Below are 62,903 nucleotides of genomic sequence, written 5' to 3'. Positions count from 1 at the left end.
GTTCTTAAAAACATGTACGTTCTCTGCGGCCCTGAGCTCCTCCGGCAGGCTGTTCCACATACGAGGACCATACCACTGAAAAGCTGCCTCTCCGTGAGTATGTGTCCTGACTTTAGGGACAATCAAAAGGCCAGTACCAGAGGACCTCAGGGTCCGCGAGGGTTCGTATGGTAAAAGCAGATCTGAGAGATAAGAAGGCCCAAGACCATTAAGACATTTAAAAACCAATAAAAGAACTTTAAAATCGATCCTGAAACACACGGGGAGCCAATGCAGCGATTCTAAAACCGGTGTAATGTGGGCCCGCCCTCTGGTCTTCGTCAGCACACGAGCTGCCGAGTTTTGCAAGAGTTGTAAAGTTGAAATATTCTTCTTAGGAAGACCAGAGAGCAGGGCATTACAGTAATCAATGCGACTGGCAATAAAAGCATGCATCAGCATCTCCGTGTTGGCCCGAGAGAGAATAGGGCGGACTCTGGCTATATTTTTTAGATGATAAAATCCAATTTTGGTTACATGTTTAACATGTGGGATAAAACCAAGCTCAGAGTCAAAAATAACACCCAGGTTTTTCACTTGTAGCGAAGGACATAGTGAAAATGCCTCTAATTTAGACAAGAGTTTCTCTCTCTGAGCTTCAGGACCGACAATTAAAACTTCAGTTTTGTCCTGGTTAAGCTGTAAAAAGTTTTCTGCCATCCAAGATCTTATATCCAAGATACAGTTAAAAAGGGCATCCATTGGTCTGGTGTCATCAGGAGACACGGAGATGTACAGCTGCGTGTCATCAGCGTAACTGTGGAAGTTCACTCCATGCCTCCTGATGACACTGCCGAGAGGCAACATATACAAATTAAAAAGTACAGGGCCTAGAACCGACCCTTGAGGCACACCACATGTCATTTTATGGATCTTAGAGGAGCATGTATCCATACTCACCATAAAAGATCTGTCAGAGAGATAGGAAGTGAACCAGTTGTGTACAGCACCAGAGAGGCCCACCATGTGTTTTAGTCTGTTTAAAAGAATAGCGTGGTCTACTGTATCAAAGGCTGCGCTTAGATCCAGCAGCACCAGGACTGAGAGCTTTTGGGCGTCCCAGTTACATCTAAGATCATTTAAAACCTTTAGGAGAGCCGTCTCTGTGCTGTGGTTCACCCTAAATCCAGACTGGAATATCTCCAGGATCTGTCTATCATTGAGAAAATCAGTAATCTGAGTAAAAACAAGTTTTTCTAAGACTTTACTTAAAAATGGTAAGTTGGATACAGGTCTGTAGTTATTAAAATCATTACAATCCAAATTGCTCTTCTTCAGAAGGGGCCTCACCACCGCCGTTTTAAAGGCAGCAGGGAAGACACCCAACTGAAGAGAGCAATTCATCATGTATAAAAGCTCAGCCTCAAAAAATCCATAAAGTGTTTTAAAGAGTGAAGAGGGGATTGGATCTAAAAGACATGTGGTGGGTCTCACTGTGGAGAAAACCTTCTGAAAGTTCTCAGCATTAACCAGGACAAAGCTGTCCAGTGTCTCCTCAGGTACAATCGAGCCCTCAGATGTGTTTACAATCATATCGCGATTAGATAAAATATCAGATCTGATGGCGCTGATCTTTCCCCTGAAGTGGTCTGCAAACTGCTCACAGAGCGAGTCTGTGGGGGTTCTTTGGGAGCTGTTAAAATCAGGGTTAAATAAATGATCTATGGTGGAAAAGAGGACCTTGGGATTATTTTTGTTAATACTGATTATTTTGGCGAAGTATGAATTTCTTGACTTCCTTAATGTATTATTGTACATTTTAAATTGCTCGGAAAATATTTGATGGTTGATATTATTTTTATTTTTCCTCCATCTCCTTTCTGCTGCCCTGCAATTTCTTTTGAGTTTTTTGACTTCTTCGTTTCTCCAGGGTGATGCATGTTTTACGTTAATCTTTTTGGTGGTGAGTGGAGCAACGGAGTCAAGGCTTTTCTTCAGTTTGCTGTTAAAATAACTAAAAATCAAATCGCAGGGTGCAGGTAAAATCACAGGGGGGCATTTGACTAAAACCCTGGTAAAATTTGCAGCCACTGTCACTGCTGTTTAGTTTTCTGTCTTCATTTATGTTGGAAGTGATAAGAAAGCTGTACGTTTTAATTTGTTTCCAAAACCCCGCAGTCAGGACATGCTATATTGTATTTAGATAGAAGCTAGCGAGCTAACTTGCTGCTAACTTCTAACTCATATGTCATAAATTCCATTGTCATGGATGCCTGGATGTTTAACTCAGTTGTTACACCTGGTAGAGCAGAACGCTGATAATTTTATTAAAGATGAAAGACTTAAGACAGTGTTTTAACTCTCAGTAATGCCACAGTGATCATTTGATATATGGACCTGCAGCAGAGTTTAGGCCCAGACACGGCTAGTGACGTCAGACTCAACAATCGGATAGTGATATGAATTACTTTAGAACTCACCGGAGAGAAAATGCCGCGAGCAAACCAACAAAAAGCTGGGGATTGCACGGAACTCGATATCCGCTCGTCTCACCGCTGCAATCCATGCCTGGCGTCTTTGTTTGGTGATATCGGATACATGGGATCCCTCACGTTGCCGCCAGGATGGAAAACGATTAAAAGATTAATCCAGTTTCTTGCCTTCACGATCGTGAGATCTAACATTGCAACCGACTACACACGTACCACCATAGCTGAAGCTGTATCCTTTGTCTGGCCTACTGTGATGGCGGCAGGGGGCGCATTCTAAAATGTCATGTGACAATCTGATTCATGAAGAGTGATGATGTCACAAGGACATGTGATGATGTCACAAGGACATGTGATGATGTCACAAGCACATGCCTTTGAGCCTTTTCTATAAATAGGGGTCAGGAGCAGCAAGTTTTAGTCAGTTTGTTCGCAGCCTTCAAACGTTCGACCAGAGCTATATTTGAAAGTATTTGTAAACCTCTTCAGAGTCACTGTGCACAGGATTAAAAATGTATCCACGAAAATGCCAACAAAGAATAAACAATCTTGCTGCCTCTCCTTCGAGGTCTGGCCAGCCACTCACTTCAAGAGGGAAGCCTGATATGACACGATCCATTGGTGCCTCATCAGTCCAAAGGACATTACAGGAAAACTCCGACCTACATGCAAAAATTAAACAAATTGAAGAAGAGAAGCTTCAACTGGAGGAGAAGTGCAGACAATTGGAAGCACGAAATCAAGAGCTGGAAAAACAACAGCAACGCCAGCCTTACACAAAAATTATTAGTGAGGCCTGGGAAGGAAAGTTTGGTGAAGCACGACAGAAGATTTTGTTCCTGATGAAGGAAAACAAGACAAAGAGTGCTGAATTAAAAGAAACGTCTGCCCAGCTTCAACGCGCGAATGCTACTATTGGGGAGATGCAAAGGGATCTCCAAAACATGGAGCAAAAGAATCAGGCGCTCCAAGGAACGCTTGATGAAGCTATGGAACAAACTGCACAAATCCTCGGACAGAAAAAGGAAGGGGTCACACAAATGCAGGACCAACTCAAAGGCATAAAGAAAAAATACGAAGTGCTGAAAGTCAGGCTGGATGAAACAGAGTGCAAAAAAAAAGAGCTTCTTCAAGAGAAAGAGCAACAGGAAGAAGAAAAAAAACGTATTCTCCAGGACTCAGACAACTTGAAGTGTGAAAACGCTGAAATGCTTGCACAAAAGCAGCAACAAGAGAAAATAAATGAAGACCTGCAGCGTAAGCTTCAAGAAATCACAAGAAGAAATGAGCAGTTAGAAAAGATGCACAAGGAAAAACAACAGCAAAATACAGACAAGTGCAATCTATTAAAAGAAATGGAGCAAAGATGCCAGAAACTTGAGAAGGAAGTTGAAGAAACAACCGATCAGTTGAGAACCCTCATCCTAGAGAAAAAAGTGGTCGTGGAAAAGCTCATGGAAAAGAAGAAAAAACGTTTCCGCTTCTTCTGGAGGAGGGACACTCCTGCTTTTTCTACTTTTTCTATTTTTTCTACTGCTGACGTCACCTCGTCTCCCTCCACCTCTGTTCCATCTTAATTTTCACCTCTCCTCTCCCCTTCTCTCCTAACACTTCTTCCCTCTCTCCTTCATCTTTTTTCACCCCAACCAGTCCCGGCAGTTGACTGCCCCTCGTGAGCCTGGTTCTGCCGGAAGTTTCTGCCCGTTTAAAGGCAGTTTTTCTTCCCCACTGTCGCCTAGTGCTTGCTCAGAGGGGATTGTTGGGGTTTTCTCTTTTCTTTTTTTTTCCCTTCTTATTACCATTTTCCTTTATTTACCGATTTGTTTTGTTTACTTTTCTTTTATGTTGTTTCTTTATTTACTTGTTTAACTTTTTTTCAACTTATGTAATAAACTAATAAACCAATTGAATTTATCCTCTGCGTATTTTACATCTAATCTTTAAAGAATATTTCCAAAACATTTTCAAACATCACGATCTGTCTTTTGTTTGCTTGTTAAAACCCCGTAAATGGTGGAGTAAAAACCCTGTGATATGGTTTAAAACATCAAAATAGACTAAACAACTAGTCTAAAACTAAGAGACACAGGATAAAGTTGGTGTGAAGGTTTCAGTCTGTGAATGAATCTAAGCACCATCACCTTAACTTTAAATTCATCTCTGTTACCCTCTTTGTGACTGAACTCTGACCGTGAGCACCACAGCCACTGCGCACCAGTCACACACACTTTAAATCCATCACAGTAAACCAGTTAGTTTACCTCAGTTTGTTTTGCAGCACATTTCACAACATGCAAAAGCATAATGTGCCATGTACAGACTCAAAATCTGATTTAAAAACATGAGGACTGACCTGTAAGCTTTACATTTACAGTTTATCACATACCACTGAGGTTCTTACCTGTAATTCTAAGCCCTCTTCTTCCTTTTCTGGTTTAAAACATCAAATTAGACTAAACAACTAGTCTAAAACCAAGAGACACTTAAATATTAAGTTAAACCTCTGGGGTTGCCGGACGCGCCGGCGCGTCAAAATCACATGACCAATTTAAGACGACACAGCTACAAGATGCAGCGATTCAGAGGCTGTATCCCAATTCAGGGTCTGCAGCCTTAAAGGCCGCATTTTAAGGCCGATTACGTCACCATGCCAGTCTCCTATTGCCAGAGGCTGAAGTGTGTGTGCAGTCACCAGGTGATAATCTGATATCGTCTACTTCCCCACTGATGTTAAGTAATATGAAAAAAAAAATGAATCCCACCTTAGGCCGAATGTGTGACTCTCTTCGTAGTGGAAGAGAGAATGAATCTTCCCATCCGAATTCACGGCAATCAGTCTGTCAATCAAATCCTGTGGAGTAAAATGAGAGGCTTTGAACAAGAATGCACCGGATAGGGTGCAAAACGAAAACTGTGTGGAAATTTACAATGGGTAAGGTGGAGAACGTATATCAGTCTCAGTGTGAGAGGGTTTATTTGAATGCGTTTGAAGTAAAACAAATGGGTGGGTGGTGTTTGGAGGCCAAATAAAAAGTGCAAACATGCCCTCAGATGGATGACAAAAAAAACCTGCAGTGTGTGGAAAAGAAGAAGAAGAAAAACACTTACAGGTATGGAGGTTGGCATCTCCCTCAGGGTGTATTCGCTTTTGTTGGCCAAAGACTGTCGGCCCAGCAGTTGCCACACCGACTGGGAAGAGGAGAGGAGGTTGACCAAGTACAGGAAGGACTGAAGAGGAAAGTAAATACAGCAGCTGTTAGAGAGAAAAAATGTATTTGCTTTTAAAGACCATTGTGAATGCATTTGTGCACGTCATGGATTGATCAAATCCTAACACATAATAATAATATAACACTATTCAACTACAAACACTACCGATAATATGACAAATAATATCTGTAGTATTCAAAGCAAAACAAAATGTAAAAAGAATTTATGATTGCAAAGATAAAACATGGTTTACCACACTCTCAAAACTGAATAAGACATATATTCTGAGCAGAGTGGTTGAGCAGAAACCTATTGCAGCCTGAAGAATATTAAACTACAGGAAAGCTCCCTGCATTTTTCACTGGGTCTGGTAGAACAGGGAAAACATATCATCAAAAGCATCAAAGGAAAAAAAGAGAGACACTTGCACAAACGAGCTACAACTTAGATTATATTAAACAGCTTCAAAGAAACGTAAAGAAAAAAACAAGATACGATGGATTTTTTTTTCTAAAATAGAAATATCTATACTTTCATGTGTCTTCTGATGTTTCTGTGCATGTGTGAACTTATCTTCATATGTACTACCAAACCTCCTACTGTACTTAGCACAGATTAAAGCAAAGACTCGAGTTAATTCACCAAAGTGCTGGTGTGTGTATATTTAGTTTTCCTTTGACCTCAGCATATATGTATAACCCACTGATAAGGCAGACTTTAAAGTCGCCTGTGGCAGGACACAGTTTACACATCACTGGCTGTCCGTATTCACTTGGCTAGTCTCTCTGAGAGAGATGACTTGGCTGCTGTCAGAGGCCAAGCATCAGACACACACAGACAGGCTCACGCTGGAGCTTGTTGAAGCTTTCCTGAGAGAAATTCTGCCAAAAACATAACTAAAAATGCAGTCTTATGAAAGTAAGGCTTATTTGCCCAGACACCCATAAACCAATCAGCAAAAAGCCTTTCTTGTTAACAAAATCACTATTGCCAGTTTCTTAAATATGAATATTCACAAGTGAATTTTCTACATGGCTGCTGGTATCACAGCAACACATGGACCACTATTCTGAGTCCTGGGTTAATAATAATTGGAATCAATTTAATTTTAATCAATTTAAACACCTTTGTAACCAGTGAGCTAAAAACATGATGGAAAAGCAAAACTTCTAAGAGATCTGTGTCTGTACTATTATGTAGATATCTAAAAATTGGGGCATTGTGGGCTCCAGGAAGTTTCTCCTTCTCCCTCTCTCTCACACACACACGCACGCACATACATACAATACCTTAATGCAACTCCTATCTGTGGGGTCAATGGGAGTTGGTTTGGGACGGACCACTCTGATGTCGTCACTGCTGCACTCAAGAACAGACCATAGCTCTAGTACCAGGGCCCGAATAAAGCCTGAGACAGAACACGGAGAAATTTGTTGTACCAAACATTTATTTGAAATAGCAGCAACTAAAATTATTAACAGTGCTTTAATAAATAAACGACTGACTTTGTTATTGTGTCCAATCTTTTAAAGAAATCTGTCTTTGCATTGCTGGCACCGTTTTGATTGGAGGATTTGAATCTCAGGAAGGAAGGAATTTATAATGCCACTCCCTTTGATCCCATTTAATCTCTTCCCTGTTGCACTTTGGCCTGTCAGTAACTACATTTGAATTTTGCAGCTCAAGCTTGCACATAAAGGCTGGATAAAAACGTTAATGCAATCAAAATGTACGCAGCCCTCGCTGGAAAACTGGGGATACAGTACAGTACATAAATGATGAAGCAAAGACAAAACATTAGTGTCATGGAAGAAGAAATAGTCAGTGCATCACGGGAAGCTCCCAGCAATAAAACCTGCATTTGTATTGACACATAAACCTTAATTTGTGAGCAATTTTCAGTGTATTTCAGTTAAATTAATGAGACAAATATAACAAAAGGGATTTTATACTTAGAAGAAGAATATGAAATTGAAATATTAAACTAAGAAAACTATAAATACTGCAGTTCTAGAGTTACAGATATACAATTAAGCTTTGCATATCAGTGCTGTATAACCCAGGGAATGTACTTTTTTTTTTTTATAATTGAATAGTAATGGAAATCATGAACTGTTTTTCAGAGGTCATAGATCAAATGAGCAGTAGAGTTTTTCTCACAGAATGGTTCTTTCACATAGAAAGCAGTGTGTGCTGCAGGTTTAGCAAATGGCCCATCATTTGTATCTCCAGTGTCTGTTGAAGTGTACAGTATCTGTGTGTGTGCATGACCGTCGGTGCTCTCTGCTCACTCGGGTTCAGAGGTACAGGGAGGAGGCTCAGCAGGAGTAGAGGCAGCTGCTTCATCACAAACATGCCAGGTGCAGGCGGTAAAGGCCCTTTCTGTTTCCTCTCAACCCTCCTGCCAAAGCCATAGAACTCTGCCGAGGTGAACCAGACAACACAATATAGACATTTTTCCCTGTTCCTACATGGAAACACAAGATCAAACGGGCATTTTTTTTTGGCATAAATATGTATATCATATCGGACTCAGTTTGTTCCTGTTATTGTTTTTGCACTGTACTTGTCATCCATTCCAGTGAAACGATGCAGAAGGTTGTAGGTTGTGCAATAGTGCCATCTAGAGGTGAAGTAACATCACACTGCCCGTGCTCTTGTCTCGTCACGGTGTTTGCGTGTTTCTCCCTCTCTGCACACTCATGGGAATGTGCTGTCAGGCAGGACTCAGCGTTATATTCACAATATGTGGAAAATATATTGATATTGAATGTTCAAATATGAGGATATGTATAATGTATAGGTTGACTTTGCTCTACCTACACTTCTGGCAGAGCAGCAGTTGCAATGCGAACACATAATTAAACGGTGTATTTATAGGAACAGATTTCTTGCCTATGGCAGACAAAGTGATTTTAAACGTGTAAAAGGTTTCATTCACAGATGATTTATTACTATCACACCCTGGAGACTTTATAAAGAGCACTGCTGCAAAAGCAGCCTAAACAAACTTGTACAGTAGGTCACGCTGGTTTAGTTTTTCATCAAAATGCTTTTTTTCTTTTACTATTATTTTTGAAAACGTTACAGCACTGGTGGACATTTCCTACCAAATAAGAACTAGACACTACTGTTATGTAGTGGTTAATTGGAAAACTGTTTTATCACGAATTTCTTATTTAGAAATAATTAAAATTTTATTTGATGTTTTTTTTTTTTTTGGATGGATACTGTTATTGCAGTGATGCTGTAATTAAACTGTCTTCACCCCAGTAGAATAATTGCATGACTCCATCACTGAAGTGGAGGGTTTGCTTTGGAGGGGAAACGCACAGTGTCTCTTTAGTAGCATGGTGGTTGGATCCCACATTTGTTTCTTATGTAACATTGTAAATAGCTGCTAAGACAGCATATCTATTGGACAAGCACATATTATACATACTTTGCACGTGCAGTATTTAATAGAAAGCAGTGTGTGCTGCAGGTTTAGCAAATGGCCCATCATTTGTAAGCTCTGTCTGGACTATATCACTTTTTGAGGTCATCCTTCTTTCTGTCAGTCTGCCTTTTTATCGATGGCACAAACATATGTCACATCATGGAACACATGAGTGCTCCACAGCCAGCGCTGCTCAACACAGCAGGGAACTGTTCTTGCGTGGGTAAAGTCATAGGAGAGAATAGGTTTCAGAACGCAGCGGTGCTGTTATAAGCGAAGGGCTGATAAGTAATCAGACTTCTTTTCCCATAACCAGTTGAGTCGCCCCTTCTAGCCAATAGAAAGAATGCAGGATTAAAATATTTGTTCACTAGCTTCATTTTTTGACCTCTTTTGACAAGAGTACGGTATTTCCTGGAGCCTTTTGCATATGGATAAACCTAGTATCAGTATACAACTGATATGTGAATCCATTTATCAAAAAAGAACGCCTCTTCTTACTCTTTCTTACCCAAACAAAAACGGTTTGACAAATACATTTCTCCCTAAGCTGCCTTAAGTCTCCTTTATACCGACAACACAAAAACAACAACAACAACTTATAATATAAGCCTTAAGCATCACAGCTGACAAGTGTTTGTTGTGTCCAAATAACTGCAATAGTACCTGAACTGTGCAGAGCCACAACTCCCGGAGCAGTTGCTGCCACCTGTGTCACCATCACCCCGTAGCCAAACTTCTCGCAGCTGCTCACCTACAGAAAACACACAGAAATCTCATACCCCTAGAAATATTTCAGCCTTTCACTATCACAGTTTTTGGTTATCAGGTAAAAAATGAATGAGAGTTTGGAAAAAGGATGGAAAAGGTTTAGGTCAAATGTAGTACTAATGTATCATAAAGGGAGATGTGTAAGTAAATCTGGGATTCTGGAAAGGCACAACATAATGTAGTTAAACATGCTGTGGAGAATTTAAATTGTAAATTGATATTGGAGTGTGCAGGCCCTTCATTAATTACAACACAATGCCACAACTAAAAATAGACAAAATATAATTACATTCCATAATTAAAGTGTAATGCCAAACTAGAGAAGCAATTACAATGGTGCGTAAACAATGGCAGTAAATTAAGCCCACGGGGGATCAGCTAAGGTTTGCAGCAAGCCTGAGTGTTTGTGTGTTTACAATTTGAATCTTAGACTCAGACCCTGTGACAAGGTCTGTGAAAACCACGTTTTTATGCCTGAAATACTACAGTACTACACTCCCACCAGATGAGCTCATGCAGCCTGTCACGAACCGGGACATACAACCATGACAAAACAGGAGATGCACACACAATTTATTGTGTTATTAATTTAGATCAACTGTGCTAATATAGTATACCAAAATGAAAACAATAACTCAAATTTCAGATATTTGAGGTTGTGCTGAAAATAATGGTGCCAAATAAGGCAAGAAAAACATATTTTAAAGGTGAAATATAGAGGTAAAATCAAAAATAGTCAAGAACGGCCAATTATACCCTGGACCACAGAGGGTTAAATTTGAAAACGGTTTAAAAAAAAACATCCCCATTCTAAAATGTCATGTGACAATCTGATTCATGAAGAGTGATGATGTCACAAGGACATGTGATGATGTCACAAGGACATGTGATGATGTCACAAGCACATGCCTTTGAGCCTTTGAAGTTTTTCTATAAATAGGGGTCAGGAGCAGCAAGTTTTAGTCAGTTTGTTCGCAGCCTTCAAACGTTCGACCAGAGCTATATTTGAAAGTATTTGTAAACCTCTGTAACATCACGCTCCAAAGCCCTGTGACGTTTCTGTGTTCTGTGACGTTGTCCCAAAGAAAGACCTTTAAATGCGATAAATAGCCTAAACGTTTTCGTTTATGACTAGTTTACCGTGTTATGACTGTGAACAGGGGGGAAGTCGCGCAAGAGAAATGTCGACCAAAACAATTGCAAGTAAGCCAAAGTCAGTTCCTAAAAGTCAACCCGCAGGTGTTTCCACCACCATCAGACCCTCCACTTCTGTAAGACCTCCATTAAGAATAACTGATGCAAAGAAAACCGCTCGGGTGGGAAAAACTCAGAATGGAAGACCGGCAGCTGTGAAACAGCCCCCGAAGAGGGATATGAAAAAGAATGTGGACAGTAAACTGGTCAGCTTAATTACAAATGAAATTGTATACAGTGGAGCGACTGTGTCATTTGATGACATCGCAGGGCAGGATCTGGCAAAGCAAGCACTTCAAGAAATTGTCATCCTTCCTGCCTTAAGACCTGATCTCTTTACTGGTCTGAGAGCTCCTGCACGTGGCTTGCTTTTATTTGGCCCACCAGGAAATGGGAAGACCATGCTCGCCAAAGCAGTTGCTGCAGAGTCTAATGCAACATTCTTCAACATCAGTGCTGCTAGTTTGACCTCCAAATATGTGGGAGAAGGCGAGAAGCTCGTACGAGCACTCTTTGCAGTTGCAAGAGAGAGACAGCCCTCAGTAATCTTCATCGATGAAGTGGACGGCTTGCTCTGTCAAAGGAGGGAGGGGGAGCACGACGCCTCTCGCCGTTTAAAAACTGAGTTCCTCATTGAGTTTGACGGGTTGCAGTCAGGAAAGGATGACAGAGTACTTGTAATGGGAGCAACGAACAGGCCCCAGGAGCTCGATGAAGCAATATTAAGGCGCTTTGCAAAAAGAGTATATGTGACCTTACCCGATGAGAAGACAAGATTTACGCTGCTGAAAAATCTTTTGGGAACGCACGGGAGTCCACTGAGCCAAGACGAACTGTCCTGTCTTGCAAAAGTGACTGAAGGATATTCAGGGAGCGATTTGACAGCATTAGCCAAAGATGCTGCACTTGGCCCAATAAGAGAGTTGGCACCAGAACAAGTCCGTGTTATAGCTGCTGCTGAGGTGCGCAACATTAAGATAAAAGACTTTGAGGATTCTCTGAAGCAAATCAAACCAACTGTTAGTCCAGCAACTCTTAACATGTACACCAAATAGAACAAAGATTTTGGTGGTCCTTCTTCAATAAATCCAAATCCAGTCAGGCTGGATGAAACAGAGTGCAAAAATAAAGAGCTTCTTCAAGAGAAAGAGCAACAGGAAAAAGAAAAAAAACGTATTCTCCAGGACTTGGAGAGAAGAAATCTACAACTGAACAAATTAATACAATGAAGGACAGAACACCTGAACTGGAAGGAGAAGTATTGGAAAAACGACGTTCAAAGATGCAGCGTAGGATCAATGAAATGGCGAAAAAACACTCAGAGGTCATTAATGAGATGTTGTTGAACTCAGACAACTTGAAGTGTGAAAACGCTGAAATGCTTGCACAAAAGCAGCAACAAGAGAAAATAAATGAAGACCTGCAGCGTAAGCTTCAAGAAATCACAAGAAGAAATGAGCAGTTAGAAAAGATGCACAAGGAAAAACAACAGCAAAATACAGACAAGTGCAATCTATTAAAAGAAATGGAGCAAAGATGCCAGAAACTTGAGAAGGAAGTTGAAGAAACAACCGATCAGTTGAGAACCCTCATCCTAGAGAAAAAAGTGGTCGTGGAAAAGCTCATGGAAAAGAAGAAAAAACGTTTCCGCTTCTTCTGGAGGAGGGACACTCCTGCTTTTTCTACTCTTTCTATTTTTTCTACTGCTGACGTCACCTCGTCTCCCTCCACCTCTGTTCCATCTTAATTTTCACCTCTCCTCTCCCCTTCTCTCCTAACACTTCTTCCCTCTCTCCTTCATCTTTTTTCACCCCAACCAGTCCCGGCAGTTGACTGCCCCTCGTGAGCCTGGTTCTGCCGGAAGTTTCTGCCCGTTTAAAGGCAGTTTTTCTTCCCCACTGTCGCCTAGTGCTTGCTCAGAGGGGATTGTTGGGGTTTTCTCTTTTCTTTTTTTTCCCCTTCTTATTACCATTTTCCTTTATTTACCGATTTGTTTTGTTTACTTTTCTTTTACGTTGTTTCTTTATTTACTTGTTTAACTTTTTTTCAACTTATGTAATAAACTAATAAACCAATTGAATTTATCCTCTGCGTATTTTACATCTAATCTTTAAAGAATATTTCCAAAACATTTTCAAACATCACGATCTGTCTTTTGTTTGCTTGTTAAAACCCCGTAAATGGTGAAGTAAAAACCCTGTGATATGGTTTAAAACATCAAAATAGACTAAACAACTAGTCTAAAACTAAGAGACACAGGATAAAGTTGGTGTGAAGGTTTCAGTCTGTGAATGAATCTAAGCACCATCACCTTAACTTTAAATTCATCTCTGTTACCCTCTTTGTGACTGAACTCTGACCGTGAGCACCACAGCCACTGCGCACCAGTCACACACACTTTAAATCCATCACAGTAAACCAGTTAGTTTACCTCAGTTTGTTTTGCAGCACATTTCACAACATGCAAAAGCATAATGTGCCATGTACAGACTCAAAATCTGATTTAAAAACATGAGGACTGACCTGTAAGCTTTACATTTACAGTTTATCACATACCACTGAGCAGTTCTTACCTGTAATTCTAAGCCCTCTTCTTCCTTTTCTGGTTTAAAACATCAAATTAGACTAAACAACTAGTCTAAAACCAAGAGACACTTAAATATTAAGTTAAACCTCTGGGGTTGCCGGACGCGCCGGCGCGTCAAAATCACATGACCAATTTAAGACGACACAGCTACAAGATGCAGCGATTCAGAGGCTGTATCCCAATTCAGGGTCTGCAGCCTTAAAGGCCGCATTTTAAGGCCGATTACGTCACCATGCCAGTCTCCTATTGCCAGAGGCTGAAGTGTGTGTGCAGTCACCAGGTGATAATCTGATATCGTCTACTTCCCCACTGATGTTAAGTAATATGAAAAAAATAATGAATCCCACCTTAGGCCGAATGTGTGACTCTCTTCGTAGTGGAAGAGAGAATGAATCTTCCCATCCGAATTCACGGCAATCAGTCTGTCAATCAAATCCTGTGGAGTAAAATGAGAGGCTTTGAACAAGAATGCACCGGATAGGGTGCAAAACGAAAACTGTGTGGAAATTTACAATGGGTAAGGTGGAGAACGTATATCAGTCTCAGTGTGAGAGGGTTTATTTGAATGCGTTTGAAGTAAAACAAATGGGTGGGTGGTGTTTGGAGGCCAAATAAAAAGTGCAAACATGCCCTCAGATGGATGACAAAAAAAAACTGCAGTGTGTGGAAAAGAAGAAGAAGAAAAACACTTACAGGTATGGAGGTTGGCATCTCCCTCAGGGTGTATTCGCTTTTGTTGGCCAAAGACTGTCGGCCCAGCAGTTGCCACACCGACTGGGAAGAGGAGAGGAGGTTGACCAAGTACAGGAAGGACTGAAGAGGAAAGTAAATACAGCAGCTGTTAGAGAGAAAAAATGTATTTGCTTTTAAAGACCATTGTGAATGCATTTGTGCACGTCATGGATTGATCAAATCCTAACACATAATAATAATATAACACTATTCAACTACAAACACTACCGATAATATGACAAATAATATCTGTAGTATTCAAAGCAAAACAAAATGTAAAAAGAATTTATGATTGCAAAGATAAAACATGGTTTACCACACTCTCAAAACTGAATAAGACATATATTCTGAGCAGAGTGGTTGAGCAGAAACCTATTGCAGCCTGAAGAATATTAAACTACAGGAAAGCTCCCTGCATTTTTCACTGGGTCTGGTAGAACAGGGAAAACATATCATCAAAAGCATCAAAGGAAAAAAAGAGAGACACTTGCACAAACGAGCTACAACTTAGATTATATTAAACAGCTTCAAAGAAACGTAAAGAAAAAAACAAGATACGATGGATTTTTTTTTCTAAAATAGAAATATCTATACTTTCATGTGTCTTCTGATGTTTCTGTGCATGTGTGAACTTATCTTCATATGTACTACCAAACCTCCTACTGTACTTAGCACAGATTAAAGCAAAGACTCGAGTTAATTCACCAAAGTGCTGGTGTGTGTATATTTAGTTTTCCTTTGACCTCAGCATATATGTATAACCCACTGATAAGGCAGACTTTAAAGTCGCCTGTGGCAGGACACAGTTTACACATCACTGGCTGTCCGTATTCACTTGGCTAGTCTCTCTGAGAGAGATGACTTGGCTGCTGTCAGAGGCCAAGCATCAGACACACACAGACAGGCTCACGCTGGAGCTTGTTGAAGCTTTCCTGAGAGAAATTCTGCCAAAAACATAACTAAAAATGCAGTCTTATGAAAGTAAGGCTTATTTGCCCAGACACCCATAAACCAATCAGCAAAAAGCCTTTCTTGTTAACAAAATCACTATTGCCAGTTTCTTAAATATGAATATTCACAAGTGAATTTTCTACATGGCTGCTGGTATCACAGCAACACATGGACCACTATTCTGAGTCCTGGGTTAATAATAATTGGAATCAATTTAATTTTAATCAATTTAAACACCTTTGTAACCAGTGAGCTAAAAACATGATGGAAAAGCAAAACTTCTAAGAGATCTGTGTCTGTACTATTATGTAGATATCTAAAAATTGGGGCATTGTGGGCTCCAGGAAGTTTCTCCTTCTCCCTCTCTCTCACACACACACGCACGCACATACATACAATACCTTAATGCAACTCCTATCTGTGGGGTCAATGGGAGTTGGTTTGGGACGGACCACTCTGATGTCGTCACTGCTGCACTCAAGAACAGACCATAGCTCTAGTACCAGGGCCCGAATAAAGCCTGAGACAGAACACGGAGAAATTTGTTGTACCAAACATTTATTTGAAATAGCAGCAACTAAAATTATTAACAGTGCTTTAATAAATAAACGACTGACTTTGTTATTGTGTGCAATCTTTTAAAGAAATCTGTCTTTGCATTGCTGGCACCGTTTTGATTGGAGGATTTGAATCTCAGGAAGGAAGGAATTTATAATGCCACTCCCTTTGATCCCATTTAATCTCTTCCCTGTTGCACTTTGGCCTGTCAGTAACTACATTTGAATTTTGCAGCTCAAGCTTGCACATAAAGGCTGGATAAAAACGTTAATGCAATCAAAATGTACGCAGCCCTCGCTGGAAAACTGGGGATACAGTACAGTACATAAATGATGAAGCAAAGACAAAACATTAGTGTCATGGAAGAAGAAATAGTCAGTGCATCACGGGAAGCTCCCAGCAATAAAACCTGCATTTGTATTGACACATAAACCTTAATTTGTGAGCAATTTTCAGTGTATTTCAGTTAAATTAACGAGACAAATATAACAAAAGGGATTTTATACTTAGAAGAAGAATATGAAATTGAAATATTAAACTAAGAAAACTATAAATACTGCAGTTCTAGAGTTACAGATATACAATTAAGCTTTGCATATCAGTGCTGTATAACCCAGGGAATGTACTTTTTTTATATAATTGAATAGTAATGGAAATCATGAACTGTTTTTCAGAGGTCATAGATCAAATGAGCAGTAGAGTTTTTCTCACAGAATGGTTCTTTCACATAGAAAGCAGTGTGTGCTGCAGGTTTAGCAAATGGCCCATCATTTGTAAGCTCTGTCTGGACTATATCACTTTTTGAGGTCATCCTTCTTTCTGTCAGTCTGCCTTTTTATCGATGGCACAAACATATGTCACATCATGGAACACATGAGTGCTCCACAGCCAGCGCTGCTCAACACAGCAGGGAACTGTTCTTGCGTGGGTAAAGTCATAGGAGAGAATAGGTTTCAGAACGCAGCGGTGCTGTTATAAGCGAAGGGCTGATAAGTAATCAGACTTCTTTTCCCATAACCAGTTGAGTCGCCCCTTCTAGCCAATAGAAAGAATGCAGGATTAAAATATTTGTTCACTAGCTTCATTTTTTGACCTCTTTTGACAAGAGTACGGTATTTCCTGGAGCCTTTTGCATATGGATAAACCTAGTATCAGTATACAACTGATATGTGAATCCATTTATCAAAAAAGAACGCCTCTTCTTACTCTTTCTTACCCAAACAAAAACGGTTTGACAAATACATTTCTCCCTAAGCTGCCTTAAGTCTCCTTTATACCGACAACACAAAAACAACAACAACAACTTATAATATAAGCCTTAAGCATCACAGCTGACAAGTGTTTGTTGTGTCCAAATAACTGCAATAGTACCTGAACTGTGCAGAGCCACAACTCCCGGAGCAGTTGCTGCCACCTGTGTCACCATCACCCCGTAGCCAAACTTCTCGCAGCTGCTCACCTACAGAAAACACACAGAAATCTCATACCCCTAGAAATATTTCAGCCTTTCACTATCACAGTTTTTGGTTATCAGGTAAAAAATGAATGAGAGTTTGGAAAAAGGATGGAAAAGGTTTAGGTCAAATGTAGTACTAATGTATCATAAAGGGAGATGTGTAAGTAAATCTGGGATTCTGGAAAGGCACAACATAATGTAGTTAAACATGCTGTGGAGAATTTAAATTGTAAATTGATATTGGAGTGTGCAGGCCCTTCATTAATTACAACACAATGCCACAACTAAAAATAGACAAAATATAATTACATTCCATAATTAAAGTGTAATGCCAAACTAGAGAAGCAATTACAATGGTGCGTAAACAATGGCAGTAAATTAAGCCCACGGGGGATCAGCTAAGGTTTGCAGCAAGCCTGAGTGTTTGTGTGTTTACAATTTGAATCTTAGACTCAGACCCTGTGACAAGGTCTGTGAAAACCACGTTTTTATGCCTGAAATACTACAGTACTACACTCCCACCAGATGAGCTCATGCAGCCTGTCACGAACCGGGACATACAACCATGACAAAACAGGAGATGCACACACAATTTATTGTGTTATTAATTTAGATCAACTGTGCTAATATAGTATACCAAAATGAAAACAATAACTCAAATTTCAGATATTTGAGGTTGTGCTGAAAATAATGGTGCCAAATAAGGCAAGAAAAACATATTTTAAAGGTGAAATATAGAGGTAAAATCAAAAATAGTCAAGAACGGCCAATTATACCCTGGACCACAGAGGGTTAAATTTGAAAACGGTTTAAAAAAAAACATCCCCATTCTAAAATGTCATGTGACAATCTGATTCATGAAGAGTGATGATGTCACAAGGACATGTGATGATGTCACAAGGACATGTGATGATGTCACAAGCACATGCCTTTGAGCCTTTGAAGTTTTTCTATAAATAGGGGTCAGGAGCAGCAAGTTTTAGTCAGTTTGTTCGCAGCCTTCAAACGTTCGACCAGAGCTATATTTGAAAGTATTTGTAAACCTCTGTAACATCACGCTCCAAAGCCCTGTGACGTTTCTGTGTTCTGTGACGTTGTCCCAAAGAAAGACCTTTAAATGCGATAAATAGCCTAAACGTTTTCGTTTATGACTAGTTTACCGTGTTATGACTGTGAACAGGGGGGAAGTCGCGCAAGAGAAATGTCGACCAAAACAATTGCAAGTAAGCCAAAGTCAGTTCCTAAAAGTCAACCCGCAGGTGTTTCCACCACCATCAGACCCTCCACTTCTGTAAGACCTCCATTAAGAATAACTGATGCAAAGAAAACCGCTCGGGTGGGAAAAACTCAGAATGGAAGACCGGCAGCTGTGAAACAGCCCCCGAAGAGGGATATGAAAAAGAATGTGGACAGTAAACTGGTCAGCTTAATTACAAATGAAATTGTATACAGTGGAGCGACTGTGTCATTTGATGACATCGCAGGGCAGGATCTGGCAAAGCAAGCACTTCAAGAAATTGTCATCCTTCCTGCCTTAAGACCTGATCTCTTTACTGGTCTGAGAGCTCCTGCACGTGGCTTGCTTTTATTTGGCCCACCAGGAAATGGGAAGACCATGCTCGCCAAAGCAGTTGCTGCAGAGTCTAATGCAACATTCTTCAACATCAGTGCTGCTAGTTTGACCTCCAAATATGTGGGAGAAGGCGAGAAGCTCGTACGAGCACTCTTTGCAGTTGCAAGAGAGAGACAGCCCTCAGTAATCTTCATCGATGAAGTGGACGGCTTGCTCTGTCAAAGGAGGGAGGGGGAGCACGACGCCTCTCGCCGTTTAAAAACTGAGTTCCTCATTGAGTTTGACGGGTTGCAGTCAGGAAAGGATGACAGAGTACTTGTAATGGGAGCAACGAACAGGCCCCAGGAGCTCGATGAAGCAATATTAAGGCGCTTTGCAAAAAGAGTATATGTGACCTTACCCGATGAGAAGACAAGATTTACGCTGCTGAAAAATCTTTTGGGAACGCACGGGAGTCCACTGAGCCAAGACGAACTGTCCTGTCTTGCAAAAGTGACTGAAGGATATTCAGGGAGCGATTTGACAGCATTAGCCAAAGATGCTGCACTTGGCCCAATAAGAGAGTTGGCACCAGAACAAGTCCGTGTTATAGCTGCTGCTGAGGTGCGCAACATTAAGATGAAAGACTTTGAGGATTCTCTGAAGCAAATCAAACCAACTGTTAGTCCAGCAACTCTTAACATGTACACCAAATAGAACAAAGATTTTGGTGGTCCTTCTTCAATAAATCCAAATCCAGTCAGGCTGGATGAAACAGAGTGCAAAAATAAAGAGCTTCTTCAAGAGAAAGAGCAACAGGAAAAAGAAAAAAAACGTATTCTCCAGGACTTGGAGAGAAGAAATCTACAACTGAACAAATTAATACAATGAAGGACAGAACACCTGAACTGGAAGGAGAAGTATTGGAAAAACGACGTTCAAAGATGCAGCGTAGGATCAATGAAATGGCGAAAAAACACTCAGAGGTCATTAATGAGATGTTGTTGAACTCAGACAACTTGAAGTGTGAAAACGCTGAAATGCTTGCACAAAAGCAGCAACAAGAGAAAATAAATGAAGACCTGCAGCGTAAGCTTCAAGAAATCACAAGAAGAAATGAGCAGTTAGAAAAGATGCACAAGGAAAAACAACAGCAAAATACAGACAAGTGCAATCTATTAAAAGAAATGGAGCAAAGATGCCAGAAACTTGAGAAGGAAGTTGAAGAAACAACCGATCAGTTGAGAACCCTCATCCTAGAGAAAAAAGTGGTCGTGGAAAAGCTCATGGAAAAGAAGAAAAAACGTTTCCGCTTCTTCTGGAGGAGGGACACTCCTGCTTTTTCTACTTTTTCTATTTTTTCTACTGCTGACGTCACCTCGTCTCCCTCCACCTCTGTTCCATCTTAATTTTCACCTCTCCTCTCCCCTTCTCTCCTAACACTTCTTCCCTCTCTCCTTCATCTTTTTTCACCCCAACCAGTCCCGGCAGTTGACTGCCCCTCGTGAGCCTGGTTCTGCCGGAAGTTTCTGCCCGTTTAAAGGCAGTTTTTCTTCCCCACTGTCGCCTAGTGCTTGCTCAGAGGGGATTGTTGGGGTTTTCTCTTTTCTTTTTTTTTCCCTTCTTATTACCATTTTCCTTTATTTACCGATTTGTTTTGTTTACTTTTCTTTTATGTTGTTTCTTTATTTACTTGTTTAACTTTTTTTCAACTTATGTAATAAACTAATAAACCAATTGAATTTATCCTCTGCGTATTTTACATCTAATCTTTAAAGAATATTTCCAAAACATTTTCAAACATCACGATCTGTCTTTTGTTTGCTTGTTAAAACCCCGTAAATGGTGGAGTAAAAACCCTGTGATATGGTTTAAAACATCAAAATAGACTAAACAACTAGTCTAAAACTAAGAGACACAGGATAAAGTTGGTGTGAAGGTTTCAGTCTGTGAATGAATCTAAGCACCATCACCTTAACTTTAAATTCATCTCTGTTACCCTCTTTGTGACTGAACTCTGACCGTGAGCACCACAGCCACTGCGCACCAGTCACACACACTTTAAATCCATCACAGTAAACCAGTTAGTTTACCTCAGTTTGTTTTGCAGCACATTTCACAACATGCAAAAGCATAATGTGCCATGTACAGACTCAAAATCTGATTTAAAAACATGAGGACTGACCTGTAAGCTTTACATTTACAGTTTATCACATACCACTGAGGTTCTTACCTGTAATTCTAAGCCCTCTTCTTCCTTTTCTGGTTTAAAACATCAAATTAGACTAAACAACTAGTCTAAAACCAAGAGACACTTAAATATTAAGTTAAACCTCTGGGGTTGCCGGACGCGCCGGCGCGTCAAAATCACATGACCAATTTAAGACGACACAGCTACAAGATGCAGCGATTCAGAGGCTGTATCCCAATTCAGGGTCTGCAGCCTTAAAGGCCGCATTTTAAGGCCGATTACGTCACCATGCCAGTCTCCTATTGCCAGAGGCTGAAGTGTGTGTGCAGTCACCAGGTGATAATCTGATATCGTCTACTTCCCCACTGATGTTAAGTAATATGAAAAAAATAATGAATCCCACCTTAGGCCGAATGTGTGACTCTCTTCGTAGTGGAAGAGAGAATGAATCTTCCCATCCGAATTCACGGCAATCAGTCTGTCAATCAAATCCTGTGGAGTAAAATGAGAGGCTTTGAACAAGAATGCACCGGATAGGGTGCAAAACGAAAACTGTGTGGAAATTTACAATGGGTAAGGTGGAGAACGTATATCAGTCTCAGTGTGAGAGGGTTTATTTGAATGCGTTTGAAGTAAAACAAATGGGTGGGTGGTGTTTGGAGGCCAAATAAAAAGTGCAAACATGCCCTCAGATGGATGACAAAAAAAAACTGCAGTGTGTGGAAAAGAAGAAGAAGAAAAACACTTACAGGTATGGAGGTTGGCATCTCCCTCAGGGTGTATTCGCTTTTGTTGGCCAAAGACTGTCGGCCCAGCAGTTGCCACACCGACTGGGAAGAGGAGAGGAGGTTGACCAAGTACAGGAAGGACTGAAGAGGAAAGTAAATACAGCAGCTGTTAGAGAGAAAAAATGTATTTGCTTTTAAAGACCATTGTGAATGCATTTGTGCACGTCATGGATTGATCAAATCCTAACACATAATAATAATATAACACTATTCAACTACAAACACTACCGATAATATGACAAATAATATCTGTAGTATTCAAAGCAAAACAAAATGTAAAAAGAATTTATGATTGCAAAGGTAAAACATGGTTTACCACACTCTCAAAACTGAATAAGACATATATTCTGAGCAGAGTGGTTGAGCAGAAACCTATTGCAGCCTGAAGAATATTAAACTACAGGAAAGCTCCCTGCATTTTTCACTGGGTCTGGTAGAACAGGGAAAACATATCATCAAAAGCATCAAAGGAAAAAAAGAGAGACACTTGCACAAACGAGCTACAACTTAGATTATATTAAACAGCTTCAAAGAAACGTAAAGAAAAAAACAAGATACGATGGATTTTTTTTTCTAAAATAGAAATATCTATACTTTCATGTGTCTTCTGATGTTTCTGTGCATGTGTGAACTTATCTTCATATGTACTACCAAACCTCCTACTGTACTTAGCACAGATTAAAGCAAAGACTCGAGTTAATTCACCAAAGTGCTGGTGTGTGTATATTTAGTTTTCCTTTGACCTCAGCATATATGTATAACCCACTGATAAGGCAGACTTTAAAGTCGCCTGTGGCAGGACACAGTTTACACATCACTGGCTGTCCGTATTCACTTGGCTAGTCTCTCTGAGAGAGATGACTTGGCTGCTGTCAGAGGCCAAGCATCAGACACACACAGACAGGCTCACGCTGGAGCTTGTTGAAGCTTTCCTGAGAGAAATTCTGCCAAAAACATAACTAAAAATGCAGTCTTATGAAAGTAAGGCTTATTTGCCCAGACACCCATAAACCAATCAGCAAAAAGCCTTTCTTGTTAACAAAATCACTATTGCCAGTTTCTTAAATATGAATATTCACAAGTGAATTTTCTACATGGCTGCTGGTATCACAGCAACACATGGACCACTATTCTGAGTCCTGGGTTAATAATAATTGGAATCAATTTAATTTTAATCAATTTAAACACCTTTGTAACCAGTGAGCTAAAAACATGATGGAAAAGCAAAACTTCTAAGAGATCTGTGTCTGTACTATTATGTAGATATCTAAAAATTGGGGCACTGTGGGCTCCAGGAAGTTTCTCCTTCTCCCTCTCTCACACACACACACGCACGCACATACATACAATACCTTAATGCAACTCCTATCTGTGGGGTCAATGGGAGTTGGTTTGGGACGGACCACTCTGATGTCGTCACTGCTGCACTCAAGAACAGACCATAGCTCTAGTACCAGGGCCCGAATAAAGCCTGAGACAGAACACGGAGAAATTTGTTGTACCAAACATTTATTTGAAATAGCAGCAACTAAAATTATTAACAGTGCTTTAATAAATAAACGACTGACTTTGTTATTGTGTCCAATCTTTTAAAGAAATCTGTCTTTGCATTGCTGGCACCGTTTTGATTGGAGGATTTGAATCTCAGGAAGGAAGGAATTTATAATGCCACTCCCTTTGATCCCATTTAATCTCTTCCCTGTTGCACTTTGGCCTGTCAGTAACTACATTTGAATTTTGCAGCTCAAGCTTGCACATAAAGGCTGGATAAAAACGTTAATGCAATCAAAATGTACGCAGCCCTCGCTGGAAAACTGGGGATACAGTACAGTACATAAATGATGAAGCAAAGACAAAACATTAGTGTCATGGAAGAAGAAATAGTCAGTGCATCACGGGAAGCTCCCAGCAATAAAACCTGCATTTGTATTGACACATAAACCTTAATTTGTGAGCAATTTTCAGTGTATTTCAGTTAAATTAACGAGACAAATATAACAAAAGGGATTTTATACTTAGAAGAAGAATATGAAATTGAAATATTAAACTAAGAAAACTATAAATACTGCAGTTCTAGAGTTACAGATATACAATTAAGCTTTGCATATCAGTGCTGTATAACCCAGGGAATGTACTTTTTTTTTTTTTATAATTGAATAGTAATGGAAATCATGAACTGTTTTTCAGAGGTCATAGATCAAATGAGCAGTAGAGTTTTTCTCACAGAATGGTTCTTTCACATAGAAAGCAGTGTGTGCTGCAGGTTTAGCAAATGGCCCATCATTTGTATCTCCAGTGTCTGTTGAAGTGTACAGTATCTGTGTGTGTGCATGACCGTCGGTGCTCTCTGCTCACTCGGGTTCAGAGGTACAGGGAGGAGGCTCAGCAGGAGTAGAGGCAGCTGCTTCATCACAAACATGCCAGGTGCAGGCGGTAAAGGCCCTTTCTGTTTCCTCTCAACCCTCCTGCCAAAGCCATAGAACTCTGCCGAGGTGAACCAGACAACACAATATAGACATTTTTCCCTGTTCCTACATGGAAACACAAGATCAAACGGGCATTTTTTTTTGGCATAAATATGTATATCATATCGGACTCAGTTTGTTCCTGTTATTGTTTTTGCACTGTACTTGTCATCCATTCCAGTGAAACGATGCAGAAGGTTGTAGGTTGTGCAATAGTGCCATCTAGAGGTGAAGTAACATCACACTGCCCGTGCTCTTGTCTCGTCACGGTGTTTGCGTGTTTCTCCCTCTCTGCACACTCATGGGAATGTGCTGTCAGGCAGGACTCAGCGTTATATTCACAATATGTGGAAAATATATTGATATTGAATGTTCAAATATGAGGATATGTATAATGTATAGGTTGACTTTGCTCTACCTACACTTCTGGCAGAGCAGCAGTTGCAATGCGAACACATAATTAAACGGTGTATTTATAGGAACAGATTTCTTGCCTATGGCAGACAAAGTGATTTTAAACGTGTAAAAGGTTTCATTCACAGATGATTTATTACTATCACACCCTGGAGACTTTATAAAGAGCACTGCTGCAAAAGCAGCCTAAACAAACTTGTACAGTAGGTCACGCTGGTTTAGTTTTTCATCAAAATGCTTTTTTTCTTTTACTATTATTTTTGAAAACGTTACAGCACTGGTGGACATTTCCTACCAAATAAGAACTAGACACTACTGTTATGTAGTGGTTAATTGGAAAACTGTTTTATCACGAATTTCTTATTTAGAAATAATTAAAATTTTATTTGATGTTTTTTTTTTTTTTGGATGGATACTGTTATTGCAGTGATGCTGTAATTAAACTGTCTTCACCCCAGTAGAATAATTGCATGACTCCATCACTGAAGTGGAGGGTTTGCTTTGGAGGGGAAACGCACAGTGTCTCTTTAGTAGCATGGTGGTTGGATCCCACATTTGTTTCTTATGTAACATTGTAAATAGCTGCTAAGACAGCATATCTATTGGACAAGCACATATTATACATACTTTGCACGTGCAGTATTTAATAGAAAGCAGTGTGTGCTGCAGGTTTAGCAAATGGCCCATCATTTGTAAGCTCTGTCTGGACTATATCACTTTTTGAGGTCATCCTTCTTTCTGTCAGACTGCCTTTTTATCGATGGCACAAACATATGTCACATCATGGAACACATGAGTGCTCCACAGCCAGCGCTGCTCAACACAGCAGGGAACTGTTCTTGCGTGGGTAAAGTCATAGGAGAGAATAGGTTTCAGAACGCAGCGGTGCTGTTATAAGCGAAGGGCTGATAAGTAATCAGACTTCTTTTCCCATAACCAGTTGAGTCGCCCCTTCTAGCCAATAGAAAGAATGCAGGATTAAAATATTTGTTCACTAGCTTCATTTTTTGACCTCTTTTGACAAGAGTACGGTATTTCCTGGAGCCTTTTGCATATGGATAAACCTAGTATCAGTATACAACTGATATGTGAATCCATTTATCAAAAAAGAACGCCTCTTCTTACTCTTTCTTACCCAAACAAAAACGGTTTGACAAATACATTTCTCCCTAAGCTGCCTTAAGTCTCCTTTATACCGACAACACAAAAACAACAACAACAACTTATAATATAAGCCTTAAGCATCACAGCTGACAAGTGTTTGTTGTGTCCAAATAACTGCAATAGTACCTGAACTGTGCAGAGCCACAACTCCCGGAGCAGTTGCTGCCACCTGTGTCACCATCACCCCGTAGCCAAACTTCTCGCAGCTGCTCACCTACAGAAAACACACAGAAATCTCATACCCCTAGAAATATTTCAGCCTTTCACTATCACAGTTTTTGGTTATCAGGTAAAAAATGAATGAGAGTTTGGAAAAAGGATGGAAAAGGTTTAGGTCAAATGTAGTACTAATGTATCATAAAGGGAGATGTGTAAGTAAATCTGGGATTCTGGAAAGGCACAACATAATGTAGTTAAACATGCTGTGGAGAATTTAAATTGTAAATTGATATTGGAGTGTGCAGGCCCTTCATTAATTACAACACAATGCCACAACTAAAAATAGACAAAATATAATTACATTCCATAATTAAAGTGTAATGCCAAACTAGAGAAGCAATTACAATGGTGCGTAAACAATGGCAGTAAATTAAGCCCACGGGGGATCAGCTAAGGTTTGCAGCAAGCCTGAGTGTTTGTGTGTTTACAATTTGAATCTTAGACTCAGACCCTGTGACAAGGTCTGTGAAAACCACGTTTTTATGCCTGAAATACTACAGTACTACACTCCCACCAGATGAGCTCATGCAGCCTGTCACGAACCGGGACATACAACCATGACAAAACAGGAGATGCACACACAATTTATTGTGTTATTAATTTAGATCAACTGTGCTAATATAGTATACCAAAATGAAAACAATAACTCAAATTTCAGATATTTGAGGTTGTGCTGAAAATAATGGTGCCAAATAAGGCAAGAAAAACATATTTTAAAGGTGAAATATAGAGGTAAAATCAAAAATAGTCAAGAACGGCCAATTATACCCTGGACCACAGAGGGTTAAATTTGAAAACGGTTTAAAAAAAAACATCCCCATTCTAAAATGTCATGTGACAATCTGATTCATGAAGAGTGATGATGTCACAAGGACATGTGATGATGTCACAAGGACATGTGATGATGTCACAAGCACATGCCTTTGAGCCTTTGAAGTTTTTCTATAAATAGGGGTCAGGAGCAGCAAGTTTTAGTCAGTTTGTTCGCAGCCTTCAAACGTTCGACCAGAGCTATATTTGAAAGTATTTGTAAACCTCTGTAACATCACGCTCCAAAGCCCTGTGACGTTTCTGTGTTCTGTGACGTTGTCCCAAAGAAAGACCTTTAAATGCGATAAATAGCCTAAACGTTTTCGTTTATGACTAGTTTACCGTGTTATGACTGTGAACAGGGGGGAAGTCGCGCAAGAGAAATGTCGACCAAAACAATTGCAAGTAAGCCAAAGTCAGTTCCTAAAAGTCAACCCGCAGGTGTTTCCACCACCATCAGACCCTCCACTTCTGTAAGACCTCCATTAAGAATAACTGATGCAAAGAAAACCGCTCGGGTGGGAAAAACTCAGAATGGAAGACCGGCAGCTGTGAAACAGCCCCCGAAGAGGGATATGAAAAAGAATGTGGACAGTAAACTGGTCAGCTTAATTACAAATGAAATTGTATACAGTGGAGCGACTGTGTCATTTGATGACATCGCAGGGCAGGATCTGGCAAAGCAAGCACTTCAAGAAATTGTCATCCTTCCTGCCTTAAGACCTGATCTCTTTACTGGTCTGAGAGCTCCTGCACGTGGCTTGCTTTTATTTGGCCCACCAGGAAATGGGAAGACCATGCTCGCCAAAGCAGTTGCTGCAGAGTCTAATGCAACATTCTTCAACATCAGTGCTGCTAGTTTGACCTCCAAATATGTGGGAGAAGGCGAGAAGCTCGTACGAGCACTCTTTGCAGTTGCAAGAGAGAGACAGCCCTCAGTAATCTTCATCGATGAAGTGGACGGCTTGCTCTGTCAAAGGAGGGAGGGGGAGCACGACGCCTCTCGCCGTTTAAAAACTGAGTTCCTCATTGAGTTTGACGGGTTGCAGTCAGGAAAGGATGACAGAGTACTTGTAATGGGAGCAACGAACAGGCCCCAGGAGCTCGATGAAGCAATATTAAGGCGCTTTGCAAAAAGAGTATATGTGACCTTACCCGATGAGAAGACAAGATTTACGCTGCTGAAAAATCTTTTGGGAACGCACGGGAGTCCACTGAGCCAAGACGAACTGTCCTGTCTTGCAAAAGTGACTGAAGGATATTCAGGGAGCGATTTGACAGCATTAGCCAAAGATGCTGCACTTGGCCCAATAAGAGAGTTGGCACCAGAACAAGTCCGTGTTATAGCTGCTGCTGAGGTGCGCAACATTAAGATGAAAGACTTTGAGGATTCTCTGAAGCAAATCAAACCAACTGTTAGTCCAGCAACTCTTAACATGTACACCAAATAGAACAAAGATTTTGGTGGTCCTTCTTCAATAAATCCAAATCCAGTCAGGCTGGATGAAACAGAGTGCAAAAATAAAGAGCTTCTTCAAGAGAAAGAGCAACAGGAAAAAGAAAAAAAACGTATTCTCCAGGACTTGGAGAGAAGAAATCTACAACTGAACAAATTAATACAATGAAGGACAGAACACCTGAACTGGAAGGAGAAGTATTGGAAAAACGACGTTCAAAGATGCAGCGTAGGATCAATGAAATGGCGAAAAAACACTCAGAGGTCATTAATGAGATGTTGTTGAACTCAGACAACTTGAAGTGTGAAAACGCTGAAATGCTTGCACAAAAGCAGCAACAAGAGAAAATAAATGAAGACCTGCAGCGTAAGCTTCAAGAAATCACAAGAAGAAATGAGCAGTTAGAAAAGATGCACAAGGAAAAACAACAGCAAAATACAGACAAGTGCAATCTATTAAAAGAAATGGAGCAAAGATGCCAGAAACTTGAGAAGGAAGTTGAAGAAACAACCGATCAGTTGAGAACCCTCATCCTAGAGAAAAAAGTGGTCGTGGAAAAGCTCATGGAAAAGAAGAAAAAACGTTTCCGCTTCTTCTGGAGGAGGGACACTCCTGCTTTTTCTACTTTTTCTATTTTTTCTACTGCTGACGTCACCTCGTCTCCCTCCACCTCTGTTCCATCTTAATTTTCACCTCTCCTCTCCCCTTCTCTCCTAACACTTCTTCCCTCTCTCCTTCATCTTTTTTCACCCCAACCAGTCCCGGCAGTTGACTGCCCCTCGTGAGCCTGGTTCTGCCGGAAGTTTCTGCCCGTTTAAAGGCAGTTTTTCTTCCCCACTGTCGCCTAGTGCTTGCTCAGAGGGGATTGTTGGGGTTTTCTCTTTTCTTTTTTTTTCCCTTCTTATTACCATTTTCCTTTATTTACCGATTTGTTTTGTTTACTTTTCTTTTATGTTGTTTCTTTATTTACTTGTTTAACTTTTTTTCAACTTATGTAATAAACTAATAAACCAATTGAATTTATCCTCTGCGTATTTTACATCTAATCTTTAAAGAATATTTCCAAAACATTTTCAAACATCACGATCTGTCTTTTGTTTGCTTGTTAAAACCCCGTAAATGGTGGAGTAAAAACCCTGTGATATGGTTTAAAACATCAAAATAGACTAAACAACTAGTCTAAAACTAAGAGACACAGGATAAAGTTGGTGTGAAGGTTTCAGTCTGTGAATGAATCTAAGCACCATCACCTTAACTTTAAATTCATCTCTGTTACCCTCTTTGTGACTGAACTCTGACCGTGAGCACCACAGCCACTGCGCACCAGTCACACACACTTTAAATCCATCACAGTAAACCAGTTAGTTTACCTCAGTTTGTTTTGCAGCACATTTCACAACATGCAAAAGCATAATGTGCCATGTACAGACTCAAAATCTGATTTAAAAACATGAGGACTGACCTGTAAGCTTTACATTTACAGTTTATCACATACCACTGAGGTTCTTACCTGTAATTCTAAGCCCTCTTCTTCCTTTTCTGGTTTAAAACATCAAATTAGACTAAACAACTAGTCTAAAACCAAGAGACACTTAAATATTAAGTTAAACCTCTGGGGTTGCCGGACGCGCCGGCGCGTCAAAATCACATGACCAATTTAAGACGACACAGCTACAAGATGCAGCGATTCAGAGGCTGTATCCCAATTCAGGGTCTGCAGCCTTAAAGGCCGCATTTTAAGGCCGATTACGTCACCATGCCAGTCTCCTATTGCCAGAGGCTGAAGTGTGTGTGCAGTCACCAGGTGATAATCTGATATCGTCTACTTCCCCACTGATGTTAAGTAATATGAAAAAAATAATGAATCCCACCTTAGGCCGAATGTGTGACTCTCTTCGTAGTGGAAGAGAGAATGAATCTTCCCATCCGAATTCACGGCAATCAGTCTGTCAATCAAATCCTGTGGAGTAAAATGAGAGGCTTTGAACAAGAATGCACCGGATAGGGTGCAAAACGAAAACTGTGTGGAAATTTACAATGGGTAAGGTGGAGAACGTATATCAGTCTCAGTGTGAGAGGGTTTATTTGAATGCGTTTGAAGTAAAACAAATGGGTGGGTGGTGTTTGGAGGCCAAATAAAAAGTGCAAACATGCCCTCAGATGGATGACAAAAAAAAACTGCAGTGTGTGGAAAAGAAGAAGAAGAAAAACACTTACAGGTATGGAGGTTGGCATCTCCCTCAGGGTGTATTCGCTTTTGTTGGCCAAAGACTGTCGGCCCAGCAGTTGCCACACCGACTGGGAAGAGGAGAGGAGGTTGACCAAGTACAGGAAGGACTGAAGAGGAAAGTAAATACAGCAGCTGTTAGAGAGAAAAAATGTATTTGCTTTTAAAGACCATTGTGAATGCATTTGTGCACGTCATGGATTGATCAAATCCTAACACATAATAATAATATAACACTATTCAACTACAAACACTACCGATAATATGACAAATAATATCTGTAGTATTCAAAGCAAAACAAAATGTAAAAAGAATTTATGATTGCAAAGGTAAAACATGGTTTACCACACTCTCAAAACTGAATAAGACATATATTCTGAGCAGAGTGGTTGAGCAGAAACCTATTGCAGCCTGAAGAATATTAAACTACAGGAAAGCTCCCTGCATTTTTCACTGGGTCTGGTAGAACAGGGAAAACATATCATCAAAAGCATCAAAGGAAAAAAAGAGAGACACTTGCACAAACGAGCTACAACTTAGATTATATTAAACAGCTTCAAAGAAACGTAAAGAAAAAAACAAGATACGATGGATTTTTTTTTCTAAAATAGAAATATCTATACTTTCATGTGTCTTCTGATGTTTCTGTGCATGTGTGAACTTATCTTCATATGTACTACCAAACCTCCTACTGTACTTAGCACAGATTAAAGCAAAGACTCGAGTTAATTCACCAAAGTGCTGGTGTGTGTATATTTAGTTTTCCTTTGACCTCAGCATATATGTATAACCCACTGATAAGGCAGACTTTAAAGTCGCCTGTGGCAGGACACAGTTTACACATCACTGGCTGTCCGTATTCACTTGGCTAGTCTCTCTGAGAGAGATGACTTGGCTGCTGTCAGAGGCCAAGCATCAGACACACACAGACAGGCTCACGCTGGAGCTTGTTGAAGCTTTCCTGAGAGAAATTCTGCCAAAAACATAACTAAAAATGCAGTCTTATGAAAGTAAGGCTTATTTGCCCAGACACCCATAAACCAATCAGCAAAAAGCCTTTCTTGTTAACAAAATCACTATTGCCAGTTTCTTAAATATGAATATTCACAAGTGAATTTTCTACATGGCTGCTGGTATCACAGCAACACATGGACCACTATTCTGAGTCCTGGGTTAATAATAATTGGAATCAATTTAATTTTAATCAATTTAAACACCTTTGTAACCAGTGAGCTAAAAACATGATGGAAAAGCAAAACTTCTAAGAGATCTGTGTCTGTACTATTATGTAGATATCTAAAAATTGGGGCACTGTGGGCTCCAGGAAGTTTCTCCTTCTCCCTCTCTCACACACACACACGCACGCACATACATACAATACCTTAATGCAACTCCTATCTGTGGGGTCAATGGGAGTTGGTTTGGGACGGACCACTCTGATGTCGTCACTGCTGCACTCAAGAACAGACCATAGCTCTAGTACCAGGGCCCGAATAAAGCCTGAGACAGAACACGGAGAAATTTGTTGTACCAAACATTTATTTGAAATAGCAGCAACTAAAATTATTAACAGTGCTTTAATAAATAAACGACTGACTTTGTTATTGTGTCCAATCTTTTAAAGAAATCTGTCTTTGCATTGCTGGCACCGTTTTGATTGGAGGATTTGAATCTCAGGAAGGAAGGAATTTATAATGCCACTCCCTTTGATCCCATTTAATCTCTTCCCTGTTGCACTTTGGCCTGTCAGTAACTACATTTGAATTTTGCAGCTCAAGCTTGCACATAAAGGCTGGATAAAAACGTTAATGCAATCAAAATGTACGCAGCCCTCGCTGGAAAACTGGGGATACAGTACAGTACATAAATGATGAAGCAAAGACAAAACATTAGTGTCATGGAAGAAGAAATAGTCAGTGCATCACGGGAAGCTCCCAGCAATAAAACCTGCATTTGTATTGACACATAAACCTTAATTTGTGAGCAATTTTCAGTGTATTTCAGTTAAATTAACGAGACAAATATAACAAAAGGGATTTTATACTTAGAAGAAGAATATGAAATTGAAATATTAAACTAAGAAAACTATAAATACTGCAGTTCTAGAGTTACAGATATACAATTAAGCTTTGCATATCAGTGCTGTATAACCCAGGGAATGTACTTTTTTTTTTTTTATAATTGAATAGTAATGGAAATCATGAACTGTTTTTCAGAGGTCATAGATCAAATGAGCAGTAGAGTTTTTCTCACAGAATGGTTCTTTCACATAGAAAGCAGTGTGTGCTGCAGGTTTAGCAAATGGCCCATCATTTGTATCTCCAGTGTCTGTTGAAGTGTACAGTATCTGTGTGTGTGCATGACCGTCGGTGCTCTCTGCTCACTCGGGTTCAGAGGTACAGGGAGGAGGCTCAGCAGGAGTAGAGGCAGCTGCTTCATCACAAACATGCCAGGTGCAGGCGGTAAAGGCCCTTTCTGTTTCCTCTCAACCCTCCTGCCAAAGCCATAGAACTCTGCCGAGGTGAACCAGACAACACAATATAGACATTTTTCCCTGTTCCTACATGGAAACACAAGATCAAACGGGCATTTTTTTTTGGCATAAATATGTATATCATATCGGACTCAGTTTGTTCCTGTTATTGTTTTTGCACTGTACTTGTCATCCATTCCAGTGAAACGATGCAGAAGGTTGTAGGTTGTGCAATAGTGCCATCTAGAGGTGAAGTAACATCACACTGCCCGTGCTCTTGTCTCGTCACGGTGTTTGCGTGTTTCTCCCTCTCTGCACACTCATGGGAATGTGCTGTCAGGCAGGACTCAGCGTTATATTCACAATATGTGGAAAATATATTGATATTGAATGTTCAAATATGAGGATATGTATAATGTATAGGTTGACTTTGCTCTACCTACACTTCTGGCAGAGCAGCAGTTGCAATGCGAACACATAATTAAACGGTGTATTTATAGGAACAGATTTCTTGCCTATGGCAGACAAAGTGATTTTAAACGTGTAAAAGGTTTCATTCACAGATGATTTATTACTATCACACCCTGGAGACTTTATAAAGAGCACTGCTGCAAAAGCAGCCTAAACAAACTTGTACAGTAGGTCACGCTGGTTTAGTTTTTCATCAAAATGCTTTTTTTCTTTTACTATTATTTTTGAAAACGTTACAGCACTGGTGGACATTTCCTACCAAATAAGAACTAGACACTACTGTTATGTAGTGGTTAATTGGAAAACTGTTTTATCACGAATTTCTTATTTAGAAATAATTAAAATTTTATTTGATGTTTTTTTTTTTTTTGGATGGATACTGTTATTGCAGTGATGCTGTAATTAAACTGTCTTCACCCCAGTAGAATAATTGCATGACTCCATCACTGAAGTGGAGGGTTTGCTTTGGAGGGGAAACGCACAGTGTCTCTTTAGTAGCATGGTGGTTGGATCCCACATTTGTTTCTTATGTAACATTGTAAATAGCTGCTAAGACAGCATATCTATTGGACAAGCACATATTATACATACTTTGCACGTGCAGTATTTAATAGAAAGCAGTGTGTGCTGCAGGTTTAGCAAATGGCCCATCATTTGTAAGCTCTGTCTGGACTATATCACTTTTTGAGGTCATCCTTCTTTCTGTCAGACTGCCTTTTTATCGATGGCACAAACATATGTCACATCATGGAACACATGAGTGCTCCACAGCCAGCGCTGCTCAACACAGCAGGGAACTGTTCTTGCGTGGGTAAAGTCATAGGAGAGAATAGGTTTCAGAACGCAGCGGTGCTGTTATAAGCGAAGGGCTGATAAGTAATCAGACTTCTTTTCCCATAACCAGTTGAGTCGCCCCTTCTAGCCAATAGAAAGAATGCAGGATTAAAATATTTGTTCACTAGCTTCATTTTTTGACCTCTTTTGACAAGAGTACGGTATTTCCTGGAGCCTTTTGCATATGGATAAACCTAGTATCAGTATACAACTGATATGTGAATCCATTTATCAAAAAAGAACGCCTCTTCTTACTCTTTCTTACCCAAACAAAAACGGTTTGACAAATACATTTCTCCCTAAGCTGCCTTAAGTCTCCTTTATACCGACAACACAAAAACAACAACAACAACTTATAATATAAGCCTTAAGCATCACAGCTGACAAGTGTTTGTTGTGTCCAAATAACTGCAATAGTACCTGAACTGTGCAGAGCCACAACTCCCGGAGCAGTTGCTGCCACCTGTGTCACCATCACCCCGTAGCCAAACTTCTCGCAGCTGCTCACCTACAGAAAACACACAGAAATCTCATACCCCTAGAAATATTTCAGCCTTTCACTATCACAGTTTTTGGTTATCAGGTAAAAAATGAATGAGAGTTTGGAAAAAGGATGGAAAAGGTTTAGGTCAAATGTAGTACTAATGTATCATAAAGGGAGATGTGTAAGTAAATCTGGGATTCTGGAAAGGCACAACATAATGTAGTTAAACATGCTGTGGAGAATTTAAATTGTAAATTGATATTGGAGTGTGCAGGCCCTTCATTAATTACAACACAATGCCACAACTAAAAATAGACAAAATATAATTACATTCCATAATTAAAGTGTAATGCCAAACTAGAGAAGCAATTACAATGGTGCGTAAACAATGGCAGTAAATTAAGCCCACGGGGGATCAGCTAAGGTTTGCAGCAAGCCTGAGTGTTTGTGTGTTTACAATTTGAATCTTAGACTCAGACCCTGTGACAAGGTCTGTGAAAACCACGTTTTTATGCCTGAAATACTACAGTACTACACTCCCACCAGATGAGCTCATGCAGCCTGTCACGAACCGGGACATACAACCATGACAAAACAGGAGATGCACACACAATTTATTGTGTTATTAATTTAGATCAACTGTGCTAATATAGTATACCAAAATGAAAACAATAACTCAAATTTCAGATATTTGAGGTTGTGCTGAAAATAATGGTGCCAAATAAGGCAAGAAAAACATATTTTAAAGGTGAAATATAGAGGTAAAATCAAAAATAGTCAAGAACGGCCAATTATACCCTGGACCACAGAGGGTTAAATTTGAAAACGGTTTAAAAAAAAACATCCCCATTCTAAAATGTCATGTGACAATCTGATTCATGAAGAGTGATGATGTCACAAGGACATGTGATGATGTCACAAGGACATGTGATGATGTCACAAGCACATGCCTTTGAGCCTTTGAAGTTTTTCTATAAATAGGGGTCAGGAGCAGCAAGTTTTAGTCAGTTTGTTCGCAGCCTTCAAACGTTCGACCAGAGCTATATTTGAAAGTATTTGTAAACCTCTGTAACATCACGCTCCAAAGCCCTGTGACGTTTCTGTGTTCTGTGACGTTGTCCCAAAGAAAGACCTTTAAATGCGATAAATAGCCTAAACGTTTTCGTTTATGACTAGTTTACCGTGTTATGACTGTGAACAGGGGGGAAGTCGCGCAAGAGAAATGTCGACCAAAACAATTGCAAGTAAGCCAAAGTCAGTTCCTAAAAGTCAACCCGCAGGTGTTTCCACCACCATCAGACCCTCCACTTCTGTAAGACCTCCATTAAGAATAACTGATGCAAAGAAAACCGCTCGGGTGGGAAAAACTCAGAATGGAAGACCGGCAGCTGTGAAACAGCCCCCGAAGAGGGATATGAAAAAGAATGTGGACAGTAAACTGGTCAGCTTAATTACAAATGAAATTGTATACAGTGGAGCGACTGTGTCATTTGATGACATCGCAGGGCAGGATCTGGCAAAGCAAGCACTTCAAGAAATTGTCATCCTTCCTGCCTTAAGACCTGATCTCTTTACTGGTCTGAGAGCTCCTGCACGTGGCTTGCTTTTATTTGGCCCACCAGGAAATGGGAAGACCATGCTCGCCAAAGCAGTTGCTGCAGAGTCTAATGCAACATTCTTCAACATCAGTGCTGCTAGTTTGACCTCCAAATATGTGGGAGAAGGCGAGAAGCTCGTACGAGCACTCTTTGCAGTTGCAAGAGAGAGACAGCCCTCAGTAATCTTCATCGATGAAGTGGACGGCTTGCTCTGTCAAAGGAGGGAGGGGGAGCACGACGCCTCTCGCCGTTTAAAAACTGAGTTCCTCATTGAGTTTGACGGGTTGCAGTCAGGAAAGGATGACAGAGTACTTGTAATGGGAGCAACGAACAGGCCCCAGGAGCTCGATGAAGCAATATTAAGGCGCTTTGCAAAAAGAGTATATGTGACCTTACCCGATGAGAAGACAAGATTTACGCTGCTGAAAAATCTTTTGGGAACGCACGGGAGTCCACTGAGCCAAGACGAACTGTCCTGTCTTGCAAAAGTGACTGAAGGATATTCAGGGAGCGATTTGACAGCATTAGCCAAAGATGCTGCACTTGGCCCAATAAGAGAGTTGGCACCAGAACAAGTCCGTGTTATAGCTGCTGCTGAGGTGCGCAACATTAAGATGAAAGACTTTGAGGATTCTCTGAAGCAAATCAAACCAACTGTTAGTCCAGCAACTCTTAACATGTACACCAAATAGAACAAAGATTTTGGTGGTCCTTCTTCAATAAATCCAAATCCAGTCAGGCTGGATGAAACAGAGTGCAAAAATAAAGAGCTTCTTCAAGAGAAAGAGCAACAGGAAAAAGAAAAAAAACGTATTCTCCAGGACTTGGAGAGAAGAAATCTACAACTGAACAAATTAATACAATGAAGGACAGAACACCTGAACTGGAAGGAGAAGTATTGGAAAAACGACGTTCAAAGATGCAGCGTAGGATCAATGAAATGGCGAAAAAACACTCAGAGGTCATTAATGAGATGTTGTTGAACTCAGACAACTTGAAGTGTGAAAACGCTGAAATGCTTGCACAAAAGCAGCAACAAGAGAAAATAAATGAAGACCTGCAGCGTAAGCTTCAAGAAATCACAAGAAGAAATGAGCAGTTAGAAAAGATGCACAAGGAAAAACAACAGCAAAATACAGACAAGTGCAATCTATTAAAAGAAATGGAGCAAAGATGCCAGAAACTTGAGAAGGAAGTTGAAGAAACAACCGATCAGTTGAGAACCCTCATCCTAGAGAAAAAAGTGGTCGTGGAAAAGCTCATGGAAAAGAAGAAAAAACGTTTCCGCTTCTTCTGGAGGAGGGACACTCCTGCTTTTTCTACTTTTTCTATTTTTTCTACTGCTGACGTCACCTCGTCTCCCTCCACCTCTGTTCCATCTTAATTTTCACCTCTCCTCTCCCCTTCTCTCCTAACACTTCTTCCCTCTCTCCTTCATCTTTTTTCACCCCAACCAGTCCCGGCAGTTGACTGCCCCTCGTGAGCCTGGTTCTGCCGGAAGTTTCTGCCCGTTTAAAGGCAGTTTTTCTTCCCCACTGTCGCCTAGTGCTTGCTCAGAGGGGATTGTTGGGGTTTTCTCTTTTCTTTTTTTTTCCCTTCTTATTACCATTTTCCTTTATTTACCGATTTGTTTTGTTTACTTTTCTTTTATGTTGTTTCTTTATTTACTTGTTTAACTTTTTTTCAACTTATGTAATAAACTAATAAACCAATTGAATTTATCCTCTGCGTATTTTACATCTAATCTTTAAAGAATATTTCCAAAACATTTTCAAACATCACGATCTGTCTTTTGTTTGCTTGTTAAAACCCCGTAAATGGTGAAGTAAAAACCCTGTGATATGGTTTAAAACATCAAAATAGACTAAACAACTAGTCTAAAACTAAGAGACACAGGATAAAGTTGGTGTGAAGGTTTCAGTCTGTGAATGAATCTAAGCACCATCACCTTAACTTTAAATTCATCTCTGTTACCCTCTTTGTGACTGAACTCTGACCGTGAGCACCACAGCCACTGCGCACCAGTCACACACACTTTAAATCCATCACAGTAAACCAGTTAGTTTACCTCAGTTTGTTTTGCAGCACATTTCACAACATGCAAAAGCATAATGTGCCATGTACAGACTCAAAATCTGATTTAAAAACATGAGGACTGACCTGTAAGCTTTACATTTACAGTTTATCACATACCACTGAGCAGTTCTTACCTGTAATTCTAAGCCCTCTTCTTCCTTTTCTGGTTTAAAACATCAAATTAGACTAAACAACTAGTCTAAAACCAAGAGACACTTAAATATTAAGTTAAACCTCTGGGGTTGCCGGACGCGCCGGCGCGTCAAAATCACATGACCAATTTAAGACGACACAGCTACAAGATGCAGCGATTCAGAGGCTGTATCCCAATTCAGGGTCTGCAGCCTTAAAGGCCGCATTTTAAGGCCGATTACGTCACCATGCCAGTCTCCTATTGCCAGAGGCTGAAGTGTGTGTGCAGTCACCAGGTGATAATCTGATATCGTCTACTTCCCCACTGATGTTAAGTAATATGAAAAAAATAATGAATCCCACCTTAGGCCGAATGTGTGACTCTCTTCGTAGTGGAAGAGAGAATGAATCTTCCCATCCGAATTCACGGCAATCAGTCTGTCAATCAAATCCTGTGGAGTAAAATGAGAGGCTTTGAACAAGAATGCACCGGATAGGGTGCAAAACGAAAACTGTGTGGAAATTTACAATGGGTAAGGTGGAGAACGTATATCAGTCTCAGTGTGAGAGGGTTTATTTGAATGCGTTTGAAGTAAAACAAATGGGTGGGTGGTGTTTGGAGGCCAAATAAAAAGTGCAAACATGCCCTCAGATGGATGACAAAAAAAAACTGCAGTGTGTGGAAAAGAAGAAGAAGAAAAACACTTACAGGTATGGAGGTTGGCATCTCCCTCAGGGTGTATTCGCTTTTGTTGGCCAAAGACTGTCGGCCCAGCAGTTGCCACACCGACTGGGAAGAGGAGAGGAGGTTGACCAAGTACAGGAAGGACTGAAGAGGAAAGTAAATACAGCAGCTGTTAGAGAGAAAAAATGTATTTGCTTTTAAAGACCATTGTGAATGCATTTGTGCACGTCATGGATTGATCAAATCCTAACACATAATAATAATATAACACTATTCAACTACAAACACTACCGATAATATGACAAATAATATCTGTAGTATTCAAAGCAAAACAAAATGTAAAAAGAATTTATGATTGCAAAGATAAAACATGGTTTACCACACTCTCAAAACTGAATAAGACATATATTCTGAGCAGAGTGGTTGAGCAGAAACCTATTGCAGCCTGAAGAATATTAAACTACAGGAAAGCTCCCTGCATTTTTCACTGGGTCTGGTAGAACAGGGAAAATATATCATCAAAAGCATCAAAGGAAAAAAAGAGAGACACTTGCACAAACGAGCTACAACTTAGATTATATTAAACAGCTTCAAAGAAACGTAAAGAAAAAAACAAGATACGATGGATTTTTTTTTCTAAAATAGAAATATCTATACTTTCATGTGTCTTCTGATGTTTCTGTGCATGTGTGAACTTATCTTCATATGTACTACCAAACCTCCTACTGTACTTAGCACAGATTAAAGCAAAGACTCGAGTTAATTCACCAAAGTGCTGGTGTGTGTATATTTAGTTTTCCTTTGACCTCAGCATATATGTATAACCCACTGATAAGGCAGACTTTAAAGTCGCCTGTGGCAGGACACAGTTTACACATCACTGGCTGTCCGTATTCACTTGGCTAGTCTCTCTGAGAGAGATGACTTGGCTGCTGTCAGAGGCCAAGCATCAGACACACACAGACAGGCTCACGCTGGAGCTTGTTGAAGCTTTCCTGAGAGAAATTCTGCCAAAAACATAACTAAAAATGCAGTCTTATGAAAGTAAGGCTTATTTGCCCAGACACCCATAAACCAATCAGCAAAAAGCCTTTCTTGTTAACAAAATCACTATTGCCAGTTTCTTAAATATGAATATTCACAAGTGAATTTTCTACATGGCTGCTGGTATCACAGCAACACATGGACCACTATTCTGAGTCCTGGGTTAATAATAATTGGAATCAATTTAATTTTAATCAATTTAAACACCTTTGTAACCAGTGAGCTAAAAACATGATGGAAAAGCAAAACTTCTAAGAGATCTGTGTCTGTACTATTATGTAGATATCTAAAAATTGGGGCATTGTGGGCTCCAGGAAGTTTCTCCTTCTCCCTCTCTCTCTCACACACACACGCACGCACATACATACAATACCTTAATGCAACTCCTATCTGTGGGGTCAATGGGAGTTGGTTTGGGACGGACCACTCTGATGTCGTCACTGCTGCACTCAAGAACAGACCATAGCTCTAGTACCAGGGCCCGAATAAAGCCTGAGACAGAACACGGAGAAATTTGTTGTACCAAACATTTATTTGAAATAGCAGCAACTAAAATTATTAACAGTGCTTTAATAAATAAACGACTGACTTTGTTATTGTGTGCAATCCTTTAAAGAAATCTGTCTTTGCATTGCTGGCACCGTTTTGATTGGAGGATTTGAATCTCAGGAAGGAAGGAATTTATAATGCCACTCCCTTTGATCCCATTTAATCTCTTCCCTGTTGCACTTTGGCCTGTCAGTAACTACATTTGAATTTTGCAGCTCAAGCTTGCACATAAAGGCTGGATAAAAACGTTAATGCAATCAAAATGTACGCAGCCCTCGCTGGAAAACTGGGGATACAGTACAGTACATAAATGATGAAGCAAAGACAAAACATTAGTGTCATGGAAGAAGAAATAGTCAGTGCATCACGGGAAGCTCCCAGCAATAAAACCTGCATTTGTATTGACACATAAACCTTAATTTGTGAGCAATTTTCAGTGTATTTCAGTTAAATTAACGAGACAAATATAACAAAAGGGATTTTATACTTAGAAGAAGAATATGAAATTGAAATATTAAACTAAGAAAACTATAAATACTGCAGTTCTAGAGTTACAGATATACAATTAAGCTTTGCATATCAGTGCTGTATAACCCAGGGAATGTACTTTTTTTTTTTTTATAATTGAATAGTAATGGAAATCATGAACTGTTTTTCAGAGGTCATAGATCAAATGAGCAGTAGAGTTTTTCTCACAGAATGGTTCTTTCACATAGAAAGCAGTGTGTGCTGCAGGTTTAGCAAATGGCCCATCATTTGTATCTCCAGTGTCTGTTGAAGTGTACAGTATCTGTGTGTGTGCATGACCGTCGGTGCTCTCTGCTCACTCGGGTTCAGAGGTACAGGGAGGAGGCTCAGCAGGAGTAGAGGCAGCTGCTTCATCACAAACATGCCAGGTGCAGGCGGTAAAGGCCCTTTCTGTTTCCTCTCAACCCTCCTGCCAAAGCCATAGAACTCTGCCGAGGTGAACCAGACAACACAATATAGACATTTTTCCCTGTTCCTACATGGAAACACAAGATCAAACGGGCATTTTTTTTTGGCATAAATATGTATATCATATCGGACTCAGTTTGTTCCTGTTATTGTTTTTGCACTGTACTTGTCATCCATTCCAGTGAAACGATGCAGAAGGTTGTAGGTTGTGCAATAGTGCCATCTAGAGGTGAAGTAACATCACACTGCCCGTGCTCTTGTCTCGTCACGGTGTTTGCGTGTTTCTCCCTCTCTGCACACTCAGCGTTATATTCACAATATGTGGAAAATATATTGATATTGAATGTTCAAATATGAGGATATGTATAATGTATAGGTTGACTTTGCTCTACCTACACTTCTGGCAGAGCAGCAGTTGCAATGCGAACACATAATTAAACGGTGTATTTATAGGAACAGATTTCTTGCCTATGGCAGACAAAGTGATTTTAAACGTGTAAAAGGTTTCATTCACAGATGATTTATTACTATCACACCCTGGAGACTTTATAAAGAGCACTGCTGCAAAAGCAGCCTAAACAAACTTGTACAGTAGGTCACGCTGGTTTAGTTTTTCATCAAAATGCTTTTTTTCTTTTACTATTATTTTTGAAAACGTTACAGCACTGGTGGACATTTCCTACCAAATAAGAACTAGACACTACTGTTATGTAGTGGTTAATTGGAAAACTGTTTTATCACGAATTTCTTATTTAGAAATAATTAAAATTTTATTTGATGTTTTTTTTTTTTTTTGGATGGATACTGTTATTGCAGTGATGCTGTAATTAAACTGTCTTCACCCCAGTAGAATAATTGCATGACTCCATCACTGAAGTGGAGGGTTTGTTTTGGAGGGGAAACGCACAGTGTCTCTTTAGTAGCATGGTGGTTGGATCCCACATTTGTTTCTTATGTAACATTGTAAATAGCTGCTAAGACAGCATATCTATTGGACAAGCACATATTATACATACTTTGCACGTGCAATATTTAAACATGTAGGCTAGAGAATGACTTTCAGTTGTATTATTTATTAGACGAATACTAATTATCACTGTAAATATGAAAATCTGTACAAAACATCAAAGCATTAAGAATACTTGCAATAAAAAGAAATTTTCTAAATGGTGCTGTTTGTCTTATTATGCAGTAGACTTGAGATCTCAGTAGTTATTAGTTCAAGATCAGGACACAGTGTTTAAGGGATTGTACATTTCAAAATATAATTTACTTTGAAGCGATCTGATCCTATGCCATGACATTTAAAACATTAACATAATGCTCACTTAAATTGAAAAAAAATCTCTCACTTTGTGATTTTTAAAAAAGCAAATAGAATGCATTTATCAAACACTTTTAGTTGATGTTTGTTATGGAGTAGTGGCAGAAATCTTTAGCCATTCCTCGTTGCCTCAGGAGCAATGATTTTATTGAACATGTGCAAACATAAATGGAAATATACGTAAAATAGAGTTTATAACAATATAACAAGCTTGAAAGTCAATATTTGGCATTGTAACTGTTATTCTTCAGTTCTAGTTTTCTTGTCATTTCCACAGGAACAGTTTTCCAGGCTTCTTGAAGGATATTCAGAGCACGTCTTTGGGTGTTGTCCGCCTTTTGTTCCGTTCTCGTGTCACAATGATCCCACACTGCTTCAGTAATATTGAGGTCTGGGCTCTGGGGAGGCCAAGCCATGACTGATGCTGTTCTATTGTATGTTTTTCTATCCAGGTATGCTTTTACTGTACTGACAGTATTTTGGGGATCATTGCTATCCTGAAAAATGATGCATTTGCCAATCACATGCTTTCCCAATGGCATTACATTGTGGATTAAAATCCATTGTTACTTTTCTATATTCAAGATTCCATCAATCAAGAGTTTCCCATCCTTAAGAATAGCTTCTTCTTCTTCTAACAATTTCTGACAAGGGTTCAGCAAACGGTAGATGAATCAGCTGAAGGGCTAGATGCACCTTTCAGGTCCTGTGTTGGGTCTTAACTCGATTTTCCCCTCTTATTTCTTAAGGACATGACTTTCAGATATTGTTAATTTGCTGTAGAGGGTGTGTGTGGTTGAAAGGCAAGGCCTGAAGAGGAAATGAGGGTTAGGTGAGAGGAATGGTGGAAACATTGGGGTAAAACTTGGATTCACTTATTATTAATTATTAAACACTTATTATTAATGGAGCAGTAAAACTGAGAAAAAAATCATCAAACTTTTACTCCTACTGACAAAATTAATCAAAAGCATTTTTAATTATGAACATTAAAAGTACTATTGAATGGGAAAAATCACATCTATCTGGATTTCTTTGCTTGTTGATTTCCAAACTAATATAAGTATTTTTCTGTACCTTTGCACTGATTTAACTGCTTTAACTGAATTTATCCTGCCAATGCTTTTTTGCATGTGCCCTTTGCTGCTAGAAATCAGATCATCTTTTTCATATAAATCTATGTACAAAAAAATACATAGATAGCTTTTAAAGCTGGAATCGGTCTTTGACTTTGCCTTTATTCTTCATTGCTGTATTACCTTTCCTCCTTCTGACCTTACTCTTTATGGCCACTTTTAGCATAAATATAGCATCTGGTTTAGCAAACCTTATAAAGGGAAAATCGATCTGAGGAATGGGAACAAAGCAAAAGTCATCATGAACGTGTCAGTTGAGGCTGTTAATCAGTGGGATACTGCAGGTCACCCTGCTTAAAAGCTGTCCCAATCCCTCTTTACGTGAAGCCTTTGCTTTTATTATATACTTCATATAACATATCATATTTATTTCTAACCACCATGACACCACAAGAGGGAAGCATTAGGCACTGAGATGGTGAAACTGCAACTGATAAAAATGCAGTTCATACATATAATGCAGCAAGCTAATCGATCTGTTGAAATTCACAAACACTTCTGCAGAGTAGATACATTCATTTCATTTTGTAGAATAAAAATATAATTTCCTGCCTTGTTTAGTATCACTATAATAGAAGGACACCGGCGCTAACAGTAAAAGTAAAAGTAAAAGCTATTGATACCAATTATTTTTATACTATATCCTCACTTCACAGTGAGAACCAAAATCTGTTTCTTCTTTCTTTTGTACTAAACATGTTCTCACACTCTGGAGCCATTTTGGTGCAAAGTCAGCAAATTTTATAATTTATAAATTTTTCAATTTTATATTTTATATTCCCCTTGCCATAAGAGCTGGGTAACACCCAAATTTCTCATCTGTGCAGTATTAAAGGTTTATCCTATTCTATTCTAAAACTTTAAAACTGTTTTTATTCTAGTATATAACTTTTATGATCACTGAAATTAAAGTTAATATAGATATAGCTTAAAAATAATTGGACAAATAAGTGCCTGGAGATGTTACCAAAATGGCTCCAGAGTGTGAGAACATGTTTAGTACAAAAGAAAGAAGAAACAGATTTTGATTCTCACTGTGAAGTGAGGATATAGTATAAAAATAATTGGTATCAATAGCTTTTACTCAACAATGAACACATAAGGTGAAGTAAACGTAAATCACAGTCTGATAAAAACCCTTTAATAAAGCACATTCAGTACATGTTCTGAAGCTATTACTCTGGCTCTGTTTGGGGTCATTGTCACGCTACAGAATGAACTTAAGCGATCTGATTATTTTGCATGATAAAAGATCTAATTGTAGTTCTAGTCTCTAGTTTTGACATGCTCTCTGCAAAAAAACCCCCAAAACAACAAAAACTAAAACAGCGGGATGCTTCACCATGCTTCGCTGCCAACATCTGTGCCTAAAGAGTTGTGCACAGTATTGTGTGTTGTATCATCTGTTACCCTTGCTGCAGTGGGTTTTATGAAATTGTCACATTTTCATACAGTGTTGCTGTTCTGTCAAGTAATTACATCTGTATCTCTGCTGCTTTTTTCCCGAGGCAGAGCAGAGAGCAGGCTGGGGTGACAGCTGCAGTGACACTACCCTCCAATCACAGAAAACATACAGCGCCACATGGTGCATATTAGAGCAAAATCATATTTGACAACTGTGAGTTCTCTGCTCTGACATTAAACCATAACCTCTTTCATTAAGTGCTCACAGGGAGCTGCAGGACACTGCTGGTCAGAACAATGCAAACTATGATACAATAATGTCAATGAATTACATTCATTTTCTAGATTTTTTGTCATCCTTTAAAAATAGCTCCATTTTTTTACATGCTAAAATCTACAAATTATACAAATTTCCATCCCCATAAATACAACCTTATCTAAGTAACGCAGTGAGTTTATTTGATCAGTTTGTCCTTGTTAGCATTTACTGCTGGCTTACATTTAGCAGGACTTTAACCAACATATGGTAATCCTATTTCACGCCAGAGAACGATGAGCAGTCTCTTCGTTAAGAGTCTGATCAGCATTCAGTGTTATGTTAGCATGCAGGCTCTGTCCCTCAGAGCCGCCTCACTCCTCTCTCCCCCTCTCTGCTAGAAACAGGCCCTTGTGCTCCCAGCAGTCTCCTCCTGTTTTATTTACATCTTAAGCATTTAAGCTGATGCTTCATCCAGAGCAGTTTAGCGAGAGTAAGCAGTAGGAGGTCAGTGTCTGATTCAAGGACACTATTTACAGGACATATGGTTGCTTCAGGATTGAACCCATAACTTGTCATTTATAGAACAGTCCCTTTAATGTTCGGCCACCTGGCTGCTTTATTTGTGGCTGGGTAATATTGTGTAGAAGCGCTTTTATAAAAAATGTGATGAAAGTACTCTTAAGTCGAGTTGGTGTAAGTTACAGCAGATGCCATGCAGCTGGAAGCTGAGGGTGAAATCTCTTTTGAAGTAGTCTATTTTGGGGGATGATTTTGAGGACTAATCTCACAGCATGCCGAAAATATTTTGACCACAACCATGAAAATGGATGGAGCAGTTAAAAGGAGAGCAGGCCAGCATGGTAGCTCATCTTTGCTGTCTCTACCTTATTTATAGTCCAGAAAAGCAAAATAAAGCATGAGTTTAGCAGCAAAAAATTACAAACAAGCTTGAAAATAAAATTAAACTGAAAAAAATAAGCATACTAATTAAAGTATGACAAATTTAAAGACTGCAGATGTATCCTAAAACACAGTAACAAAGCACAACCCAGGAAACCAGTTGTTTATTGGAAGACAATCTTGGGAGCAAAAATCCAGCTGATCACACTTATGCAATTTAATATATGACATCATATACATCTCAGTACGTTAATAATTTCAGCCTTTAAGGCCTCCTGCATTTCCACTATTGGTACTTTTGTGCATTCCTGATTCAATCCTCCTCTCTCGTTCATGTTCCAACCCTTTGTCCAAAAAAGTGCTTCCTATGTTTGACTAGGTTTTCAGTAGTTATGGCACACAGCAGTTAACCAAATAAATTAACTTAGCGCAAAGAAACTTTGTACCCAACTGCTTACAGTACTTCATGCTACGAGATATATTGCATCTGATGCTACAGAATGCTTGGTGGAAAAATAGCAATAAAAGTCAGAATCCATAAAACATAGAAGTGAGATTTAGCCCAGAGTCCTTGTTGGGGTGATTTGAAAAAAAAAGTACACCAAGTAATATTTTTAGCATATTTTTCTTCAAATTATAAATATTTACAAGGATTTGAATTTTCTGAAAAACATAAGAATCACTTTTCAGGCATTTTTGCTAAACTGTGTAAAATTTTCTCCTGTCACGAGTAGCCATTCCTTAATTTCTAAGTACCATAGACCAGCGGTCCCCAACCCCCGAGCCATGCACTGGTACCGGTCCGTGAGTCGTTTGGTACCGGGCCACGAGTGTTGAGGTTCAGGTGTGCAATTTATGGTTTACCGGGGTTTTTTTTCTTCGTTTTATCGTTCATATTTATTGTTTTTATCGTTACCTCAGTTCCCCTGTGTCTTTTCCCGTGTGTTATGAACACATTTTAGTTATTTAGGGCCGGTCCGTGGCACAAAATGAATGAAATATTGCAGAAAGACTGATGGAAGATGGAAACTTTTTTTCCCCTTCACATAAGAAAGAACACGCTTTTGGTCGATTAAATGTCTACTAAAACTTAAACACTGTAAAGAAGTGGCACACAGGAATTATGGCAACATCACATTGAAAGTTTGTAAAATTCATATAGAGAAATGGTCCTCATGCTAAACTTTCACCACGTTGAATGTCCATGTTTTTAAAAAAAAACTAACAAAAACAAAAAAACATCAATTGTTTCCAAACCACCTCATCACTCGTCTCCTTAAAGCCATCTATTTTTGAGTCTTATTTCAAAAGCTAAGGAGCCCCCGCATCATTGATTGTCCACTGGCCAAGGTAACGTCAGGTGACAGCTCTTGGAAATAGCCTTTGTAATTGGTCCCAATGAAACTGGCCAGGCGATCACTGCTTCATAGTGTTCTTGATGGTCCACCTCTGCCCCGAGCAGGGCTGCAGGACCAGCAGGTGGCCGGAGTAAACATTAGCCGGCACCACCTCCAGACAGCGTCCAGTAGCCCGATTTATGATCGATTCGTTCTGCAAGGCAGAAGGAGATACAATACTTTGGTTTTAACAGATTTCACAGATGGTCTGTGAACAATGCGTGATGGTGACAGAACAGTATGTAACCAGACCGGGCCTTATGTGAACTGTTGCAACCTCTTTCTTAAACAAATGGCACTAACTTTTTACCTTACATCTATATAAAATAAGTAAGGTCTCCCTATTTCCCTAAGACTTCTACGTCTGCAGGACTCTTCACTGCTTGTCCTGCTGTGTGACAAAGAATCGATGTGGCAGAAGGTCTGCAGCATCACTGTTCAAGCTCTCCTCTTCCCGTGCTACAGGCTGTAACTCTTTAGTTTTTAAAGGTTACCCAAACAGAACTAAAAGACCAACAGAAAATTGACTTACAAAAGGTTTTTCACATTAAAAGAAAAAGAGAATCAATGCCAAAGTAAAAGGTATATTGAGTCGCTTGTTACCCTTTAAGCAGTCTGGGTTTAGTTGTCTTAAGAGGACCCCTTATTTTCTAGCATAAATATAATTTTACAACAGTTATTGTTCATATTAATCATAGCCAAAGTCTCAATTTATGTGCAAATAATCCCCGTTAACCAGACTGCTTTGATTTCAGTAATAGCAGAGATGATATCCTAATATAGTCATCACAAACAGACAGATCTATCTGTGAAGTCCTACTGGCCCCGGTGTTAAAACCTTCTGTTTGTGAGGGTTTTAACACAAAGAAAGGTGGCTTCAACGGAGGTATTCGGAATATAAAGGCGGTTCTGTCAGATAAAGCATGAACTACGGGGCTGCAGCAATGCTGAGTATGAGAGAAATGAAGATTCATGCAAAGCTACTCTCATATTAGAGTCCAAGAGAAAAAAGAATGGACCCAGACATGAGCTCAATAGGTCCCTTTTAAAATCTGACATATAGATACTTTTCCTCTCAACTCTATGCCAGTAAATTTTAGTTTCTCTTATAAACACTCAGTTATATCATTGAAAAAGAGATTTCTTTACACTTCTGACCTGAGAGAAATGCCATGTCTTCTGTTTCACGTTGGTCACCTTTTCACAATTGAGGAGCTGAGGAAAGTTGCTCATCTGATCGTACACCACACAACGAGTGTCCTCACCAGTGCTGCCTAGGGGTCCCAGAAACAGCTGACCTTCTTTAGTGTAGCGTCCTAACTAAGAGGAAAACAGATACGTCACACATACAGTAAACGGAAAGTTACTGAACTGGCTGAGTGAATACTCTTCTCTTTATTAGCTAACGATGAAATAAGTATGTGATGATGTACAAGTTGAAGGTAACCTGGCAGGAATTTTCCTTGATTATGCAAGCTGTTGGGTTTTTTTTTTGCTGCTTTGAACAAGAGGATGGTGTTGTTCCCAATACTGCTGAGAGGCAAAACATGTCTTTGTTCTTCACTGAGTGCTAAACACAAAGATTTTCCTGTACATCACTGCTAATCACAGTGTTGTTTCAGCAGAGTTCTAACCCACATATAGCCCTAACATTTTATATACACCAAATTCTGCAGTTTTCTCAACTTGACAGAAAGAAAAAGCAGAAGTGAGTCAGATTCTTCCCGCTCTGTTTTCTAACCTTTGTGTCTTTCACTTCAGCTTTTTCGTTCAGATTAATAGTAATTTCCACTTTAGCAGTGCAGATAAAACAGTTCCTTTGGTTGCATCTAGCTCTGAGGCTTTGAGTGTGCTGACGATAAAGACTGATTGGGAAATTGTTTATATCGCATTCTGTTCCTAACAAAGCATGAATAGTGGTTGCAATGCCTTGCAAAAGATATAAAGATAAAGCTTTCCATCAACCACCCAGTCAGCCCAGTTTGGGTCTTTTTGCAGAGTAACTGCATCCTGTTTGCAGTACATCATACAAAAGTTAGGTGATTTAACAGCGTTTGGACTCAAAATCTTAAAAAATCCCACTTGTGGTCCCTAGATGTCACTGCTTCTTCTTAAGAACAGAGTATTTATTAAAATGTTTTTCTAGTATCTTTGACCACTACAAGTTACATTCATCTTTTCACAGATATTCATATCGCACTTTATTTTATGCACTTATGTGCTTTATCTGTTTTGCATACACACCTACAGCCAGTCACCATTTAACCTAACGTGCATGTCATCGGACTGTGGGAGGAAGCCGGACTACCTGGAGAGAACCCACGCTAAGACACCATGGGGTCGCTTTTATCTCCGTGGAAGTGCAAGTGTGAAAAACTGGTGGTCTAATAAAAACTGAAGACTTTTTGTTCCATCAAAAGGATAACTTTAAAAAATGCAACTGAAGCATGTCTTGTGAAGAAAGTGTGATGCGGCTGTTCGATTTGTATTGTTGATTGTCATTTATGCTTAGAAATATTTACTTATATATGCTTAGAGTTTTGTAATTAATTGTAGATTGGTAGAGGTTTTGATCCTTGATAGTCTGCAAACTGTGTGTGTATTAGACAGCACTTTGGGAGCATGAGAGGTCATACCGTGTTTTATTGTTTTATGGTAGGATTAACGTAGTTGCGTCTGTTCTAGTCTAGTCTTTGTTTAGATGAACTGCAGGACTTCCTCACCGTGTTATCTAGGATGAACCATCTAGGGTGAGGGGGAGGCTACCCTCTTCCTGACCAAGGATGTTTGACCCTTTGATCAGCAGTCCACACACACACACACACACACACACACACACACACACACACACACACACACACACACACACACACACACACACACGCACGCAGTAAGGATGGGCGGACATGTCTCAGCCTCCACCACTCTCAGCACTGGAGCCCCCCAGGGGTGTGTTCTGAGCCCCCTGCTGTACTCTTTGTACACATATGACTGTGTGGCCACTACCAGCTCCACCACCATCATCAAGTTTGCTGACGACACCGTCGTGGTGGGCCTGATCTCTGATAACAACGAGACGGCCTACCTGAAGGAGATTAGGAATCTGGAGAACTGGTGCCAGAGGAACAACCTCCTTCTAAACGTCAGTAAGACAAAGGAGCTGATAGTGGACTTCAGCACTAAGCAGGAGAGGAACTACCAGACCCCCGTCATCAACGAGTGCCCAGTGGAGAGAGTGGACAGCTTCAAATACCTCGGAGTTCACATCACGCAGGAACTGTCATGGTCCTGTCACATCAACACCGTGGTGAAAAAGGCCCGTCAGCGTCTCTACCACCTCAGACGCTTGAGAGACTTCCAACTGCCCTCCAAAGTGCTCAGGAACTTTTACTCGTGCACCATAGAGAGCATCCTGGCGGGAAACATCTTAACCTGGTTCGGGAACAGCACCATGCAGGACAGACGAGCTCTACAGAGGGTTGTGCGGTCAGCTGAGCGCACCATCCGCTCCGAGCTCCCTGACCTGCACTCAATCTACAGCAGGCGGTGCTGGACCAAGGCCAGGAAGATCGTGAAGGACCTCAGCCATCCCAACAACAGACTGTTCTCTCTGTTGAGGTCAGGAAAGCGATTCCGCTCCCTGAAGACCAACACAGAGAGACTGAGGAGGAGCTTCTTCCCGCAGGCGATACGGTCTCTCAATCACACCACCACACAGTACTGACCCACACATACAGTTCTTACACACACACTGGACTTTCTGGACTTTGTTTTTGCACAACACTGGTCACTATATTCTTCATTTCCGGTTAATACTTGTACAGCTGCTGTTATTGTGTATATATTTATTTATATTTAGATTTCTTCATACATTCTTATATAGTTCTATACTGTGTATTGGTGTATTTTGTTGTACAGTTATTTTATTTTCAACTTTAATTTATATATTTTATCTTATTCTTCCCAGTTAAATTTACCCTTCATTCTAATTTGTGTTGTACAGTTATTTCATTTTTAACCTTAATTTATATTTTATTCCTTCCTAGTTAAATTTACCCCTTTTTAATTTTTCATATTTATTTCCTACCTTATTCATAGCCTTTCCTTTTTTGTTTTCTTTAGGTCACGAGCAGTTGTCCAAGCATTTCACTACATATCGTACTGTGTATGACTGTGTATGTGACAAATAAAATTTGAATTTGAATTTATTACTCTTTGTGTGTATGTAGACGTCATATGTTAACGAACTTATGCATATTCATGTAACCTCAATAAAAGGACAGTGGTACGGGAGGACGGACGAGAGCAACTGGGGCCAAGCGAAGGAACGGCGATTGTCCGGTTCTCTCCCGTGCACGAGTAACATGAAGCTTGCCTACTTCGTGTCTTGCTTTGCAGTGTAATTATATTGCCTTTAACGTTCCAGCGGATGGGTTCAAGCTACAAACCTATCAGCGGCACTCATTTTTCCAGAATTGAATTGAAATTTTAGCTCCTTTAGCATTTTACCACTGAAGCCTTGACTTTCTGCCTAAAGCACCTGTTTACCACTGTGAGCTAAAAAGAGAGGCCCTTAGGGCTGAAGGGATGAAGAGCTGACACTGGCTGACTCAGGGCTTCAACACAAAAAGTGCAAGACACAATTTTATTCTGACAGCAGAACTCGCTCCTTGGAGGATTTCAGCTGAGCCTGTGATTGAGACACAGCTGCAAATCACATCACCGGAGAAGCTCACTGTATGTTTTCATGAGAAAGCAAAGCAACTGGAAAAAGATGGAGTATACTCTTTAGTATGGTGGTGAGGAAGAGTGTTGTACCTGAGGACCCCACCCATGGCATGGGTGCAGGGTGGCTGTGTGGTTCTCCTTCACACCCTGATCCATACACAGGTGGCTTGCTTTAGAATTGCGGACCTTAAATACACAAAAAAAAAGAGTCAGACTTAATTCATAAAATATGAATAAAGGCTAAAAACAAGGATGTGTCAGTGTGGATCAGACAAAGTTCTAAATCTCATTTATTTTCTATTAACAGCTGAGAAGATGTGGATGTACATGCTGTCTGAGTCCCTGCTTTCTTGTTATATTTTGGTCTGTGGAGGAGATACAAGTTTCTTAGGACTTTGTGTAAGTATCATTTATTTAATTTCAGTGGTTTAATTTGTACATCAGATCTTACATCTACAAACTTACTTTTTCCTGTGTCTTTGTCCTTCATGGCTCACCTCACCGTAGAACAGCGTATCGTTGTACCTCCTCATCTCTGGGTAAACGTTGTCTAGGTACCAGTGAAAGCTCTTACATTGCAGACTCTTCCTCAGTGCAACCCTCTGTGATATGTCTCCGTAATCAATACCGTGGTTCTGCAAGAGCAAAGGAAGTTATTATGCCTAAAGTCTCTACATAAATTGTGGAACCAAAAGAAAAACTGTTTGGCTCTGAACATGGACATCTGATAGTCACAAACAGACAAGCATGACTGACAGCATCCTCTCTAAGAGAGGTCTTGGTGCAGAAAAATGCCGTTCTCACCTCCATGGGGATGTTCCAGGCCAGGTAGACATTGGACTTGTACTCATCCATCCAGACCTCTGCCACACGCAGGGCATTAAGGCGTGTGTGGAAAGCTATGTTACTGTGGTAAGGTTTCTTCATTCGTGCAATATGAGCCACTCTGGAGCAAGGCAGCACCTCCATACTGCCTCCACACAGCCACACCTGTGGGTAGTAGGAGTATGAATTAAAGCTCACAATAATATACTGCTGGCTGCTGGGCAGCAGGAAATATAAATAGGCAGATGCACAGTCGCCGCGATGTCCTGATTTATAAAGTCAATTACAGCTAACAGCTGGAGCATAGAGCACCTGGAAGGACGTGTTTTCTTTGTGCTGGAACTAATGAAAGCTAAATCTGTACATTTAGAAGTCCTTCTCGGTTTTTCTTCTTGTTTTCTGTTATATAAAAAATATCTAATTGTTGCTTTTATTCATTTTTTTCTAGCCAACCTTAAGGGGCATCAAGAGGAGCTGAGGTTTTCGGCACTTCAGCACTGGGTTAACTTTTAAGCTCCAACTGTGAGTATACATACATAAATGCATGTTTTTTTACTTATATTGTTTGCTGTGACAACGTATCATCCAGAGCACTCTCCCAGTCAGCGAATACACCATGATGATTCCAGGCATGTCATTAAAGATCAACAAGAAGAGACGGTCAGAAGCACAAGTCATGCTTGAAGATGTGGCCAAAACATCTTCTACAGTTCACCATGCTATTTCCCAGCTTTGATGTAGGACAGCGGGCCAGAACAATAAGACATGAATGCTAGCATAGCCCCAAGAGCTACACAACAACAGAATAAAAAAAGAAGCATAAAAGCAAGCAGTTTACACAATCATAAAAGCATAAGACAACAAGTGAGTTTTGAGTTGGGACTTAAAGAGAGAGATGGAAGAGATATTTCTTAAATCAGGAGGTAGGGAATTCCAGAGTCGTGGAGCAGAGCAGCTGAAAGCCCTGCTCCCCATGGTGGCAAGACGGGGGGAAGGGACGGAGAGAGAAAGGGAAGAAGAAGATCTAAGACATCGAGATGGGGCAGTGATCTGAACCAGATCAGAGAGATATGGAGGAGAGAGATGATGAATAGCCTTAAATGTGTACAAGAGTATTTCTTCTTCCTGACCAAGATTCGTTCCTTTTGTTGCTTCTCATTAACAGAGGTCAAAGAAAGTATAATGATAAAGTGGAGAACTACTGGACATCATTCATTTTTGGTGCTAAAGGTTTAAGAATTAACTGCAGCAGAAGAGCTTCACCTACTTGTGAAGTGGTTTAGAAAAGAAACCTCAGAGCATGAAGGTTGAATCAATTATCTCCTCATACAAACCACCCAGCAGCTGAGCTGAAAATGATATCAGAATGGCTAGAACAATGTTATGGTGCATCTAGAGCTACTGAAACAGCTCTTAATGCAAAACTTTAAAAAAGAGCTTTTTGACCTAGCAGACTTGCTATTGAAGAAATAGGAAGCTGAACAAGATAACTTCCTCCCAGGATCCTCTCTGGAAACAGCCAGTGGTACTCATCCCTTTTTCCAAAAGCTTCTACACAACCTCAGGAAAAATGGACATGCCCAAATAAGGGCATCATGTAGCTACAATCTCTAAGTTGATCAGTGGTGGAATCCAATGACCTAGCTGTAATCCTTACTTCATTCACAATGATAGCCATCAAAATCAGCAGGTCAAGACTGAGGTATCCTCTGCAGGTTTGGAGAACAAATGTGCAAAGCCAGCAACTGACCAATTAGGAACTATCCCAGCCACAGAAAAACACAGCCCTTAAACAAACACAGAGGCTTCAGAGGAAAACCCCTTGAAGAACAGATGAGAACAGGACATGGTGCTGTGAATTCATTCATGCAGGACTGTGAGTGAGATCAAACCACTGGACCCTGAATTGACCTCTCACTGTTAGGTAGAATTGTTGTGCACATCCACAAGCTTCAAAAGGAGATTAACTGCTCTCATAATGAATAATTTACCCAGAAAGTGGATCTCGGCAGGGTACTCACAGAAGAACTGAGCATCAAAATGGAAAAGAAAGAAGATTTAAGACACGTTAGGCATGGTTGTTGTTGACAGAAGGACTGGTCTGAGTATTTTGGAAACTCCTGATCTACTAGGATATTTCTGTATTACCATCTCTAGGGTTATCCCAAGGGATGGTCCAAAAAAGAGGAAATATCCAATGAGAGACAGTTCTCTGGGTGAAAATATCTTGTTGATACCAGACCCGACCAGAGACTGCTTTGAGCTGACAAGAAGGCAACAGTAAAACAGATAACTTCTTCTTAAAAACCACTTTTGCATTACTTTGAACCGTGAACCTTGAAGAATTTGGGCTAGAGCAGCAGAGGACCATATCAGGTGCTACTCTTGTGAGCTAACAGGAAAGTCTCCACAGTCAGGGGATCTCAATCAGATAGATCACGAGATTCCCATCGTGAATGCACAGCTGACAAATCTGCATCAACTGCATGAGGCCATCATGCCACGATCAATCTTTGAGGAATGTTTCCAGTACTTTGTTGAATCTATGCCATGAAGAATTAAAACAGCTCTGAAGGCAAAAGAGTGTCCAACCTAATACTGACAAGGTGTATCTAATAAAGTATCTGCTGAGTGTGTCCAACCCACGAGCCTTCTGCTGTGAACATAATGAAGACATGGATATCCAAGCTATCTGAACCCACGTCAAAGTGATGTGAGCGTAACAGAAACTTCAAACTGACAGGTCGCCAAACAATTGCACAGATGCAACCTATTTCACTCCTGACAAACATTCCTACTGGATAAAAAGTAGGTCCGTCAGTCTTTCTTCACACTGGGAACAATATGAAACATGTTCCATCCACAGATAAGGAGCACTACAAACAGAAAATGGGCACATAGGTTTTAAAGATAACCTATGTGTTTCTGTTACCCAAGGACACGGGTGCTAACCAACAGAGGGTATGCCAAAAAAAAACATTTTACTGCTCTCTGCCACACTCTAAGATAAATAAGCAGTACTATGATTTCATGTAAAAGATGTTGGACAACAACCATGCAAAATTGCCCCATAGAGGTGCTGATATCTACCGCTTAACATTCATTATCCCAAGAATCCTGTTAAAACCCAAACAGTCATTGATTCAAGTGCTTGTTATGAAAGAGTTTCTCTGAATGAGGGCCTTCTCCCTGGACACATCCAAACAATCCTCTTGTAAGGGTTGTAGTGAAATGTAGAAATGTTGTTGTCGCAGGGCAACTCTGGATATGTGTCCCACTGCTTTGTAGTAAAAGAGGAACAGAAAGAAATGTGGTTCTTGAGATGTGACATTGTGGGCTAGATTCATGTCTTTGCTAATACTTCATCTCCAGCAGTTGTAATATATTTATAGGTGCGTTGAAGCTGAATTTTAGCTGTTTTATTGCATCTGTACACGTTTACTTATCTAGACTTAATTTTGGGGGGAATCTTGATATTTTTGATGACAAGATATAAGAACTTTCCATTTCAGATTCAAGTTATGACCAAGTCAACTCAAAGACAAGGCAACCGTTTTTGTCTTTCTAAAAATATTTGATTGTTTAGCTTGCTGGATAAAAGCCAACACACTCGGGTTGTGAAAATGTTTGACGTTATTTTTTCAGGAAAAATCTAATAACCTTGCAGAAAAACAAAAGACTCTCCAATCTCTCAAAATGTACAGAAACAAACTCCAACCTTCCTGCTCTGCTCTACGTGACCTATTTATCTCCATTGCCCTGCTGTGAGCTGCTCACACAGGACTGGTCCTCCAGGACTCTTAATGGGGCCTCATCAGTGGTGCCACGCTACGGTGGCCACTGCTCCACTTAAAACCTACAGGGGTAAAGAGGGAGCAGGAACAAGAGGAAACTGGGTGACACACAAACCCTGATGCCTAGTTCGATGTTCTCCCCTCCGTAGACGTCCATGCCTGAGTCGAGTAGACCGAGTTCTCCAAAGTAGTCCCGATTGGCCACAAAGGAGCATCCAATCATGGCAGGCGTCCTGCAGCCAGGAAAACACACTATCATGTGACACTGAGCGTTTGCAAACACCAGAATGTGTTTTTTTGTGGCTTTATCTGATGTTTATTTTGGAGTACTTTTCTACAACCCAAATCTCCACTATGCAAAGTTTCACACTTTATATTTCAGCCTATTATGTGGAGGGTAAATCTAAACATTTTTGTGCATACTCATGCAATTTATTCTTATTTTTAATTAAAGAATGGAAGGAAATCCAATTTAACACAAATATATGGGTGATAATCAGATAATTAAAATCCTATTTTCACCACTCTCTAATTTAGGCTGTAATTTTTTTATTGCTTTAATGAAGTCTGGTTTCCCATCAGGAGCTTTTTTTCTTGTTTTCCCCTAATCTTCCCCAAAACTAAAAAAAGAACTTGGTGGCAGTTTTATTGAAAATCTTAAAGAAGTGGAAAAAAATACATCTCAGAAGTGTGAGATCTGTGTTCACGTTTAAATGGGAGAAGCTGGCATACCTTATTGGTGCAGACATGTCTCCCTCCTCCCACCACTCTTTGGGTGGATTAATGTACATGCACCACAGTTCCCAGTTGTAGCCATGGCCAGAGTTCTCATAGCGCTCCACCTCAAAGGTATCGTGCTTGATGTTGTCGATTGACGGCAAGATAATCCTCTTGTGGTTTTCTTTTATTCTAGCTAGAACTGGTTCTGACCTGAAAAAAGTGCAAACACACACACACTCACACATTTAGTTGACTTTACTTTGTGCAGAAACAAAGTTTATAACATCTTTTAAGAGCACCACTTTTTTCATCCACTTCAGTCAAATAGAAAGTTCCTTGTGTCGTCCCAGTTTTATCACTAATTCTGTTTGATTCAGCCGAGTTGAGCTCTGCAGGGGGCAGTGAGAGAACTGCACGGTATACCTTAAGTTATGCACTGAGCTCGAAAATGAGATCCACAAAAAGACATCAACAGGATGTGGCAGTTGTCTTAGCGGGGTTAATAAGGTCCCTCATTGCATGCTAATTTCTTGACAGTATTTAGCCTTTGATTCAGTTCACCACCAAGCGCTCAGCTTTTTTGAATTAGTACAAAACCTTCATTTTTTATGGTTACTAAAAATTTACTTTTACGACAAGTTCTCCAAGAGGGGTCCTGTTTTGGTGTGTGTTTTATGTGTGCTTGTGATGTTTTTTTTTAAATAAAATCCGTTCAACCTGATCCCACAGCCTCAAGTGTCTCATTTTAAAACTTCTCAGGCGTGAAATAGCTTGGCTCTTCCTTTTATGCAGCTTCAGCTATCCTTTGTCTTCTCTTTCCATGGTTTCTTTGCACTTTGTAGCACTCTTTTAACACTGATACCCAAAGCTCTATTATTGTCATTGTTGTTATCATGAATAAGTAGAGAGATACTCCCATACGGTTTATGACAAAATTTAATCCGAAGTGATTGATGGCCCTAATCATGACCTTTTGACCTCGCCCCTCCCCCCCGGAAGCGAGTAATGACCGTGACGAATTGCATCCGGAGAAGGGGGGGGCGGGAACCCCCCGACATCCGGAGAAGGGGGGGCGAACCCCGGAAGCGCGCCATCTGTCGCTAAGCGTGTCGAATTGCATCCTGAGAAGGGAGGGGGGGTAAACCTCCGGAAGCGCGCCATCTGTTGTTGGGAAAAAAAAAGAAAAAAGTTTTTAGAGGGAGGAGAATAAAAGCAGAGAGGAGGAGTTCACAATTTCTAAGCCTCAGACACACAAGATGGATTTCATTCTGCAGCCCAGCAGCTCTCCTGTGTCCGATGAGATCTGCTCTCCCAAAGAAGAAGGCTTTGAATATGCCATATTCAAATACAGCATATTTACTAAGGAAGGCCTCGATCCGGACCTTATGACACTTCCGGAAATACTCCGGAATTGTCTAGTCATTTTCAGACCTGATGCGTCATGTTCCATAAACATGAGGGGAGGGGTTTGGTTCCTGAAGCACAGCGGTGATGCAGCAGCTGATTTTGTGCTGTATAGAGAGACAGAGCGGCAGCTAGTTTTCCGCAAACTCATAGTCTGAATTCTGTTTCAATATTATGACGATTTTCTCTGTATTTCTTAATGGGAATAAAGAGTGACTTCCTGTAGAGATTTCAATAGTATTTTATTTTCCTATAATACAGACGCAGTAAAAAAAACCTTTAAGATGATCTGCCTAGCAACAAATTGCATTTTTAGGCTACACCATAGCTTGTGATGAAAAGAAGAACTTTCTATCCGCTTGTAACCTACAGGCTGCCTACCCCGTATGTGTAAAAATGAATAAATATCCCTTAGTGAATACTTTTCTTTGAATACTACTTTTCCTTTTGAGAATCCCTTTTACAAGGGACTGAAAAAACAAACCATAATTGCCGTGACAGGCGATCTTGTTTCACACACACACACACACACACACACACACACACACACACACACACACACACACACACACACACACACACACACACACACACACACACACACCGCGGGTCAAGGAGGAGTGAGATATCAGATATCAGTTTTTTCTCAATGCTTATAACCTATAACGCGCCCCCCAAAACAATATTATTATTATTAAAACATCTATAAGGTAGGTTTTGCGCAGCCTGCTCCTTGTCAGACCAAAGTTTTTTTCTTCATTACTTTTAGCTACTTTTACACTGGGTTTTCTCAATAGACAGAAAATGAAAATGAGGAGTCAACAGCCGATATTATCATTGCTTGTAACCCGGTAAATAATTTCGTACATCTCCCCATAAAATAAGCCTTAGTGGAAAAAAGCTCATATTCGAATACGTTTATTCCCCTCTGTGGGAAAGAGTTTTTTTCTCAGAGTCAACCATGAGGCGAGTTTTGTCAACAGCAATTGTCCATTTGGTAAAACAAATATCCGCCTCTAAGTCGTATTTTACCGTTGCAGAATGTGGAAAACAGACAGCCCTCACAGGAGGCACCCAGGGGCCCACCTCACACACCATAGTTAAAATATTTAAATTTCAACTAAATTTGTAGTAATGATCGGATTTCCTCACTTATCTACACCACACTCCTTGATTTCTTATCGTTTCTTATCGTTCCTCTGTCCCTTAATAGAAACTATCCTCCCTTTCAGTTGTCTTTTGCACTTCCATATCGCAAAGCAGTTACTGTAGGTTATTTTCTGCTTATGCATTAATGTAATTAATTAACTTATTTATCCTTAAGTACGGTAATGACTTGAGTTCTAATGCTTTTTGTCTCTTGAGTTAGCCGTCAATGTGGGATTTTTTTACCCTTTTGTTCAGTTAAAGCTGCCTTTCATTCTTCAACGCAGCTTAAACTCTAATAGGTAAGCTTTCTTGTAATTTCTTAGTTCTGCAGGCTTCTTGAAAGACATCCGAGACTCTTCTTTGGATGCTGGATGCCTTTTGTTTTGTTTTCTGTCAAGATGATCCCACACTGCTTCGATTATCTTGAGGTTCGAACCCTGGAGAGATCAATCCATGACTGATGCGTTGTTTCATCCAGGCATACTTTGACTACAATGGCAGTATGTTTGCGATCATTGTCGTACTGAAAGTTGCTGCCAATCAGACATTACTTGGTATTACATGGTCGATCAAAATCTGGTGGAACTTTTCTACATTCATAATTTGATTAATTTGGATAAGAGCTCCAACAACACTGGCTGAAATCCAGCCTCAAAGCACGGTAGAGTATCCACGCTGTGTTAAAGACGGCTATAGACATTCACTGTTGTATCTCTCTTCGGACCTCTTCCATGCATATTTCAAATTTGGATTCATTACTCCATAAGACATATTACAGCTGATTTCTTTTTCCAGTCAATTTCTTGTGTAATTTGGCACACCTCAGCCTTATTTTTCTCTGTTCTCCTTCCTTAAGAATGGCTTATTAACAGCCACCCTTCCAACTCAGATAACTTTTGATGAAATGTTTACAGCACTTGAGTTACTCGCCACGGCCATCCTAAATGCTAAGAACACTAAACTTTAATTCTAAATTACGTTAACCAGAAAAAACAAGCCAAAGTCGAGATGTTGCTGAGCTGACCTGTGCTATGCTATGCCTTCTAAAGCACGTATAATGTAAACAGAACTGGTCTTTGCACAGAAGCCTGTGGAGCTTCATAATTAACCTCAGTGTGTGAAGAGCACTCTCCATTTAATAATAGCTGTAATAAAATGTTATGGCCGACGGTGTTAAACGCTGCACTTGGGTCTAGCAGGGAAGATTTCAACTTTTCAATACGAATGAAGGCTGAAAACTGATTAGATTAATGTCTGATGATCTTTTCTGTGCTTCTTCAAGTTTGTAACACCAAACATATTAAAGGATGATGTAAGGCTCACAGGAAGAGTTTAATTAGACACACATTTACTATTTTCTTTATACTCTTTCTTTCTTGACATGTTTAATATGATTACTATCAGAGGAGAAAATGACCCTTGTGTAGTTTAAAAAAGTTTTATTTAATCAAACTGTAATGTTGTTGAACTCTGACGGACGTGTCTTTTAATCTTGTCAACAAATCCTTAATCATCTAAATCTGCCATTTATCATCTAGTAAAATGTTCCCTCTGCTTCTGCTGCACATCTCCCCGGACACTCTCCGCTTCACCTGTCCTGTGCAGGTGGTCCAACCCCTGCCTGCCTCCTTAAACTGGGGTGTTTAAATCTCTTTACCTCTGTTGTGAACTTCACACAAAGTTTGTGGTAACAAAATCAAACTGACGAGGATCTCGTTTGAAAAACACACACTCACGAGACAAAATAAAAACAGACTGCTCAAAGCAAAAGCAGAGCCCTCACAGCTGGTAGTACAAAACACAGCGACAACATGCGTATTAGATACCCTCAGTGCCAGAAGCATAAATATGAAAAAATGTGATCACCAAGAGTATCCTAACAACGGCGTTGAGGTGGGTGTTACAGTAAAAAAAAAAAGTAGCCAAAT

General features: G+C 40.0%; 5 protein-coding genes and 4 pseudogenes across 5 annotated transcripts in view; 4 read left to right on the top strand and 5 right to left on the bottom strand.

Annotated features, from left to right (window-relative positions):
* Window positions 1–2,617: 2,617 nt before the first annotated feature.
* LOC147315358 (uncharacterized) lies at window positions 2,618–13,169 on the top strand (annotated as a pseudogene).
* LOC147315357 (protein broad-minded-like) lies at window positions 5,226–17,365 on the bottom strand. The gene is made up of 7 exons (XM_086262648.1): window positions 17,282–17,365; window positions 15,754–15,872; window positions 14,363–14,482; window positions 9,784–14,105; window positions 6,968–7,086; window positions 5,577–5,696; window positions 5,226–5,319 (listed from the first exon to the last, which is right to left on the bottom strand). The coding sequence occupies exons 1-4, from the start codon at window positions 17,334–17,336 to the stop codon at window positions 13,968–13,970; spliced, it is 432 nt and encodes a 143-aa protein (XP_086118774.1). The 5' UTR covers window positions 17,337–17,365; the 3' UTR covers window positions 5,226–5,319; window positions 5,577–5,696; window positions 6,968–7,086; window positions 9,784–13,967.
* Window positions 17,274–24,538, bottom strand: LOC147315355 (protein broad-minded-like). The gene is made up of 6 exons (XM_086260457.1): window positions 24,528–24,538; window positions 24,253–24,428; window positions 23,250–23,368; window positions 21,859–21,978; window positions 21,513–21,601; window positions 17,274–17,369 (listed from the first exon to the last, which is right to left on the bottom strand). Exons 1-6 carry the CDS (start codon window positions 24,536–24,538, stop codon window positions 17,366–17,368), a joined length of 519 nt encoding a protein of 172 aa, XP_086116583.1. The 3' UTR covers window positions 17,274–17,365.
* On the top strand, window positions 18,345–20,664 carry LOC147315356 (spastin pseudogene; annotated as a pseudogene).
* A 1,021-nt stretch (window positions 24,539–25,559) lies between the features above and the next one.
* LOC147315353 (protein broad-minded-like) lies at window positions 25,560–33,323 on the bottom strand. The gene is made up of 6 exons (XM_086260456.1): window positions 33,313–33,323; window positions 33,038–33,213; window positions 32,035–32,153; window positions 30,644–30,763; window positions 30,298–30,386; window positions 25,560–26,154 (listed from the first exon to the last, which is right to left on the bottom strand). The coding sequence occupies exons 1-6, from the start codon at window positions 33,321–33,323 to the stop codon at window positions 26,151–26,153; spliced, it is 519 nt and encodes a 172-aa protein (XP_086116582.1). The 3' UTR covers window positions 25,560–26,150.
* On the top strand, window positions 25,568–29,449 carry LOC147315354 (spastin pseudogene; annotated as a pseudogene).
* A 1,021-nt stretch (window positions 33,324–34,344) lies between the features above and the next one.
* Window positions 34,345–42,112, bottom strand: LOC147315351 (protein broad-minded-like). The gene is made up of 6 exons (XM_086260455.1): window positions 42,102–42,112; window positions 41,827–42,002; window positions 40,824–40,942; window positions 39,431–39,550; window positions 39,085–39,173; window positions 34,345–34,939 (listed from the first exon to the last, which is right to left on the bottom strand). Exons 1-6 carry the CDS (start codon window positions 42,110–42,112, stop codon window positions 34,936–34,938), a joined length of 519 nt encoding a protein of 172 aa, XP_086116581.1. The 3' UTR covers window positions 34,345–34,935.
* LOC147315352 (spastin pseudogene) lies at window positions 34,353–38,234 on the top strand (annotated as a pseudogene).
* A 5,664-nt stretch (window positions 42,113–47,776) lies between the features above and the next one.
* Window positions 47,777–62,903, bottom strand: part of LOC147315350 (polypeptide N-acetylgalactosaminyltransferase 17-like) — a 17,023-nt gene continuing 1,896 nt past the window's right edge. The window contains exons 2-8 of the mRNA XM_086260454.1: window positions 58,435–58,632; window positions 57,818–57,935; window positions 53,888–54,073; window positions 53,581–53,718; window positions 53,174–53,269; window positions 49,514–49,675; window positions 47,777–48,509 (exon numbers count right to left, since the gene is read on the bottom strand). Of these exons, the coding sequence (XP_086116580.1) occupies window positions 48,375–48,509; window positions 49,514–49,675; window positions 53,174–53,269; window positions 53,581–53,718; window positions 53,888–54,073; window positions 57,818–57,935; window positions 58,435–58,632 (1,033 nt within the window). The 3' untranslated portion in view covers window positions 47,777–48,374. The remainder of the gene's footprint in view (window positions 48,510–49,513; window positions 49,676–53,173; window positions 53,270–53,580; window positions 53,719–53,887; window positions 54,074–57,817; window positions 57,936–58,434; window positions 58,633–62,903) is intronic.

Source organism: Aulonocara sp. 'chitande type north' Nkhata Bay, linkage group LG14 (genome assembly GCF_057382095.1).
Source record: "Aulonocara sp. 'chitande type north' Nkhata Bay isolate Kocher_YH1m ecotype deep benthic linkage group LG14, A_spYH_male_GT1.1, whole genome shotgun sequence".
NCBI classification, from domain to species: Eukaryota; Metazoa; Chordata; class Actinopteri; order Cichliformes; family Cichlidae; genus Aulonocara; species Aulonocara sp. 'chitande type north' Nkhata Bay.
The sequence above is the reverse complement of the archived record's forward strand: the minus strand, read 5'-3'. Positions and strand labels throughout refer to the sequence as shown.

Excerpts from the sequence above, each read along its gene's own strand:
- LOC147315353 (XM_086260456.1), bottom strand. Across the intron at positions 30,764-32,034 it reads CAGATAGGAGTTGCATTAAG|TCCTTCCTGTACTTGGTCAA; the intron begins GTATTGTATGTA and ends TTTCCTCTTCAG. Across the intron at positions 30,387-30,643 it reads AGATGCCAACCTCCATACCT|GATTTGATTGACAGACTGAT; the intron begins GTAAGTGTTTTT and ends TTTACTCCACAG.
- LOC147315355 (XM_086260457.1), bottom strand. Across the intron at positions 23,369-24,252 it reads CCCTGTACCTCTGAACCCGA|GCTTTATTCGGGCCCTGGTA; the intron begins GTGAGCAGAGAG and ends GTTCTGTCTCAG. Across the intron at positions 21,602-21,858 it reads AGATGCCAACCTCCATACCT|GATTTGATTGACAGACTGAT; the intron begins GTAAGTGTTTTT and ends TTTACTCCACAG.
- LOC147315351 (XM_086260455.1), bottom strand. Across the intron at positions 39,551-40,823 it reads CAGATAGGAGTTGCATTAAG|TCCTTCCTGTACTTGGTCAA; the intron begins GTATTGTATGTA and ends TTTCCTCTTCAG. Across the intron at positions 39,174-39,430 it reads AGATGCCAACCTCCATACCT|GATTTGATTGACAGACTGAT; the intron begins GTAAGTGTTTTT and ends TTTACTCCACAG.
- LOC147315357 (XM_086262648.1), bottom strand. The coding sequence starts at position 17,336 with ATGGTGACACAGGTGGCAGCAACTGCTCCGGGAGTTGTGGCTCTGCAC. Across the intron at positions 14,483-15,753 it reads CAGATAGGAGTTGCATTAAG|TCCTTCCTGTACTTGGTCAA; the intron begins GTATTGTATGTA and ends TTTCCTCTTCAG. Across the intron at positions 14,106-14,362 it reads AGATGCCAACCTCCATACCT|GATTTGATTGACAGACTGAT; the intron begins GTAAGTGTTTTT and ends TTTACTCCACAG.